This window comes from Puma concolor, chromosome B2 (assembly GCF_028749965.1).
Source record: "Puma concolor isolate L17-30 chromosome B2, mPumCon1.1.hap2, whole genome shotgun sequence".
Lineage (NCBI taxonomy): Eukaryota > Metazoa > Chordata > Mammalia > Carnivora > Felidae > Puma > Puma concolor.
The window spans coordinates 107,487,438-107,559,526 of record NC_141671.1 but is presented as its reverse complement, the minus strand read 5'-3'; the positions used below and the strand labels follow the sequence as shown (position 1 = coordinate 107,559,526).

The 72,089-nt window shown below is 38.5% G+C and overlaps 1 long non-coding RNA gene across 1 annotated transcript; it reads left to right on the top strand.

The window, feature by feature from the left end:
• The first annotated feature begins 27,108 nt into the window (after positions 1–27,108).
• On the top strand, positions 27,109–55,040 carry LOC147581174 (uncharacterized). The gene is made up of 3 exons (XR_015250863.1): positions 27,109–27,402; positions 53,348–53,566; positions 54,075–55,040. It is a non-coding gene; the product is annotated as an uncharacterized LOC147581174 (long non-coding RNA).
• Positions 55,041–72,089: the final 17,049 nt, after the last annotated feature.

Below are 72,089 nucleotides of genomic sequence, written 5' to 3'. Positions count from 1 at the left end.
GTACCGACATGGTTAAATCTAACAGCATTGCCAATAAATAAAAGATAGTTGCCAAAATGGGATTATACTGTTTCTGTAGAAGTTGAAAACCTGTGAAACAATGCTGTATATTTTTATGGGTACATATATAGACGCTAATAACATGAAAACCACAAAAGAAATAGGATTAAGCTACTACTGGGAAGGGAGGGAAATGGGAATACGGAGAGGTGCACAGGGGATTTCTATGATTTAAAAGAGCCTGAGGCAAACCTAGCAAAATTTGATAGGGCTGGGGAGTGAGTACAAGAGTTTTATTATGGTTGTGTCTTTCTCTTTCTTTTGAAATGTGTTACAACAAGAAGTATATGCAAAAATTATTATGCATCTTTAAAGGCAAGTTTTGGATGTTTCCTTAAGATGAAGCAATTTTTTTGTCTTTTGATTATAGTTTGTCTTTTTTGTCTATTGATTATAGTTTGAAATGCCTCTTTATGAGAGATGGATCAAATGTATCTGTTCCTTGGAGTTTCTGAAAACTTACACTCCATCACTTCAAGCTATACCTGCACATACAAACTGTATAGACAGCAAAAGGAATCATTGAATTTTCCAGTTAATCAATAAATTAATTTCTACCTCCATTTCTTTGCATAAAGAATTTTTAGGCCAGTGAGCTCATGTAAGAAAAATGTTTAGGCCAATGAGCTCGTGTAAGAAAAACTCAAACAGCAGCAAAAAGTGTCTTTTGGGCATTCTCAATTGTAAGGGCTCCAGATAAATTCAGATGTTACTGATACAATATTTTAATAATTGCATTAATAATAACATTTTTGAATACTTAGTTGGCACTTCACATATATTTTACTCAATCTTTCTAACCGCCCTGTTATTATGTTCATTTTATGTGTTTAGGGAGCTGATGTTTAGGAGTTCAGTAATCCTGAGATCACGGAAAAAAATCCTGAGATCAGCCAAAAAATGGATAGCCAGTGCTCGTGCACGTTATTGGTTCTATGACCTCTTTTCTAGAAGTGGGTTAGCACAGTTTCTCACTCTGAGTCACAAGAAGGATTTGCCGTAGGTATTGGTTTTGTCTAGGGAATTGCTACATAAATGCTCAGGTAAAAGACCTTATTGGTTGTATAATGTTCCAGTATTTACTTAGCAGGGCCTGGGGCTTAAACATCTACTGATATTTTGTATCTTGATAAGCATGGGCTTGTACAAATACCTTGAAGGTACTAAGTAGATTTTAGTAGGTTTATCACAGACACATTCTTTGTATTTATTTATTTTTAAAAAATTTTAAATGTTTTATTTATTTTTGAGAAAGAGAGACACACAGAGCACAAGCAGGGGAGGGGGACACAGAATCTGAAGCAGGCCCTAGGCTCTGTGCTGACAGAACCTGATGCGAGGCTCAAACCCACAAGCTATGAGATCATGACCTGAGCCGGCGTTAACGCTTCACTGACTGAACCACCCAGCCGCCCCTGTATTTCTATTTTTCTTATGTGTAAAAAGTATGCCCTCATTAGAGTCTGACAACAAGAAACTGGAAATTTATAAATTACTTCTACTGTATGAAGTTAGAGGCTACTGGCCACTTTTCCTAGGTTTATTTTGAACCAGATGTCCTTTCATTTTGTAAACAATAATATGGGTCAAAGTCCCATGGGATAAGGGCACAATTCCTAACCTAAGTCCTGAGATCACTGAGGTGAAGAACCGATTATAAAATATAGAGATTTAACAGAGTGAGGAAAGTATATGATTTTCTAAATAAGGCATTTCTTTGTCTATTTCCCTTTGTTTTACCATTTGTGATGGGTATTTTTTAAACAATACACACTGTTTAGCTTCATCTGTGACCTTCATGTAAATTGATTCATACTTCATGTATTCTTCTGTGACCTGCTTCTTTTCCTCAAATTTATGATTTTGCCTCTCATCCATATTGATATAGAAAGCCGAAGTCCATTCATTTTATGCTGTATACATTGCTATACGATGATATTTCTCTACAGGGCCTCCTGGGTGGCTCAGTTGGAGAAGCATTCGTCTCTTGGTTTTGGTTCATGTCCTGATCTCACAGTGGTGGGATTGAGCCATGGCAGTCTCTGCCCTGGTCAGGGAGCCTGCTTAAGATTCTCTCTCTCGCTCTGCCTTTGCTCCTCCCCTGCTTACACACACTCTCTCTCTCTCTCTCTCTCAAAAAAAAAAAAAAGAATTTCTCTGCAGTATATACTTGGGAATGAAATTACTAGTCATGTGGTTTATGCATGTTCAACTTTACCAAGGAGTGCCAAAATGTTTTTCTAAATGACTGTATCATTTAGATACATTCCTCACTAGCAGGAAATGAGAAAGTTCTTACCTCTACACATTCTTGCCAGTGCATGGTCTTGCTGATTCTTAAATTGGCCAATATGTTATGTGCGTGCTGGAGTTTGATATTCATTTTCATTTTCTAATTGCTTCTGACAATGAGGTGTTAATGTTTACTCTTCTGTGAAAAGTCTGTTATGTATTTTTCACATTGTTTTCTATGTGGTTGCTTATCTTCTTGTACATTCACATATAGATTGGATACTAACCCTTTGTTATAGATAATGTAAATATCTTCTCCCGTTTGTAACTTGTATTTTCCTTCCTTTATGGTTTCTTTTGATGAACAAAAGCTCTTAATTTTAATGTTGAAAATGGTCATTTTTTCCTTTATGGTTTTGTTATGTTTTGCTTACTAAATGCTTTTTTTCCCTGAGATCATATATTGTTCTATGTTATCTTCCTAATATTTTGAATTTTTCTTTTCACGTTTATTCTCTAATTCACCAGAAATTGATTTTTAGTAGTTTTTAGTAGAGTGTGAGGTTGGGACTTTAATTAATATTTTTTCCATATGGGTAATCTATTGTCCTAGCAATATTTATTGAATAGTTTACACTTTCCTTACCAACCTGGTATCTGACAAGAATCAAGTTTTTATATATGCATGATTTTATTTCTGGCATTTCTCTTCTGTTAAGTTGTTTCTTCCTTTGAAAATACTATAGTATTTTATTTATTTATTAATTTATTTATACTTATTTATGAGCGTGTGAGCAGAGGAGGAGCAGAGAGAGAGGGAGAGAGATAATCCCAAGCAGGCTCCAAACCGTGAGATCATGACCTGAGCTGAAATCAAGAGTCAGACGTTCAACCAACTGAGCCACCCAGGCACCCCAGAAAACATCACATTTTACAATACAAAGTACAAATTATATATATGTATATATATATATTTTATGTGAGCATGCTTATTCTAAGTGAGCCTTAACGAGTATGCTTTATAAGTCTTCATATACAGTAAGGCATGTTCCTACATGATTTTTTTTAATCTTTAGAGTAGCCAGACTATTTTTGGATTTTTGAATTACCATATAGGTTTCTTAATTAGCTTGCTAAGTTCCATGAAAAATCTTCTAGATCTATTTAGGAATAGCCTTTTCCTATTGGATCTTTCTGTAAAAGAACATGAAATAGTTCTCTATTCATTTAGATCTTCGAAAATGTCTTTCTAGATGTATTCTAGGCACTTTACACTTCTTATTGCTCTTGTTAATGGTATTTTTTTATTTTTAATTTTACGTATGTATTTATCTATTTTGAGAGAGAGAGAGAGAGAGAGAGTGAGTAGGGTAGAGGGAGAAGGAGAGAGAATCTTAAGCAGACTCCACACTCCGTGAGGAGCCCCACGTGGAACATGATCCCATGACTCTGAGATCAGAACTTGAGCTGAAATCAAGAGTCAGACACTCAACCTACTGAGTCACCCAGATGCTCCCCCTTTTTATCTTAATGGTATTTCTTAAATTACATTTTCTAATTTATTTCTGCTAGTGAAGAGAGATACAATTGTATGTTGGTTGCGTTTATATCTAAATTTGCTTATCAATACCAATAAGTTGCTTATAGATTTTTTTGTCTAGTTTACGTGAGTAATAACATCATTGGTAAATGATGCCAATTTTCTTCTCGCACTGAGGTCATTAAGATGACCAGACAGGGGCGCCTGGGTGGCGCAGTCGGTTAAGCGTCCGACTTCAGCCAGGTCACGATCTCGCGGTCCGTGAGTTCGAGCCCCGCGTTGGGCTCTGGGCTGATGGCTCAGAGCCTGGAGCCTGTTTCTGATTCTGTGTCTCCCTCTCTCTCTGCCCCTCCCCCGTTCATGCTCTGTCTCTCTCTGTCCCAAAAAAAAATAAATAAATAAACGTTAAAAAAAAAAAAAAATTAAAAAAAAAAAAAAGATGACCAGACAGATTTTCTCCTTAATCTGTGAATGTGATTAATTACATTAATTGGTTTCCTAGTATTAACCAACAAAGGTTGTGATGTCTCATCTTTCTCATACTTCTTTGGACTCGGTTGCTAATATCAGGTTTGGGATTTTTCATTTATGTTCAAGAATAAACTTATATTGCTGTTTTCCTGTCTTGTATTATGTGTAGCTGGTTTTGTTACCAAGACTATGCTAGCCTCATATAAAGAAATCAGGATGTTCTTTCTTTTGTATTCTAGCAAATATTACTTCCAGATGTCAATATCAAAGCAGCCAAACCTATTCCTAGAGTCATTTAGAAAGACATTGCATGTGTCCGTTGAAAGGAAATTGAAAATTTTTCATCTTTAAAAGATTCAAGTTTTGGGCAATTAATTGAAAATTTTTATCTTTAAAAGATTCAAGTTTTGGGCAATTATAGCAGCAAAGAAATGATAGTCAATGGGTTGGATCTAGTATTGCTTACTTTTTTTTTTTTTTTTTTTAAATCTGGATTCTCCTTTATGATGGAACCAATTCACATCTGGGCTATAGGGTAGTTCACATTTGTATAAAGAGTCAAACAATAGTCAGATACAGGGAAAATAGTAATGTATATGGAGTCTGATAAAAGTTAGATACAGGGGAAAAGGGAGATACTAATTCACCATCTCTTAACTGATCAGTAGTCTTGGAAAGTGTCCAGCAATTTGAGGGAGAAAAAAAGTCTGCTTGTTAAAATTTAGTGAATTCCTTGCTGAGAAGTGTGGGTCGACTTCCAAGTTATTTGGGAAACAGGCTTGGGGAAATAATTGTACCTCAACTCTTATGATCCTCAGCTGTTGGAAAAGGCAGGAAATATACTTTAGCATAGGTAATCAAATACATTTTCCTCTGAAAGTCAGGGAGCACAGAGAATAATTATCTTCTTCAGGAACAAGTGTTCTTTGTTTAGCTATTGCATGGTTGAAGCCCACAGTTGTTAAATTGGGTCACCATACCAATTTCTACCAATGGATTATTATGGCAACCAATTCCAGACATATTTCCCATAAAACCTTTATTGTCAAAGTTCAGCTCCTTTACAACTGCCAGAAGATTAGGTTACTGCTTGTAGTAACTGCTCATTTATGTTCTTCAGTTTCATAACAAAGACTTGCAAAACATTTTACTGAGCACATTCCATTTCTACATCAACAAGATAGCCTTCAAATGAGATGCCTTTCTAGTCTGGGTTAACTCTGACACATAAGTGCACTTCAGAATCTAAACAGAGTGGAATAAATGAGCGAACCACACAAGAGTGACCTACCTTGAATTTGCATTTTCATTCTACCTGCGGAAGTTTGTCAAGAGAGTCTGAAGATAACCGCTTACACTTACTCTTGACTTCCCACTTGCAGTTAGGATCTAACTAGATTTCACAGGCAGGGAGTAGTGTCTCCAAAATGGAAGATGCAGTAAATTGGAGAAAAATCACCAACCAAGCTGCAGCACTGCAAGATTTCTTTTTTTTTTTTTTTTAATTTTTTTTTTTTTTTTAACGTTTATTTATTTTTGGGACAGAGATAGACAGAGCATGAACGGGGGAGGGGCAGAGAGAGAGGAGACACAGAATCGGAAACAGGCTCCAGGCTCTGAGCCATCAGCCCAGAGCCTGACGCGGGGCTCGAACTTCCGGACCGCGAGATCGTGACCTGGCTGAAGTCGGACGCTTAACCGACTGCGCCACCCAGGCGCCCCAAGATTTCTTTATATTTTTGTTCTTTTCGTTTTTCTTTGGGTACATTAAAACAAAATTTTTAGGGGCATCTGGGTGGCTCAGTTGCTTAAGCATCCAACTCCTGATTTTGGCTCAGGTCATGGTCTCACAGTTTGTGCTTGAGATTCTCTCTCTCCCTCTCTCTCTCTGCCCTTACCCCACTCATTCTCCCCCCCCCAATAAGTAAATAAACTTTAAAATAAATAAAACAAAAATTTTTAATTAAGGTATAATTTGCATCAGAAAAGTTTACCTTTGCAGTAGATAGTTATATGAGTTTTGATGAATGCATATAAGAATATATCCCCCACTACATCAAAATATAAAAATTTTCTCACTCAAAAAAAAAATCCTCTCAAACTTCTTTGTAGTCACCTCCTGATGCCTCCCAGCCCCAGACTGTGGCAACCACTGATATCTTTTCTGTCGCTGTAATTGTTCCGGAATATCATAGAAATGGAATCATGCAGTTTGTAACCTTCCTTTGTGTGGCTTCTTTGACTTAGCAAAATGCATTTGAGATTCACCCAAGTTATTATGTGAGTTAATAGTTCACTTATGATTTGCTCACTTATTCACTTGTAAGAACATTTGTGGGGTTTTTTCTTCTGGTTTTTGAATATTTCTTTTTTACTGTCCATTTTTTTAAGACCAAAAGTAAGCCACAATTTATACAAGAATAAAACTATCGGGGCGCCTGGGTGGCGCAGTCGGTTAAGCGTCCGACTTCAGCCAGGTCACGATCTCGCGCTCCGTGAGTTCGAGCCCCGCGTCGGGCTCTGGGCTGATGGCTCAGAGCCTGGAGCCTGTTTCCGATTCTGAGTCTCCCTCTCTCTCTGCCCCTCTCCCGTTCATGCTCTGTCTCTCTCTGTCCCAAAAATAAATAAACGTTGAAAAAAAAAAAAAAAAAAGAATAAAACTATCTGACAGGTGATTTCCCAGTCACACAGTGGTCTCTTTTAGGGATGAGATATGAACTGCCTTCAGATATGGTGCTGAGTCTTACTCTTTTCCTGTGTTTTTCTTTGGTTTCTCTACTAAGTTCAAGAATATTATGCTGACTTGAGACTGCCTTTTCAAACCTTTCCATATGTTCTCAAGTTCACTAATTCTCTTTTCATGGAAGCATGACTTTATCTCAGAACTCAACTTGAAATAATATTTTCAGTGGTGTGAGTATTTGATCAATTTCTACGCTTCCTACTTGCTTTTAGGCTCCATGAGAGGGGACCTTGTCTCCTTTTGCTGGACACTCTTACCGCAGGACTGAGCACAGTGCAGAGCCCATAGTAGGCTCTCAATATGTATTTACTGGAATTGTCAATAAGGCAGTATTTATTGGAACTGTCAATAAATTTCTTAAAGGAATAATTAGATTTGAAATGAACCATGAATTTTATTTTATTTTATTATTTATATATTTTTATTTTTTATTGTGGGGCCTGACATGTGGCTCGAACCCACGAAACCATGAGATCATGACCTGAGCCAAAACCGAGAGTTGGGCACTTAACTGATTGAGCCACTGAGGTGCCCCGAACCATGAATTTTATAAATCAGGTTCAAACTTTGTTATGGTTTAGTGTGTGAGAAAGTATTGTTATTATAGAAAATATTAAAAGATATTTTAATTTCATGTAAATTGCTATCATTTATATCACAAATGTTCATCAACTTTAAAAGCAGTATCTCAAACAAACACAATATTTCTTAAGTTCTTTTCTTTCAAAAATGTTAACATCATTTTATTCCAAGGGGAAAAAAAAGCAGTATATTGATCAACTATAACCTGATTGACAATGGCCAGGAAATAGTATGAATGGAAATTCTTTTCAGAATTATTTGTATGTGAATCATCAACTTCATAGTCCTGTGAACTTTTCCTTCATGTTTTAATTTCCTTATAATTTACTGGAATGTTACTTTTGTAGTAGCATATTATATGTACGTATTTAAATTATCTTTAAATTTTAAAAAAGTTAAAAAATCCTTTACAAAGTGAAACTGCTAAAGTTATGATAATTATTTTTTTTTTTGTAAATTTTGCTAACATTATTAACAGCAAGCAACAGTTCATACCAATAACTGTGGCTACTACAAGTTCAAAAGTAATTTTATTTCCTGCCAATGTCCATGATTCACTCTTTGAGGATCTTCTGTGGTTTGGCTTAACTCTCAGTCTGCATCCCATATCTCGACTAAATTAAATTTAATTGCTTTGACAACATTTAGTCAGGATTCCTGTCATGTGTCCAAGAGTAGTTTTAAAGTCCCATTTGGTATGTTTCATCAAGATGTTCTATTTTGAGTGGATCCAGAATATGTTGTTTATAATTGTTAAATTGTTCCGCAAAAGCCATTACTAGCTGCAAGTTGAGGCCATGTCTCTTAGTAACAAATTCAAAGTATGCATTGTACTTGGCAGAAAGAATCCTTTCCGGTTTTCAGCTAAAATTGTGACTTGAATGCCTTTTTCTTCTCCATATTAGTGTCATTATCTTTGGCCTCCCCTCTCCAAATTTTAAAATTAACATCTACAATTTAAGGTTATTGTTTCATTCTTCATGCAGTCAACACCTTTGCAAAAAAAAAGAAAACTCTTTAATGCTTACATTAGGTGTAAACATTCGGTTTACATTAGTGTAAGGAAACACGAATTCATTGTGATATTCTTGTTTTCTTCTCTAAGGGTCCAACAGTACATAAAAACAATGTTAACTTTTAAATGTGGCTTTATCTTTGGTACAATATAGTTTAATGGAGTAACACCTGCTTTTTCAAATTTTATCTGTATATATTTTTTTCATTTTATTACTCATTAAATTAATCCCACATTGAAGTCTTCACATGAGTCAGTGATCCATTGCTTTAGTATTTTCATCCATCTTAAATGTTTAGCCATTCTAACATCAAATTTTGAGATCCTTTCCATTCAATTTAGAAAATGTTCACTGTTTTCTGTATATATCATACCGATAGCTCTATTATTTGACTAAATGATGTTCACATGACATTTTTCTTGTAATAAAAAATTAGTATGCTACACTGACATTTAATTTCCTCGTTGAATGAAGGTTGGTTATGAAACACGTAGAAGCAATGGCAGAACATGTATTTGAACTTTGCTATTCCTCTGCCTAGACTGCTCCTGCAGTCTTCCTTGCCACAGCTTCCTTCTTCACTTAATTCAAGCCCCTATACAAAGAGGCTTTTTCTAAACACCAGGTCTAATAGTACCCCACCTCCATCATTTTCGCCCACTTATTCTACTTCATTTTTCTTTATATCACCCTTTTCTTTTAATTTTTATTTTATTTATTTGAGAGAGAGAGAGAGAGAGAGAGAGAGAGACAGACAGAGCATGGGGAGGGGCAGAGAGAGAGGGAGACACAGAATCTGAAGTGGGTTCCAGGCTCTGAGCCATCACCACAGAACCCCACATGGGGCTCGAACGCACGAACTGTGAGATCATGACCTGAGCCGAAGTCGGACACCCAACGGACTGAGCCACCCAGGTGCCCCTATACCACCACTCTTGACTACCCACTTATCATGCATCTCCTCCAGGGATCTTGCCAGTTTTGTTTACCACTGTATCTCCAGTATCTAGAACAGTTACTGGCCTCTAGTGGGAACCTAAATATTTGTTGAATGAATTGACTATTCTGAAACTTTTCCCTCTATTTAATCAATAAATTTCTTTGGCCCAAAGCCAAAGGCCCTTTATTATTTCCTGTTTTCTTAATTCCTCTATAGACGTGGTACTCTAAGTATGGTCCCCAGTCTAGAAGCATCAACAGCATCTGGTAACTTATTGGAAATGCAAATTCTCAGGCCTATTGCATCAGATGCTCTGGGGGTGGGACCTGGGATCTGTTTTCATAAGCCCTCTAAGTGATTCAGATGCATGATAAAGTTTGAGAACCACTGCTCTAAGGAATATAGGAGCTGGTATTGGGAGTTACTTTTTAAATTTTACAGTCCCACTGTGATTTGCAGTAAAGGCACATTGAATGCTAGAATGCTTTTTCTTTTTCTTTTTTAGTATGGACATTTTGAATGATATTGATCATACATTACTCTAGAACTGCTGCTTAATTTTATTCCAAAATCGAACATAAAGACAATCTTTGATATACTTTAAAGAATAGAGTTATAGCTTCTTACCTGTTCCTCAATAAGAGAGTATATTATATAATTGGCTCAATACATTTTACAGTTTATTTGTGCTTAGAGGAGGTGATGGTATGCTTCAGGGGTATGGTTTTTAATTTTTTTTTTTTTTAATTTTTTTTTCAACGTTTATTTATTTTTTGGGGGACAGAGAGAGACAGAGCATGAACGGGGGAGGGGCAGAGAGAGAGGGAGTCACAGAATCGGAAGCAGGCTCCAGGCTCTGAGCCATCAGCCCAGAGCCTGACGCGGGGCTCGAACTCACGGACCGCGAGATCGTGACCTGGCTGAAGTCGGACGCTTAACCGACTGCGCCACCCAGGCGCCCCGGTTTTTAATTTTTCCTTACTTTTTCCTATTCCTTCCTCTTCTTTGTTTCAACTCCTACAACCTGAGAGGAAAATGGACTTAAGAGTAGAAGTCTGCTCTGGGATCAAGTTAGAGAAAGATCAAAGATTTCATTGCTTTTCTACTACAGAGAATAATTTGGATCTTAGTGGAATTTCCATTTTTATACATTCTTAATGGTCTCATCTCATATCCCTAATCCTTCTGACAACTATCTAAAAGAGATCAAGAAGTGTTATTCTTCTTGGTTAACTGATGTACTTTGTGGATCTTTTTCAGGCAATGTCATGCACTCTAGGGTTTATGAATCAAAGTATGCTAAGAGTTACTCTGAGGGCTTGTGAAAGTCTGTCCAAGCTCCAGGGTCTAATCCAAATCTCTTAATTAGTGTGGAAAGTCAAAACAGCAAAAAGATCCTCTTCAAAATAATGAGACACTGGTTGGTCATGCTGTTTTACTTTATTTAGTTCAAGCTAGCAACAGAATTCTTTTCTTACATATTTTAGAAGGTCTAAGGGAAAAGATTTTATTGTCATATATTCCATTTTTATGAAGCGAGGTAAAAGGCAAAGAAAAGAACATTTAAAAGTATGAATGCTGAGGGAGGGAAACTGAAACATCATTTATTAGAAGTTGACAATGGTTTGAGGACAGCTAACTTTCTGCTCTGTGTATGCTCTGCCATATCTAAATGTTTTCTGTATGAATTCTATTCTTAAATGTTCAGTATTGTTTTCTGTGGGCTAGTGAAGTGAATCATATTGCTTTTGAAAGCACATATGCACATACATGAGCATGTAGGACTCTACCTTTCAGCGTTCAGTATAAATCAACTGACTTATTTTGTTTGTTACTGAGTCCCTTTTTCAGTTAGTAAAGATTTGAGAAAATGACGTCGAATTTCACTGAGAGGGGATGTTCTTCATAAAGGGACTGAGATTATCAGTGACTCCAGTTTAGCAGTCATTGATCTGGACAGTGGAAGCATTGCAGTGTATTATGTGGACCTGTGTGAGCACCCTCCCTACCCCCCACTAACAGCATGGGTGTGGCTCCCTTCATGGAAATTACATCATGATGAAAACATCCCCCAAACTTCCTAGGTGCTGGGTATTTCACTTTGCCCCTGCTTCTGGATCACAGTTGACTGGTGTTACTTGAGTTGCAGACAAGACTGATGTAATGTGAGCCGTGAGTGTGGAAAGAGCCCTGGACTTGGAAGCATAACATCTGAGGTCGGGTTCCATCTTGGCCTCTTCTCAGTTCTGTTACCTGGGACTCCTGTCACCTTTTTTGACCTTTTGGGTTTTTATCTCTAAAATGGGCATGATACCACACACGTCCTTTATTTCCTAGGGCTTCAGGTGAAGTCATGAATGTGAAAAATCTTTGTCAATGTTGTGCATGGTTCAGAAAGGAGATATTATTAGTATTATCATCACTGATAATAACCATAAGGGTTTTGAGAAACAGCACATGAAAATAGTGATGAAAGGCAACCACAAAAGACACACATTGACTCATGGCTCCTTCCTGAGCTTCCTGAATTAATCTCAAAACAATGAGTGTATGTTGAATCTCTTCTTGGGCTCCCACATTGCTTTCTCTTTCTCAAGACATCCCTATCACTCTCCCAATTGCTACAGTGTACAAGGATGTTGAAACCTTGAACTCCCCTAGTGCAGGGATGGGGAAAGCGGCTGCACACTGAAAAATGCAAGGCATCTGGAAAGAGTGCCCAGAGGCTGTAATGTGCCCCAGTGACCAACTGGCTGACTGTATCCTGTTCTCTCATTCTTTTATTCCCTCCAGGCATCCTTGGTTTCTTTTCCAGCCCTGAGTAGTAATGACTTCTTCATCTGGCACAACCACTGGAGAGGGAGAATGAGGGCCTTCCCAGGCCACAGGGACCATGCGCTGTTTCTATTGGCCAGAAGAGATGATGGACGAGCAGCAGATGCTGCTGTCAGCCTCGCCCTGTCGCTCAGCCTGCAGAGATTATTGATACTCTAGTGCAGTAGAGGAGCCCTGGGGTCAATATGGGTCCCAAATTCAGAATATTGGAGCTCTTAGAAGGCAGTCGGCCCTCAGCCCTATGCACAGAATGCTAGTATCCAGTCATCACCTCAAAACTAATGCTAAACATATACCCCAAAAGCTGCACGCTCAGAAAAGCAGCTGGATAAAAATCACTGATCTCTTCATTCCAGGGTCCCTGAGAGGTCTTAGCACTATGGGATGTTGCCTGTTTCTCATCCCACTTCCTCCTCATCACTTTACTCTAGTTCCAGATTTAGTGACTGTGGAGTTCCTGAGACATACCCTGCGAGTGTTGCAAACACCTGTTTGTGGAACACTATCCACAGGTTCTTGCCGACCCAACTCCAGAATGCTTGGTCAGACCCTTTCCATTTTGCCTACTTTTCTCTCAGGAACTAAGGTTGATCTACTGATTGCCAGTTTGCACACACATGTCTGACATGCCTGCGGCACTAGGCCCTAGTTTGTGCTCTGCGTTGGGGGGGGAAGGGGATAGAGCTGGATATTGGTTTTTCTCTGAACCAGACCTTCTAGATTCAGTTCACGTGTAAGTGCACAAGATGCTGGCCCTCTAGGTGGGCTCTTTAATGAACAGCTGAGTGGTCTCTGATGCATTTCAATCAGTGATCTCTGTAGGCTGAAGGTGGAGCCCGGGACTGACAGAGGCCACAGCTGCTGCCATCCGTCACTCTCTCCTGGGCCAATGGGAAGAGTGCAGGACATGCCTGTGGGCAGGATAGGCTGACTCCTGACTGACAGATGAAGAAATCATAGCTGAAGCTTGCAAGAGAAACCCAGAAATATCATGATGGAACATCTGAATATGACAGAGCTCCTTGGACAGGTCAAATCCTCCTCACGTTCAGAAATATTTTGTCTGTTTACAGTGTTCATTGCACAGTAATTCCTTATTATCTGATTGCATGGTTTAGGGTCAGTGTGTTATTTTGGGAAAAATGACATAGCTCATACAGCTGCCTAAATATATCCTTAATGTTAAGGATTTGAGACAGGAAGCATAAATTGTTACAAATCATACCTGGCTGGTAAAAACAGTGCGGAATTCATTTACCCTTCAAATGGACTATAAATATGCTAAGAGGTGAATATTTTCAAAAATGGCATAGCAATAAACATGACCTCTCTGAAATATGAAAATGAACAGAAAAACACAATGTTATGAATGTCAAAGTTTGTCTCGCTGTCCTAGTCTTCCTACAGGTTTGAACACCTGTAGGAGCTCATCAATATACGAAAAAAAGTTTGATGCAAATTAAATGATAATATAATATTTTATTTATAAAACTGGCAAACATTTACAAGTCAGTAATAGCTTGTGCTTTCAAGAGTGTGGTGAAATGGCGAGAATAAGTTGGCAAATAAATTGGCAAGTTTTTATGTAGGACAGTTTAACACTAAGTATGAAAATCTGTAAAAATATTCTGGACTCCCTACACATGCATAGTGACTAGTAGCAATATTATTTACCCCCAAGATAAAACCCAAAGACTGTTCTTTAAAATTTTTTTTTCAACGTTTTTTATTTATTTTTTGGGACAGAGAGAGACAGAGCATGAACGGGGGAGGGGCAGAGAGAGAGGGAGACACAGAATCGGAAACAGGCTCCAGGCTCCGAGCCATCAGCCCAGAGCCCGACGCGGGGCTCGAACTCACGGACCGTGAGATCGTGACCTGGCTGAAGTCGGACGCTTAACCGACTGCGCCACCCAGGCGCCCTACCAAAGACTGTTCTTTAAAGAATTTGAACTCTCTACATGGGAAAACTTAGGGTTTTAAGCAGGATTTAGCGCTCCAGGACAAATCCTCACTTGTTTGGACATTTGGGATGAAGGCACCCCCGACTGCTTATGTGGACCCCTCCAGATCACCCAAAGAGAAACCTGCCAGTTAATATCACCACTGGTTTGTGGTCAACACTCCCAATTAGTGGAAAGACATGCTGGGGAAACAGACTTATAAAAGACCAGTGGACTCCCATGCAAATCAACATAGTCTTTTTTTTTTTTTTTTTTAAGTAAACTCTACCTCCAACGTGGGGCTGAACGTCACAACCCTGAGATCAAGAGTCACAAGCTCTACCAACTGATCCAGCCAGGGGCCTCCATGGTCTTTCATTCTTAAACAACCACGAAGCACTATATTTTGAGGACAACCAGAAATACCAAAGTGGGGGGGGGGTGCGGAAAGAAAGACAAAAACAAAATAGACCATAAAGGTTGCTGACCTTAATGGAAGCAGTTACTTTAAGGAACAGCAAGAGTATTTTTAAAATTTTTAATTAGCATTCTATGAGGAAGTAAAAAAATATATTGCAACATAAAACAGGAGTGGTCTACTAAGAAAAAGGAGTGATTGGAGAACACAAAGGTAGTAGATGCTGTTGGTGTACTGTCCAGACTCCCTCTTCTAGAATTGAAACTTTCATTCCCCAAGCTTCTAGGATATTATTGATGTCCAGTAGCTCTTAGATGAGTCCTGTAATCCTTGCCTCAGCTGAAGGGAGTCAGTTGGCCCATGATCACAATGGGGTCATCTTTGCTAGGTAATCAGTTGTTGGTTCAGTGCCAAAATCTCATTTTAGGGTCCACTTTCGCAGTTGCTGGGAAGAAGATTTTGAGGAAAAGATCTCCATCCAGGGAATTACTGGGGAGTGCTCCTTGGGCCAGTGCCTGTCGGGGAGTGAAGAAAGCCGTATTGAATGGAGGGAAAAGGTAGAGTGATGAAGTTGTTAACAAAGACCCCAGTGAATCCTAGAGGGAGCTCTGGAGCTAAGATGGCGCTTCAAAATTGTTGAAGAGAGAGGAATCTGGGTCTTGTACACTCCTTTATTGACCAATCTAGATACAGACTGCCAGCAAAGCTATAAGGTCTGCACGGGTGAGAGGGTCATCAGCATCAAAGAGAAGCCCAATTACAGCTGTCCTTTGTAGCCCAAGATGAAAGGTGGAAGATGTGATATCAGAACTCTACTCACTGATGGCAATGGACATGATACCAAAATACCAGAATAGCAAAATAACAGAAGTCAGGTGGTGGCACTTAACCATCAGAGTGAGGTGGATGCCATTAATGTAATGAGCACCGAGTTCAAACTGGGAGCCAAAGGTGGCTGGTCTATAGAGAATGATGCAGATGGTTAACAAAGCACAGTGTTCCTAGGAGAAAGATATTTGGGCAGCCACCAAGGGTATTGCTCAATCTATACAACAAAAATAAATCAAGGATAGATGATCAGGTAGTAGAGGGAAACTGGAACAATAAAAAGTCATAAACCTTTGCCCAATTTCTAGCCATGAGCTAGTTTTCAGGCCTGGGATCCATTAGAGTGAAGCAATAGTCAGGTCTTCAGGAGGAAAGACTGCAACATTATAACATATGGTTCCTCAACTCTTTTTCAAAGGAATCTTAGCTATTCAGTCATGTAACCAGACAATGGGGAAAGGGAAATATGTTCAGTTCCCAAGAATTCTTGGACAGAGGTTCCTAGGTGGCATTGATACCAGGGGACCAGAAGCATCATCGTGAATCCTCTATTAGAGTGGAGGTCAGATATTAACCCCATCCCATGATGTACAACTGGAATGTATTTACAATTGTGAAATTTTCCCTTGGCATGTGCTATAAGAGTATCGTAGTAAAACAGGACAAAAAGAAAACTCTGGTCAAGTGAGTAAATTAAAACTAATATTGAATCCAGGGGGAAAGGCAGAGATTACTGCCATCCTTAAAGACCTGATGGATTCCCATCGTATCTTCATTTAATTCACCAGTCTGGTTTCTACACAACTCAGGTAGATTCTGGAAGGTAACAGTGAACTTCACCAATTAATGGCCATGATTGCAGCAGCTATATCAGATGTAATATCTTTGCCACTGCAGATAACAGCCTCAGGTACATGGTATGTGGTCACTTATCTGATGAGTGCCATCCTTTCTATCCCTGTCAGAAAGGATAAGGAAGGACAGTAGCATACATTTATAGTTTAGGCTCAGGCTATGTTTTTTAAAAAAATTTCTTTACTTAAATTCAAGTTAGCTAACATGCAGTGTAGTATTGGTTTCAGGAGTAGAACCCAATGATTCATCACTTACCTAGAACACCCAGCGCTCATCCCAACAAGTGCCCTCTTAATGTCCATCACCCATTTAGCCCACCCCCAACTGACCTCCCCTCCAGCAACCCTCAGTTTGTTCTCTGTCTTTAAGAGTCTCTTATGGTTTGCCTCCCTCTCTGTTTTTACCTTATTTTTCCTTCCCTTCCCCTATGTTTTTCTATTTTCTTTCTTAAATTCCACATGTGAGTGAAACCATATATTTGTCTTTCTCTGACTGACTTATTTTGATTAGCATATTTGATTAGCATAGTTCCATCCACGTTGTTGCTAATGGCAAGATTTCATTCTTTTTGATTGCCGAGTAATATGCCGAGAGTGTGATATATATATATATATATATATATATATATATATATACCTCATATTTTTAATCCATTCATCAATCAATGGACATTTGGTCTCTCCATAATTTGGCTATTACTGATAACACTGCTATAAACATTTGTTTCCTAAATTTCATGTAATGAGGGAAATTATATATTTGTCTTTCTCTGACTTATTTTGATTAGAATAATACATATTACACAGAAAGTAGAGAATTAACATAGCCTGAAGCTAGTATTAGCCCCAGGCTATGTTAATTCTCTGCTTTCTATTATAATATAGTCTGAAGGGATCCAAGCCATCTAGAAACCCCATAGAACGTTACCTGGTTCACTGAATTGATAATAGCAGTTTAATCAGACCAGATGAGCAAGGAGCAGGAAGTGCAACTGTGCTCCAGAAGGTGAGCAGCGATTAACCCTATGAAGGTGCAGGAGCATGCCACATTACTGAACTTTTTTATTTTTTTTATTTTTTTTTTTCAACGTTTTTTATTGATTTTTGGGACAGAGAGAGACAGAGCATGAACGGGGGAGGGGCAGAGAGAGAGGGAGACACAGAATCGGAAACAGGCTCCAGGCTCCGAGCCATCAGCCCAGAGCCTGACGCGGGGCTCGAACTCACGGACCGCGAGATCGTGACCTGGCTGAAGTCGGACACTTAACCGACTGCGCCACCCAGGCGCCCCCACATTACTGAACTTTTTAAAAGTCCAATGTGGGGCTTGCTGGAGCAACCTCTCCAAGTTAGAGAAAAAAATATTGGATTTTGTATCTCCTCCCACTAAGGAGGAAAGACAATGTCTTAAATTCCTTTTAGGCTATGGAGATAGCAAGTCCCATACTGTTAATACTGCTCTGAACTATATGTTGATAAGAGAAAAAGCTGCCAAATTCAAGTGGGGCCCAGAACAGAAAAAGGCTTTCAACAGGTCCAGACTGTATTGCCAGCAGCTCTGCCGCTTGGGCCATACAACTTGGCAGACTACTAGATGTATCGGTAGTCAGAGAAGATACCATGTGCAGTTTACAGCCAACCTCAACAGAAAAATCACAGTGCAGACACATAACATTTTGGAATCTTTCAAAAATCACTGATGTGATACAGAGCCCTGGGAGAGATGGAGCACCACCTGTCCATGAGACATTAAATGACCATTGGGCTAGAACTGCACGTCATGAACTGTGTTTTGTCAAATTCACCAAATTATAGAGTCAGGAATGCCTAGCAGAATTCATTGTAAAATGGAGCTGGTACCTCTTGGCTTAGGTATGAGCAGGGCTAGAGGGCAGAAATAAGACACACAATTAGATGGCCCTGAGCTCCATGTTATCCACCACTGTGGAAAAAAAGAGAGAAACAAGGAGAGAAAGTAATAAATAATAGAAAAAAAATTCCCAGACTTGAAGGATGCAATCTTTTTTTTATTTTTTTTTTTAAATTTTTTTTTCAATGTTTATTTATTTTTGGGACAGAGAGAGACAGAGCATGAACGGGGGAGGGGCAGAGAGAGAGGGAGACACAGAATCGGAAACAGGCTCCAGGCTCCGAGCCATCAGCCCAGAGCCTGACGCGGGGCTCGAACTCACGGACCGCGAGATTGTGACCTGGCTGAAGTCGGACGCTTAACCGACTGCGCCACCCAGGCGCCCCGAAGGATGCAATCTTTAGAGTGACAACATGGCACTGAATACTCAGCTGGATGGATGGAAACAAAAGATTCACCTTTAGACACATCATCATTCAATTTTAGAACATTGAAAATAAAGAGACAATCATAGAAGCTTTAAAATGAAAAGAGGTTATCAAAGCAGAATATGAATCAGATCCGCATCTGTTACTTTTTTCTGTCACACTGGATGGATATAAGAAATGAAGATCCCTTTGCCTGTAATACTTGTATCATGCTTCCTTAAGCAACCCAGATTTGTGGAGATAGAATTGCCATTTCCTTCTTTATGGGCCCAACCATACTATTGTTTTTGCTGTTAATGCTTACAGACTCTTAATGCTTATTTCCCGTCCCCTCTCCCCCAATTTTTAGAATCATTGTATAAACACTTATGAGTTAAGTACAGTTGCAGATTGGAAAACAAATATTAGAAACCCAGACATTGCAAAAATAATAATATAGTGTTTAGAGGTTGGGACATGGAGATGGGGGGAAATATGGAAGGCAATTATGAGGGTACTAATTTGCTCATCTGGCAGATGATGGTGTCAGGATAAACTCTCTAAAATTACTGAAACAAGAAATAAAATTTCAAGCACTAAGTTATAAAGGAAAATAATAGAAGAATTGAAATAATATTAGTAGCAAAAGGAGGGAGGAGGGGGAAGTGAGACGTAGAGTAGGGCTCATTGGAGTCACTAGGAACTTTTAAAAGTTGACACATCGAAAAAAATATAAGCATAATACTGCAGATATTCCTGTAAATGACCTCATTTAGGGTGGCTGAACAATGCTCACCATTTCCTTTCTAACAGACTGACTGATGATGAGTAGGCCACTCTCTAGATATCTCTGCCCTTTAGTGCTTATGTACTGATTTGTAAACTTACCTGAGAGTCTGTTGTATTGCCCCACATCTATTTAGTACCAAACATGATGAGAAAAATCCCATATCTGCATGTGAAATACATATGTTGTTGTTATAGATGGAAATATGTCCCCCTCACCAAACTCATATGTTGAGGCCCTAACCCCCAGTGTGACTGTATTTGGAGATAGGGCTTTTAGGAAAGGAGTTAAGGCTAAATGAGTCCATAAGGGTGGGGCCCTAAGCCAAGAGGACTGATGTCCTTATAGGAAGAGGAAAAGGCATCAGAACATCTACAGAAAAGAGGACATATGAGGACATAGCCAGAAGGCAGCTGTCTACAAGCCAGGATGAGAAGTCACCAAAAGCCAAACATGATGGCTCTTTGATCTTGGGCTTCTAGCATCCAGAACTGGGAGAAATTTCTGTTGTTTAAGCCACCCCATTTGTGGTTTTGGTTATGGCAGCCCTAGAAGACTAATACAACTATTATAGAACTACAAATTGTGAAGTGCATATTGTCATTATGTCATTTAATTGAATTTTAAGTAAACTGATAAAATATGTGCAAGATAAGAGGTGTTTTCATCTGAAAAGTCAATTGAATATTTTGAAAACGCTTTGTTGAATGCTTTGTGAAAGGCAAGTCACTACAAATATTGGTGTTGAATTAGGTGTGGGAAGGCAATATTAAAAGACTTGAAGAAAGTGAGAAAGTTTACAATGATTCTGCATATAGTTGCTTTGTCAATCTCTTTAACTCCCCCCCACTTTAAATAGATTCGTTTTCTTTTAATTTTTTTAATGTTTATTTTTGAGAGAGACAGAGAGACAGAGAGAGAGAGAGCGTGAGCAGGGGAGGGGCAGAGAGAGAGAGACACACACACACACAGAATCCGAAGCAGCTCCAGGCTCTGAGCTGTCAGCACAGAGCCCGACATGGGGCTCGAACTCACCAACCGCAAGATCATGACCAAAGTCAGACACTTAACGGACTGAGCCACCCAGGTACCCCCAGGAATTGCTCTTATACAGCAAAACACACAAATAAAATCTCCATAGTCTTTGATTCCATGTAATTCCTTGTCTTTGAAGTTACAGCAGACTTTGGAGTACAGCTGTTTGCATTTGAACCCTGACTCCTCTGTCTTCTCCCTTTGTGAGCTTGGGTGGTTTACTTCTCTATGACACCCATCATCTGTAAAATGGAGATAATAATAGAACCTACCTCAGAGATTTTTGTGAAGGTTAAATGAGATAATACACACATAAAGCATTTAGCTCAGAAAATAAACATAAATGCACGGCTAAATTTATGTACAAAATATTTATTATGGTATTACTTTGATAAAAACCTGAAAAACTCAAATGGCTAGCCACAGGAAAATGCTTAGAACAGTTATATTTATGAGATGAAATGTCAGTCAGGTACTTAAAAAACCTTGTTTCCTAAGAATATTCATTGACCTGAGAAAATGTTGATTATATAATCTTAAATGAAAAAAGACATAGAGCTATCTGTAGCTATAGATATGTACATACAGCTATAGCTGCACATAATCCACACATATGTTATAGTGCTATATATGTTTACATATGTATATAATTATATATATACATATAAATAAAATTTTGTATATATATAAAATGCCTGGAAGAAAATCACTAAGATGTTAGGGGTGGTTGTCTCTAGGTGATAGGATTACAGGTAGTGTTTACCATCTCCACAGGGCTCCCATCTCAGTGTGAAGAGGTCATTTTTGCAGGCTCTCATTTGAAGAGAGTACCTGCCTAACCGGGGGGGGGGGGGGGGGGGGGGCGGGGGCTCAAGTACCAAAGCCCCAGGTCATCTGTCAGACTCGGCCGGTGGCCTGCTGTGGCAACCATGCCCGTGTAACTGAGGGAAGCACCTGAGAGATGAGGAGAGGAAGGAGGAAATGGTAGAGTGAGCAGGATGATGAGGGATGCTCTTCAGGGCTGTAACAGATCAGCAGGAGTAGTTATGCCACATTGAGACATGGGATTCAATATGTATGAAAATGATGAGACGTTCCCATAAGGGTTGGTGAGAAATGAGGAGTTAAGAGTAGTGAATAGAGGGCATGTACCCAGATGTGTGGCTTAGGGGTTGGATACTTCCCACAACTCCAGTCCGCCTTTTGAAAGATCAACCAGGTGTCCTTTGGCTCTACGTGGTCTTTCCGATCCTTCTGTGTGATGCACTCTCCTCCCTGCACAGGACACACACATGTCTTTCAGTGCTGTCCTCTCCTTCCAGCCCACGCTTGCCAGCCCTCCTTAATCTCCTGCCTTCCAGCACCCTGCACACCCAGCGCTCCACACATTCCGCCGAGTCAGTACTCAGCTCCCAGGGCTCTTTCATCATTGGAAGACCAGACGGTTGTTGCTAAGCAGAGTATACAGGGCACAACTGTAGCCAACTGTTTAACTCAAGCTAATTCACGCTATTTCTCAGTTTGCCTGGATTATCAGTGGCGGAAACAATGATTTCCCAGTTTACTACAAAAGCTGATGTACCTTGATGAACCTGTTATGAAAATGATAGTTAAGTTCTGTGACTTTCATTTTACTTAAACCCCAGGGAGCATACATTATTTGGTTTATATTATTTGCAGCATAGTGACTAGCTTTGCAGGAGAATAAGAGTCATTAAAGAAATAGATGGCTAGGTTTGGGGGATTTGTGTAGAAATGGGGAATGATTGCTAATGGTCATCTGGGTTTCCTTTTGGGGTGATGAAAATGTTCTAAAACTGATTGTGGTGATTAGTGTATAACAGTGAATATACTAAAAACCACTGAACTATACAGTTTAAGTTGGAAAGTTGTATAGTTTATAAATTGTGGCACAATAAAGCTGTTATAAAAAGTAGAAATAGGGGCGCCTGGGTGGCGCAGTCAGTTAAGCGTCCGACTTCAGCCAGGTCACGATCTCGCGGTCCGTGAGTTCGAGCCCCGCGTCAGGCTCTGGGCTGATGGCTCGGAGCCTGGAGCCTGTTTCCGATTCTGTGTCTCCCTCTCTCTCTGCCCCTCCCCCGTTCATGCTCTGTCTCTCTCTGTCCCAAAAATAAAAAAAAAAAAAAAAAAAAAAAGTTGAAAAAAAGTAGAAATAGGTTGCAGTAAGCCTGACTTAGATAATGAGACCACATATTTGGATTGGGACAGATTTACACTTATATGCTAGCTTTTTGTTCTAGTCAAGTGACTTGGAGTAAATTGTTTATAGCTGCACAGGTTCTGAACTCTGACACATGGAAGTCACTTGAAATTAAATAGAACAAATCAAATTTTGGCTCAGCTCTGTACTAGTGCTGTGATATGTGGTCAATTACTTCACTTCTCTGAGTCTCAATTTCCTCCTCTGTAAAATGGAGGTAATAATAGTCATTGTGAAATTAAAGGAGGACACATGACCAGGGGCTACTTAGTGTATGCTGCAAGATTATTGCTCAGCAAATGTGGATGTCCCTCCCCCACCAATAAATGTCTGTTGTATGGACTTGAATGTATCACTGAACTTTATTTTAATCTTGGGAAATGGATAACCTGGTCAATATTCCCTTCTTAAGGAATAATACCACAAGGAATAGTACATTGGGAAATAGAATGGTCATTTGAGGGGAGCCTGGGTGGCTCAGTTGGTTAAGTGTCCGACTTCGCTCAGGTCATGGTCTCACAGTTCGTGAGTTCGAGCCCTGCATCGGGCTCTGTGCTGACAGCTTGGAGCCTGGAGCCTGCTTTGGATTCTGTGTCTCCCTCTCTCTCTGCCCTTCAACTGCTCATACTCTGTCTCTCTCTGTCTCTCAAACATGAATAAACATTAAAAAATTTAAAAAAAAAGAATGTTATTTGAATAATCTAAAATAATTTCTGTCCTGAAATAATTTCTGACTTGCTCAAACTGATTGTAACTGAATGCCATGAGTTGTGGAGAGTTGGCCCAAGACCTGATGAAATAAGTCAATGGCTCTCATTCTCTTCGTTTTTACATATATGACCAAATATAATATTTTCCAACATAACCAATTTCCAAGACCTTAATGGCTAAGTGGATGGGAAATATCAAGCATGGCGTCTTTGTCATAGTAGACATTCAATACATTTTTGTTGACTGATGAATGCATCGTGACTTTCAGAATAAGGCTGTGACTCTGTTTCCCTGTGTGCTGCCTAAGGATGTTCATTGCGCAAGAGTTCTCAACTGCTCTGTAATAGATAATAGAAGAGCTCTTTAAAGATCCTTCTCTTGTGACTGATGGGCTGTTGACATTTATTGGATGATGCCTGGGTGCTAATCACCTCACTCATTTACATCCTTATCTCTTTCATTTCTCCCAACCATGCCCTACCCTGTCTCATGTGCTATTTCTGAACTGAATGAGGGTAACGTCTCCAAAGCTTGGAAAATTCACACATTTCTGATGGCCTTTTGGGCAAATTTACAATCATTGCCGATTGATGGGGTTAGGTGGGGTACAAGCATGGTAGGAAAAGAAAAGGAAAAACCCGATCAAACCAAATCAAGCTTGAACACTGTGGGACCATTACTGGAGAAGTAGTAAGAAAAGGAAAGTAATATTTACAGAATTCGAGCTATGTATTAGGCACTATGCACACATGACCTGGAAGGAATCTATAGCAAAGTCTCACCATTTAGACCTTGGTCTTCTTAATTTTACAGGATCTTTTGAAATACACATAAAGTAAACGTGGGTAGCTGGGAGGACTTTCCAGGCTGTAAGATGGAGAGGGGAAAATTTTAACAGAATCTTTGACCAATTCCTCTCCCTGAAGCTTTGCATAGATCAGTGACCACATTCTGGGGAGTTCTCGTTGAGCTCAGAGGAGATGTTGCCCAGTACGGGGAGGGTATGCTCAGGGCTTAATGCTGGCTTTGCTCTACTTACTGTGTGACCTTAGGTAACTAGACCCCAATGGTTTCAGCTGCCTCAGGCGCAAAATCAGCATAATATACACCTTAGAGGTTGTTAGAAGATTAGAAATAATCTAATATGCCTAGCACATATTTAGTAGTCAAAACAGTATGGTTTTTCCTTAAACCTGTTACTAGCCCTAAATCCAGTCTTTCAAAATTGTTTGCCTAGATATACATTTTTTAGTTGATCTGCTGGTCTTATTATCCGATTAGATGCCAGAGTGATCTTTCTAAAATACAAACTTAATGTACTTTTCCCACTTCAAAATCTTTGGTGCCTAAATCTTTAGTGCTGTTTTGTAAGGTATTCAAAGAGCTTTAAAAATGTGCCCCCATACTATTTTTAAAGACTTTCTTTTCTACTTTGCATTACTCATCCCCTAGGCAGGCTTCCTAGGCAGTCAGCTTCTATGCAGTCACCCAGGGTCATGCTCTCGAAAGGGACCCCACCCTCGGTTTAATACTCTGTTAAGGACTTGAAATTCTTTTAAAAAAACCTTTTTTTTTTTTTTTAATGTTTATTTATTTTTGAGAGAGACAGAACACGAGCAGGGGAGGGGCAGATAGAGAGGGAGACACAGAATCGGAGGCAGGCTCCAGGCTCTGAGCTGTCAGCACAGAGCCCTATGTGGGGCTCGAACTCACGAGCCTTTGAGCTGTGAGATCATGACCTGGTCATGAGACCATGACCAAAGTTGGCTGCTTAACCAACTGAGCCACCCAGGCATCCCTGGACTTGAAATTCTTAATTCTTTTATCTTTGAACTTGTGTTTTGTAAGTGAGGTCACATGTAATGATAGAGTGAGGGTATGAGCAGTGAGGCTGCGGCTTGGATGTGTGTGGGCTCAGATCTGCTCAGTGAATGGCTAAGCAGTTGGCTTGGCCTCCTGGCATGCGTGTACCTGGGATAGTCTGGGATACCCTGAGTCCCCAAGGGGGCTTCTAGGATTAGAACCTGGACCCAGATTTGCAGTGGCAAGGGAGGCAGTAGACATCTAGGCAGAGCAGTGGCAGCAATGGTTGCCTTGGGAGAAAGGGAGGACTTTGCATGGGACCAGTGCCTATATTTTAGTGGGAGGGGGACTTCTTGTCCATCCCCGGGGCCCATCTCTGTGCATCTGCACAAATATGAACTCTACAGCCTGAGTGCAGCGTCAAGAACTCTGGAGATGGGGTAATAAACTTTGCCAGTAAATTATTACAAAGCCAAAACAGATATTACTTTAAAGCATATTAGGGATTTATTAGAATTCTTCAAAGAGTTTTGAATTTCTGGTTTTGAAAACTGCTGCAACATTGCAAAGCAAATAGAAACTAGATTTAAAGATGTCTCATTTGATAGGAAAAAATGCTATTTTCATATTACACCTCACATGAACCATTAAAAAGAAGACAATTTCCAGATCAATTCTTCCTTGTAATTAAAGATACAGAGATGGAATACAGAAATAGGTATTTTAAATTATATGCAAATCATGAAACTATTTTTAGTTTCCTATACAACCTACACAATTTTCCAGAAATGTCAGAGGAAATATTAAAATGCCATTGTATAAATTTACTTTTAAAATTAAATTCAGATTTAAATGAAATTGATTTGTATAAAAACTTAAATCTTAAAAAAAATTGTTCTGTGAGAGTCATCAGCTTTAGATGTGCTAAATTTATATTTCGTAGTAATTGATCAGAAATAAATCCCAATGTTGTCACAGCCTACCAAATATCCTTAACAATTCCAGTAAATCTGCATCAGCAGAAAGATCATTCTGAAAATTAAAAACTATCAAAAATTACTTGTGATCTTGCATTAGCTAGGAGTGACTGAAATTGCTTTTAATTATATAGTTTAAAAATTAAGTTCCTAAAAATACAGATTCTTTTTTTCCTTGCAAAGAAATTTGTATACAAATGAGCCAGAACCCAAGATATCACATTAACGAAGTATTATTCAATGTACCATATAAAATTATGACACCAAAAATAGATTTTTTTTTGGTAATTTATAGGTATGTGTTAGTCATATATCACTATTACTTCTTTACTTTCTTTTTTGAACAAAAAAGCTTTGTATTTTAATACCTTTAACTTCAAATTTCTCCCTGCCTTTTGAACCAAGGGCCTTACAGTTTCATTTTTGTGAAGTACAAATTACACACAGTTTCATATTTTGGCCTCCACAAAGTATATAGCCGATTTTGCCCACCCCCTCTACCATCACTCACCTCCTATGAGGTACCTAACACACTTCTTTCTGATGTTTGAACCCATGGTGTCGTCCCATCTTGTTGTTCCTTTGGTTATGCTGTTTCTACAGCTTAGAATCACCTTCCTGCCCTCTCACTGATTAAAATTCTATTCACCCTTTCACACTCAGCTCCACCTATAAAAATACTGTATTCCTGCAGCACCTTGCACATTACAATGGTTATATAGCTTTACTACTTCGTGCCGTCATTAGCTGTTTGTATCTTTCTTGCTTTTGCTAGACTTGAAGGCAAAGACTTTACTTCTCTAACTTAGTATTGTGTTTTTCATATTTTAGGTATTTAATGTATAGGCTTAAGGAGAGTATTGAAGAGAATACCAGTCAACAAAAGGAATAATAAGGAGATGCTGATAATTTGTCTGACACAACAATCAAGGTTTTTTCCAGTTGATCAACGAGTGTCCTTGCCCTCTCATTGCTGTATTCTTGGAGAAGTGACACTTCAGAATCTAAGATCTGAGGGATTAGTTGAATTTAGCCAGACAAAAGGGACGGAGCCAGGAGGAGAAAAGAGTGCAGCATCGAAAGTGGAAGGGATGCCAAGTGCAAAGGCCCAGAGACAGGAGAGAGCAAGGTGAGTCCCAGGAACTGAAGAGGTGCTGCTCATCAAGATGCATCCCTATTCTGAGAGAATCGCCTTCTTGGGGGGAGAAGGAATGTTTTTTGACCAAGAATTATAAGAATATTATTCTCCCCTTCCAGAGCCTACAAATAAGCTTTTAGGATTTATTTGTAGGTCAAAAATAATGATAATCAAATATTTAACAAAGTTTTTTTTGTTTTTGTTTTTTTGGTTTTTTTTTCAATATATGAAGTTTATTGTCAAATTGGTTTCCATACAACACCCAGTGCTCATCCTAAAAGGTGCCCTCCTCAATACCCATCACCCACCCTCCCCTCCCTCCCACCCGCCATCAACCCTCAGTTTGTTCTCAGTTTTTAAGAGTCTCTTATGCTTTGGCTGTCTTCCACTCTAACCTCTTTTTTTTTCCTTCCCCTCCCCCATGGGTTTCTGTTGTTTCTCAGGATCCACATAAGAGTGAAAACATATGGTATCTGTCTTTCTCTGTATGGCTTATTTCACTTAGCATCACACTCTCCAGTTCCATCCACGTTGCTACAAAGGGCCATATTTCGTTCTTTCTCATTGCCATGTAGTACTCCATTGTGTATATAAACCACAATTTCTTTATCCATTCATCAGTTGATGGACATTTAGGCTCTTTCCACAATTTGGCTGTTGTTGAGAGTGCTGCTATGAACATTGGGGTACAAGTGCCCCTATGCATCAGTACTCCTGTATCCCTTGGATAAATTCCTAGCAGTGCTATTGCCGGGTCATAGGGTAGGTCTATTTTTAATTTTTTGAGGAACCTCCACACTGCTTTCCAGAGTGGCTGTACCAGTTTGCATTCCCACCAACAGTGCAAGAGGGTTCCCGTTTCTCCACATCCTCTCCAGCATCTATAGTCTCCTGATTTGTTCATTTTGGCCACTCTGACTGGCGTGAGGTGATATCTGAGTGTGGTTTTGATTCGTATTTCCCTGATGAGTAGCGACTTTAACAAAGTATTTTAATGTAATGTGTAGAATCTTCCTTAACACTAAAGTTTGGATCATTAGACGTGTCCCTGGATCTACCAGCCAGTCCCTCGCCATCTACCAGCTCATTAGCCAATCAGTGATGTTATTGGTCTAATTTTATGGTTTACTAAATTAATTAGCTTGTATCACAGAGGTTCATTTTGGAGTGTGGGGTAGATGGGGATGACTTAGGTCTGTAGTGGGATGTGGGGTCCCTACCTTCAGTGTCTAGGTCACAGTGGAAAACAGGTAAGAAGGAAGGATCATGGCAAATCCATTTCTACCAGGACAGGAAAAACACTTTTTAAAGCCCATGCTTTTGCATATAAAGGAGAACCCAAGTCTGTTTTTCTAAATCCAATATGAAGGTCATATATCCCCTTGAGTGGGGCACAGTTAACATGCCTTAAGAGTTTCCCTAGAGTAAAATGTTTTATTAGAGTTCAGAAATTTAATTAGCCTTAAAATATTGTTGTTAGTTGTAATATGTGTCAACTCTGATTTTCTCAACTATAGGTAACTAATCGCAAAAAATTCTGCTGAAAATGACCCAAGGATTTTGTGCTAAATGAGGTCAATTCCTTCTCTGTCTTTTCTGACCCTTGAAATTGTTTATGTTCTTTATATGTTCTTTCTCAAGTCTTCTAGGGAATCAGTCCTAGGGAAAAAAAACCCTCAAATTTATAAATATGATATTTTTACTTTCACTCTCTAGATGACTTAACATATAGCAAATTTTCTATGAAAGAGTATGAAAGCCCCAGAAAGTAAGGGGGATATAAGCATATAGCCGAACTTAGATATCCACAAAGTACAAGCTACGTTTATAAACTTATAAGGAATTTTCTCAGTAAATATTCTTCAACTACTCCTGGTAATCAAGAGAAGAAAAGAGAGATGTGAACATGAGGGCTCGTACTTCATACACAAAATAAAGTCCACATGAAAGAGAGTGAGTGAAAGAGGAAGAATAAAAAGTTCATTTCTGACAGTAAAAAACATACTATGTGTTGTATCTGAGGATGTCTGTGAAATTTGAGAAGTCATTGATGAAATGGTCTACCAAGATGAACCATATTAAAACACTTTTTTCAATCATTCCAGAAATCTTGGTCCAAGTTGGCATGTCAAGGCTGGTAGGTCACACACTTTTGACTGTAGTTCAGATTGCTGAAAGACACATCTTCCTCATTAGTTTCAGGTGACAGCTCAGCTCACTGTACAGGAGAGATCCACTTGTAGAGAAAGAGAGAAGAGAGAGAGGAAGATTTAGCACTGCATTTTCACAGGGCAAGAAATTCCACCCTAGCTCCAATGTGTGTTGGCCCGATGCCTGGGATCTTGTTAAACACATGACCATCACTCTTCTGCCTATTTCTGGCCCGGATTTTGAGCTTGGTGGCTAAGCAAACCCTAGTTGGAGCTAAAATTAGGCAGCCAAATTGTGACAAGACATACTTGTCTCCAACAAAGAAAAGACGTCTATTTAAGAAAGACTGGATCTATCCATGGGTTAATGTCAGTTACATGCAGCTTAGCAGTCTGTTTCTATTATACAATATCTTAACTAGAATAGACCAACTAACTAGGCTGCATTCTGGCTTCCAACCTTCTACTATTACCACAGCAGCCCAATTCTGTAAATGGTCTTGTGTAGCTGGAGGAGAGTTTAAGGAGGAGCCACAAACTATTGACATGAATGGTAAAAAGCAAGAGTGAATATATATGGGCCGTATCTTCTGAATTAATGTTAACTATATGATTTCAAAGATGTCAAAGTTTTGAAGTCTTTTGCATCATGGGAGAAATGTATTTGGAGTCTGAGAGTTATGGGGTTCTCTCTCACTTGACATATCTCTGATAGAAGTGGGATTGTCATCAAAAGTAAAGTAGAATAACCACATTGCCTCATATTTATTAATTTATTATTTATTATTTATTTATTTTGAGAGAGGGAGGGAGAGAGAGAGAGAGCACAAACAGGGGAGGGGCAGAGAGAATGGGAGTGAGAGAATCCCAAGCATGCTCCATGCTGTCAATGCAGAGCCCAACATGAGGCTCAGTTCCACCAACTGTGAGATCATGACCTGAGCCAAAATCAAGAGATGAATGCTTAAACCACAGAGCCGCCAGGCATCCCTAATATTTTCACATGTACTTTTCCAAACATCTCAGTCAATGTCTTTTGACCACCCATTTTATGGGTGTGGCATTGTGGGGGATTCAGAGATGAATCAGATTTTCTCTCCCATCAAGGAGCATAGGATCTATTTAGAAGGAAGAAAAAAGTGCAGAGAAAATGAAACAACAAAAAATAATTTAATAGCACTTTTGAGATAATAGTAGAAGAGATATTTATATGATAGTGATTAACTGTCACATGCCTTCTGAGGAATTTAGAGGGAAATAATCACTTCTGGTTTCAGTGATGATGGAGAAGACATTTTCAAGACTGTATGGATGGTGATTGATGGAGAGGGTGATATGAAGAAAATACAAGAAAGGTTGGAGGGGGTGGTGGGTGCATTTTTCTTTTGATGGAAACTTGGGGATTCTATGGGGAAGTAGATGCTTTGGCATAGGAAGTACATAACTGAACACTTACTGAGGGATGAAGCTGTTATAAGTCCAGAGGAAACCTGACAACACGAAACTCTTTGCCACCTGTGCAGGGGCCCTGGCTGAGGCAACCAATTAGGCTGTTGCTGTTTTCATTATACAATACTTAAAACCAGGGCCAAAACACAAACAAAAGATGAAGCAAATGAAATCAACCACAAAACATCTCTCTTCCCCTCCAAATACAATCACTTTATAGTTAAGGAAACCATTCTTTCTGGTAATGCTATCTTGATTCTTCCCTCTCAGACATAGTTGTGATGCATCCAATTTCTCTTGAGACAAGTGCTTTCTGTGGCCAGGTTTCTAGGATGGATGCATACAGGAAGGTGCCCAACACTTCTGTTCTACTGCAACGTTCAGGCTGAGGATACCTTCTGCCTGCAAGAAAGTATTTCAGTATTTTATGATTTAGAGGACTTAATTCATACTCAGTAGTGAATAACAAAGAAAGACAACATTTAAATATGTTGGGCTCAAAACAACATGTTTTAGTGTCCCTTTGTATTTCTAGTTACATGCATGAGGAAATATATGGATAAATAATTGAGAAAGGTTTTGCCAGGCATTTTTCATTAATCAAACCTTCACAGTTTTGTTACATACTGGAATGAAAGAAAAGGATTTTTATTTCACTAAACTGCTTTTGACAAGGCTCAGGGACCTTATTGCTAAAACCAATGGGCACATTTCCATCCTTATTTTATTTGATCTCTCAGCAGCATTTAATTAACGTCACCCTGTCCTTTTCGCAATGCTCTTTTCCAGTGGCTCCTATAACACCACACTCTCTTAATTTTCCTCTTTTCAGAAACTTCCAACATTTTTTTCAGCCTACAAGATAATTCCCTCTATCTTCGCTAACTCCAACTCATCTGCTAGATATATTTCTGTAACTGCTTTTCAGACTCTCTTTCCCAATGCCTCCTACCCCCTACCCCACATTGAATTAGATGTCCCTGTTTCCATAACAACTTATTCCACCCCAACCACCCACTGACATAGCACCTGTACTTGTTTTCAGATTAATTTTTAAAGTAGTCTTCCCCACTAGCCAATAAGCTGCATGAAGTCAGTTTCCTCTTTATCTCAATTTCCTTTGCAGGGTCCTTTTTTGCTTAAATGTTTGGATCACTTGGCATTATGTCCTTGGCATTTACTCTTATAAGTCTACATACCCTCCTTGGACAAGCCCACCTTTTCCATGTATAAATTAACTTCTATATGTTCGCAACTCCTTATATTTATCATTAGTTCACCCATTTGTTCAATGCTCTACTGGAAGTCCCTGTTTGGATGTCTCACATGCACCTCATTATGGCCATCCTCCCGTTTCTGCTCTCTTCCAGAGTTCCTTAGCTCTGTGAATTGTATTAGTGTCTAGCCAGTCACCCAAGCCCCTGTGTCAGAATGGAGTTGTTGTCCTGTTGGTTTTCTTGTCACTTTCAGCCCTTATACCTGATGGGGAGGAAGAGATGTAGCAGAATAACACCTAAGTCATGATCTGAAGGGATCAATATTAGGAAGAAAGAGGTGTGGCTGCAGTGTAGGTGTAATACTCTGAGAAATACAAGGATCCAAGACTATCCTCCAGGATGGAGGCAAAACTGGGTTTTGCCAGCCTCTGACAAAGGCTGTTAAAATCTCCCTGGCCTTAGGTACAAGGAGCGGTTGCAGGGTGGATCCTGAACTGTCAGAGTAGGAAGATAAAGGAAAGAGGCTCTGGGCATCCATCTGAGGCTAACTTTGATTCGAAACAGAAAAAAAAAATGTTTTTCACCCTGCTCTGGACTTTTGATGACTAACTTAGTAAGGCTAGTTTCTTTTTTGTAATGGAGTAAGCCTGCTTAACTTCCCAAATATCAGGGAGCGTGTCAGAGCAGGGTTATCCCAGAAATCTCTGGGTCACCGCTGATTCTTCCTTGTTCCTCATTTCAGCATCCAGTTAGCTATTAAAATCTATAAATTCTGGGGCCCCTGGGTGGCTCAGTCGGTTAAGCATCTGATTTCGGCTCAGGCCATGATCTTGTGGTTCACGAGTTTGAGCCCCACGTCCAGCTTTGTGCTGACAGCTCAGAGCCTGGATCCTGCTTCAGGTTCTGTGTCTCCCTCTCTCTGCTCTTCCCCTGCTCATGCTCATGCTCTGTCTCTTTCAAAAATAAACACTAGAAAAACTTTTAAAAATCTATAAATTCTCTTAAAAATGTTTGAAGTTGTCCAACTCTTCACAGTATACACTGACAATTTCTTAGTCTAAGGCAAATAATCTCCCATGTGGATTCCTGTCACAACCTCTTCACTGGGTTCACTCCCTTTAGCTTTGAACTCTCTGAGGCTATCCTCCATGAGATAGCCACCACCACCTCTGATCAGGCCATTCCCCTACTTGAAATTCTTCTATAGCTTCCCACTGCCCTCTAGATCAAGTACATCCTGACCTCCTTTTAGGTTGTCAAAAGTGCTCTGCCTCTTCTTAGAGACTTTCAATATTTTCCTTAACATTTTTAAAAAGTTAATTTATTTATTTTGAGGGGGAGCGGAGATGCGTAGAGAGAGAAGGAGAGGGAGAGGGAGAGCGAGAATCCCAAGCAGTCTCCACATTGTCAGTGAAGAGCTCAATGTGGGGCTCGAGCCCACGAACTGTGAGATCATAACCTGAGCCAGTGTCGGACTCCTAATCGACTGAGCCATGCCAGCGCCCCAATACTTTCCTTATTTTTTAACCCAGAAGACAAATTCCCTGTTTTTACTTCACCAACTGAAACTCATCTTTCAGGTATATTTGTGTAACTACCTTGGAGATACTTTCCTAATGCCTCCCATTCCCTGCCCCATATTATATTAGATGTTCTTGTTTCTACAGCAACTTCTATTCACCATTCCCCCATACATTGTATCCACAGTTGGTTTTAATTTTTTTGGGGGGGGGATAGAGAGAACAAGAGAGAATGAGTGGGGGAGGGACAGAGGGAAAGAGAGAATCTGGGAAGGACAGAGGGAGAGAGACAATCTTAAGCAGGTTCCACACCCAGCTCTGGGCTCCATCCTACAACCCTGGGGTCATGACCTGAGCCTAAATCAAGAGTCAGATGCTCAACCAATTGAGCCACCCAGCTACCCCGCCCCTCACCATTTGGTTTTAAATTAATTTTTAAAATAGTTCTTTACTTATTTTTGAGAGAGAAAGAGACAGGGGAGAGGCAGAGAGAGAGAGAGAGGGAGACACAGAATCTGAAGCTCCCGGGTCTATGCTGACAGCTCTCCTGATGCAGGGCTTGAACCCACAAACCATGAGATCATGACCTGAGCTGAAGTTGGATGCTTAACCAACTGAGCCACCCAGGCACCCCTGGTTTTAGATAAGCTTTTCAAGTAGTCTTCCCCACTAGCCTATAATCTCTGTGACATCAGGGTCCATGATATCTTGCTCGCTAAGCACAATCCTGACTTATAATCAATCAATGAACGTTTATTCTACTAAACCGAAGGGAGATCTCACTAGTTACACTGTCAAGAAAACGTAGACCATTTTAGAGGTGACTTGACATAACCTTATGATGACTTCTATAAGGTATTTTAAACAACTACATAATAATTAAAATAATCTTACCAAAGCACCCAGTAAGGTGTTAACTCTTCTACTAATCTTGTTCAGTGATGCCACACTGAACAATTGTATTTATTTATTCAGAGTCCAGTGAGCATCCACATATGCCAGATTCTGTTTTAGGTACCGGAGAACAGAAGTGAACTCAATAAGATTCTCCAGGTAACTGTTATCTGTGCTTTCTGGGGGTTTCCACTCTAGTTGGGATAGACAGAAAATAACCTAATAAATATAAATGAGAAAATTGTATTAAATAAGTGCAATGAATAAAACACAATAGGGCGCTATAGTAGACAGGGGATTGAGGTGTTATTAACTGAGGAGATAGTATTGGCGTTGGGATCTGAAAGACAAGAAGACATTGGGGAAGATCAGGCAGAGGCAAGAGCAGGCCTCTTCCCAAAGAAGAAGGTACTATTTTTAAATCTCCATTTATAGATGAGGAAACAGAGACTTAGAGAATGTTAAGTAATTTGTTCAAGATCATGTAGTTAACAAATGTCACAGCCAGGCTGGAGAGCCTTCGATTTCACCACCAACCCGTGCTGCTGCCACTGGTGTTTGGCACTTCCATATCCTCATGACCAGGGTCCTTGGATGGCCTTTGGCTGCTCTCTGTCAGACTGAAGTGTCCTGTGACACAGAATTGCCTCTGGTTTCCTACCATGTCATCCTCTGTCCTTGGAGCTTCCTTTACTACGCTGGAGCTCAGCTAAGAATCTTAGAGCAAAATAATCTGATTAATTGAATTCTTACAAGGTGTGCCAAAGCTCTTACCTAAAAACAAGTGTTTTTATTTTCAAAGGGGAATTTTATTCAGGACATGTCTAGGGTTTTAGAGTTTTCCCAAAGATCTTCTGTTATCGATTGCTTTATTTAAACGTCACTCTCTGCAGTGAATTTATATCCATTATTTAGCTCAGGGAACTGATGCTCAAAGAAGTTAATAATGGTAATCCCAATAAGCCTCTTATTAGTAGAAATTCCAATGGGCAGAATGAAGACAATATCATCACGGAATATGTCCTGTTCTGCCTGTGCATATACCAGCTCTGTTAGTGAAATCCTGTTTTCCATTCTCCCTTGCCAGTATATGCCTTTCCCTGCAGTCAGGACCATTTCTTTACTAATCCCCACGTGCTCGGTGTTGACGCTTCTCTGATGCTATTGCTCATGCTGCTTCTCTATTACAGGGAGCTCTCCCCCGCCCCTTTACCACATTCTCAAAACGAGGTTTTCCCACAAGGCCCTGCTCAAACACAATGCTCTATAAGCCCTTTAATATACCATGGCTAATAAACTGGAGTCCACCAGATCAGTCAGGGTCCATGACAAACTGGTTAGTAAATTATTTTCAATATAATCTTTTCTCCCAGTTATTTTGGCCACTTCCTCTCCATCCTCCTTTTCTATTAAACTCTTCACTTTGAGTTAATAGCACACTGACTAGCACTTGGTCACATGGCATTATTTTTTTTTTCATCTATTTTTGGTTCATTCTCTTAGTTCAGCTATAAGGTATAAAACTATGCTCTAGACTAGTGGTCCTCTAGCCTTTTGATTTCAGGACTCCATTACAATCTTACATGCTATTAAGAACCTAATGATTCTGATCACCAATTCCAATGGTAGAGGGGGATTTCCCAACATCACCAAGTAATTCTCTGACACCAGAGTTGGGTGTTTTACAGTTCAATTTAATTAATACCTGGAGATGGCATCAGATCATGAAGGTTAAGAGTTCAGTCCTGTAAGACCACCCCTTCTCCCACTTCAGATGCCAATTGCAAATCCAGGTTGTCACCTGTGTTTCTGACTGACTGGCTATAGGTTGAAGGTTCAATTAATTTGCTAGAGTGACTCACAGAACTCAGGAAAACATTGTACTTACTAGATTACTGGTTTATTATAAAAAGACATATCTCAGGAATAGCCAAATAGAAGAGAAGCATATAAATTATGAAGAAAGGACAAGGAGCTTCCATGCTCCCTCCCAGCACCCACTCTTCCCAAATCTCCATGTGTTCATCAATCCAGAAGCTCTACAATCCCTGTTCTTTCGAGTCCTTATGTAAGCGTCATTGTGTAGGCATGATTCGCTAAATCATTGGCCATTGGTGATTGAACTCAACTTGCAATCTCTCTCTTTTGTTTTCCAGAGATCAGGGGGTGGGGCTCAAAGTTCCAACCCTCTAATCATGATTGGTTCTTCTGGAAACTAACCCCCCATCCTTAGGTCCAAAATTCACCTTATTAATATAACAAAAGACATCTTTATCACTGTCATCACTTAAGAAATTACAAGGGTTTTAGAAGCACTGTGCCAAAAATGAAGACAAAGACCAAAAATATATATTTCTTATTATAAGTCACAATATCATAAACCCCAAAGAGATGTTTATGTAGTTATATCTGTTGATATTTATTATGTTAGAAATTAAAACTGATAAATTAAATAATACTTAATAATTTACTAAAAATGAATCCATTCCATGTTAACATAAATAACATATTTTTATTTTTTTTTAAATTTTTTTTTTTTTTCAACGTTTATTTATTTTTGGGACAGAGAGAGACAGAGCATGAACGGGGGAGGGGCAGAGAGAGAGGGAGACACAGAATCGGAAACAGGCTCCAGGCTCCGAGCTGTCAGCCCAGAGCCCGACGCGGGGCTCGAACTCACGGACCGCGAGATCGTGACCTGGCTGAAGTCGGACGCCCAACCGACTGCGCCACCCAGGCGCCCCAATAACATATTTTTATAAAACATAACTGTATTTTCCAAAACAAAATGATTTTAATAAGAAGCATGCATTTGTTGTATAGTTTTTCAAGTCCTGTTAATATTTGGCTTGACAAAAGACAGCTAGATTCTCATATCTGCTTCTGCATTCAATCTATTGCAATGTCACATCTCTTTTACTGGAAAACTTCACTGTTTTCTTGCACAAAAGTAAGAGTAAAAAAGACAAATAGTATCTTAGTAATATTATGAAAATAGTTTTAACTTCATGGTTTCTCCCTAAAATGGCTTGAGAACCCTAGGGTTCCCTGAAGCACATTTTGAGAACCATTTTCTTATACTTCTCTTATTTGTTCCATAGTAATGAGCCCAAAGTAAGTGCTTGATATATACTTATTTAGATATTGAAATTGTAATGTGGTCTAACTTTTTTTCTGCTTGCAATTTTGTTTATATAGTTATTCTTACACACAAAAATATACATAAATCCATCAGTTTTAAGCCATTTCAGAATTATAATGGTTTACTTTGTGAAGGAATGCAATGTTAACATGTGGGGGGTGGTGGTGGGGAGAGTGTGGGACACACGTGCTGTAGTGTGTCATGTGGGGATGGCAGTGCGTACTTGGGCAGGAGAAAGTCGGGGTTGTAGGAATTTCAGGAATCCAAGAGAGAGCAGAAGAGTTGATGTGGAGCCAGTGCTCGGTGCTTTAATACAAGAGGTACTTAGTCAAAGTGATTTTAATGCTCAAGAGCATGGAGTAGGAGTTGATGACATCTCATGGGTCATGAAAAACCCACTTGCCACGCTGGGATGAAAAATTGTAGATAGTAATTTCTTCCAAAATAACACATAAATCTCACATGATTGGACTTGTTATTAAAGTATTTTCCTACTTTGTATGGTATAGAGTGTAGTATCTAATAAGTTTTAGTAAAAGGCATATGGAGATGCCAAGAAACTGGACATACCTCAGCCCCCGTTACAAATTGCCTTTGCAGAAGAGCTTACCAATCAGATTTGGCAATGACAGAGAATCACAAAACTGAAGGGTGATGATGAGTTTGACAGTGTGAGCTATGCCTTGGAAGAAAGAAGCCTCTCAGCAAAGACTTCTAACATCCGGATGAGAGACTAGCATGCTGACTGGATAAGTTGCTTTTTGGGAATCTTCTCTACATTTCTATCAAAAGTCATGAAAAGCTCCACAAGTAAAACAGCATGATATTTGTATTAAAAACAGACACATAGATCCGTGGAAATGAATAGGGAGTCCAGAAATAAACTCACACATATGTGGTCTATTAATTTGTGACGAAGAAGCCAAGAATATACAATGGGGGAAAGAACAGTCTCTTTAATAAATGGTGTTGGGAGAATTGGACAACCACATGGAACAGAGTGAAACTGGACCACTATCTTACACCATAACAGAATTTAACATAAGACCTGATATCATAAAACTCTTAGAAGAAAACATAAGCTCCTTGACATAGGTCTTAGCAATGATTTTTTTTTTTTTGAACCTGACACCAAAAGCAAAAGCAACAAAAAGAAAAATAAATAAGTGGGCCTAGAACAAACTGAACACTTTGAAAGGAAACCATCAACAAAAGTGAAAAGGTAATTTACCGAGGGGCGAATGGGAGAAAATAATTGCAAATCATATATCTAATAAGGGGCTAACATACAAAATATACAAAAAACTCATATCACTGGATAGCTAAAAACACAAAGAATCCAATTAAAAAATGGGTAGATGATATAAATAGACTTTTTCTAAAGAAGATCTACTGATGGCCAACAGGGACCTGAGAGGGTGTTCAACATCATTAGCCATCAGGGAAATGCATCAAAACCACAATGAGATATCACCTCACACCTGTTAGAGTGGCTGATAACAAAAAGACAAGAACTAAAATGTTGGCGAGGATGTGGAGAAAAGGAAATCTGTGTGCACTGTTGGTGGGAATGTAAGTTGGTACAACCACTATGGGAAAGACTATGGAGGTTTCTCAAAAAATTAAAAATAAAAGTACCATATGACCCAGCAATTCCACTTCTGGGTATTTATCCAAAGAAAATGAAAACAGTAATTATTTTTTTTTTTAATTTTTTTTTTCAACGTTTATTTATTTTTGGGACAGAGAGAGACAGAGCATGAACGGGCGAGGGGCAGAGAGAGAGGGAGACACAGAATCGGAAACAGGCTCCAGGCTCCGAGCTGTCAGCCCAGAGCCCGACGCGGGGCTCGAACTCACCGACCGCGAGATCGTGACCTGGCTGAAGTCGGACGCTTAACCGACTGCGCCACCCAGGCGCCCCTGAAAACAGTTTAGAAAAAGTATACACTCCCTTTTTTTATTACAACATTATATACAATAGCCAAGATATGGAAAAAAATCTAAGTGTCCATTAATAGATGAGTGGATAAAAAATTTGTGACATATATATATGTATATATATGTGTATATATATGTATATATGTATATATGTATATATACATGTATATATATACATGTATGTATATGTATGTATATATGTATATATGTATATGTATATATGTATATATATACACATTTTATATATATATATAAAATCTCATAAACTTGTTATCCATATATATGCATATATATAATATATCCTGGAATATTACTTAGCATAAAAAAGAATAAAATCTTGCCATTTCATGGATTGACCTTGAGGGATTATGCTTAGTGAGATAAGTCAGACAGAGAAAGACAAATATTGTATGGTCTTTCTTGTTGTGGAATAAAAGAACAGCAACAACTACAACAAGCCCATAGATACAGAGAACAGGTTGGTGGCTGTAAGAGGTGGGGGTCAGGGCAGGTGGAAGAAATAAGTAAACGGTTTTTGTTTTAGTTTAAGTAAATCGAATAAAATTTTAAAAAAAGAAAAAGAAAAAAAAAGGTCCGTTACATTTTATGGAGTATGTGACAACTCTGAGCTATGGAGGATGTTAGTTATGCTGTTTATATAGGGAGGACATGTGAAAGCAAAGGCCCCTCCTTAAGCTTTAAAGAAAGTGTGTGAAAGTGCTAATGCATCCCCTAGTGCTAATGCTCCAGGACTGTTTCTTGAGAAAAATATCAGAAAAGACAAGAGAGGAAAACTGAGGCACCAACAACATTTGTGGTGAAATTGGGGACCAGTGCTTGGGCAGGGTCGCCGGAACAAGGGTAATTTTTTGGTCAAAATTCGGACATCAATAATGGGAAAGGAAGGAGTGGTGGAAGCTCATTAAGGATCAAAGAATTTCCCTGGAAAGGATGCACGTTTGGCCTTTTGTACAGAAACTAGAACACCAGTGGGCTTCTCTCCTGAGGCACACTCTTGTATTGCTCAATTCAGACATGGCCTTGATATTGAGGCTTCTTTTCTGAAGCCAGCTGTTAACACCAGAAGTGTCCTGACAAAGAGGAAACGAGCTTTAAGGCAGGCCAAGAAGATGGAGTGGGAGGGAAAAGATTTTTTTGAACATCTTATGACTTCATCTTACATCACTTTTCCTTGGACTGGAAGTAATCGGAAAATAGGGGACATTTAATTGACTCCAAGACCCTGTTGAAAAGTGCAAAATTCATGAATCACGCAGTTACTCTAATGTGACTGACTTTTTTATATTGACTGCTCCCCTTCCTTCATTGCATTAACCTAATTATGTGTTGTTATAGCTGGATGTAACCTTAGGATATTAAGTATCCCTGGCTGATTTTTGCAGAATGTCTTGAATGAATTTAAATCCAGTAATCCATAGCAGGATGGAGACCAATGTTTTCTTAGACTATGCAAAATAGAAATTTCGCTGTTGTTCTTTAAAGAAATGACAGAGAAGTCTCCTTTTTTTGGTTTGGGATCTCAAGGAATTTCTGAAATGTGCTCTTTGAGTCGTTAACAAATTGAAAATATAGAAAATGTCTGTAGAAAATGAAACAACATTCCCTCCCAAACTGAACAATGAAGGACAGCTGCTGACAGGGAGATTGGATTAACAAAGGAGCAAGTGCATGAAACGCAGCGCTATTTGCCCAGACACTGGGTTTCTTTCAGCCTCCCAAGCTGGCGGTGGTGACAGAGCCATCTGTCCTATCGTTTTGCCCTCTGTAGTCAGCCATTAATTTTCCACAAGGGCTCTCAGTGACAGCTCCCTCATAGTGACCATACTTGGACACGGGGTGTATGACACGCTTTAAGAGAGTAACTTCAAGGATTCAGGCTTATGACACCGAGTCGGTGGAGAGAGAGAAAGAGAAAAAAATTATAGATCAGCTAAATGGTAGATGAAAAGTTAGAGAGACATTGACTTACTTGAGGAAACGGCTATATTTGTGTTACATTGTGTCTTGAAATCCTATGTTGTAGGGGTACAACTCTTGATCCAGTGTACATTGAGGCTTGTAAACAATGGAGAGTTGTCTGAATACATAGAAAGAGATGCTTCTGAAAGTCTGAGAAAGGACAAAAATACAAACTCTCCTGGATCTTACTTTGAGATGATTTTCCTTAAACAAGATCCACAAGATTCTCTTTTTTCTACTTCTCAGTATTCTCCCTCTCTCTCTCTCTCTCTCTCTCTCTCTCTCTCCCCCTTCTCTCTCCCTCTCTCTCTGCAGCTGTTCTACCCTCACTAGAAATAATATGCATAAAAAGAGTATTCTACAAATATGCATCAAAATTGTCATGCTATTTTCCTTCTGCTTGCACCGAGGCTAGAGAGTACTCAAGTTTGGTTTTTAGAGATCTAGGTTTCATGAGGTAAGATTTCAAAGATACATTTAAAATAATCTCCTCAAAATGTTGTTCTGATACAGGAGCATGAGGTCATTGTGAATATTTCTGGAAAACTAGCATTATATTTTAGGGAGAATTCAATAACCTGCTTGGAATTGTCTTTGGTTGTTCTGGAATTTTATCATCTTCAATGCTGCTCATAATAAGTGAGCTACTTTTTCTGGGCAAGGGAAAAAAAGTCTTTGTGTGATTTGGGGGGATACAAAATGTAGAAACTGAGACTAAGAATTCTGTTTTTTTCTGTGTGTGTGGTGTAGAAGATGAAACTTTGTATGCCTAGATCACTTGCAGAATGTCTTGTTAAGGCTCAGCCTAGAAATTAGGTGAAACTCCAATCTGGGAAAGAAATTTACTAATCAGTGTGCTTGATCCTAGCTGTTCTAGAAAACAGTTCTCAGAACAAGGAGTTTTATGCGTGTTTAATATATCAGCAAATCATAGAGAAGTGGGTCATAAAGATCAAAAGAAACATGAAAATTAAAAAGTTATAAAAACGAAAAGCAGATTAAAAGAAAATACTTAGAGTGTGACAAAAATAAAGAAATCATCAGACTGTAAAGAGCTCCTACAAAAATATAAGATGAAACAAACATGAAAGCGAGCAAAAAAAAAAAAAAAAAAAAAAAAAGATCAGGCAATTCAGAAAAGAATAGTAAAAGGCAAACACATATATGAAAAATTGTTTAATTTCATTTGTAATTGGGGGAAATGCCAATAAAAAATAAAAAGATAAATTTTCCCATTGCTTGGAACATATTAAACATACACCCAGTGTTGGTTAGGGTGAGGGAAAACAGCAAAATTATGAAGACCTTCTTTGGTCTAACTTTAAAAAGACACACCATCTCTAAAAGAAAGTCTTTAAATATGGGCTGGGTATTAGAAAGCATTAGGTTATGCTGTTAATTTTTTTAGGCATGGAATAGTTTATAAATATGTAAAAAAAAATTTCTTAATAGAGTTGCAAAATGAAGTAGTTATAGATGAAATGACAAAGTAAGATTTGCTTTAAAAACCCTCCAGAATAAAAAATATGTGGGTGTGGGATAGATGAACCGGATTGATAAAATGTTAATAGTTGTTGGGAGGTGGATGTATTAGTTTGCTAAGGCTACCATAACAAATACCATGGATTGGGTGGTTTAAACAATAGAAATTTATTATCTTACAGTTCTGGAGCCTGGAAGTCCAGGATCACAGGGTCAGCAGATTTGGTTTCTCCTGCAACCTCCCTCTAGGCTTGCAGATGGCCATCTTACTGCTGTGTCTTCATATGGTCGTTCCTCTGTGCATGTACATCCTTGCTGTCTCTCTTGGGTGTCCAAATTCCCTCTTCCTACAAGTACACCAATCAGGTTGGATTAGGGCCCACCCTAGCGATCCCATTTTAACATAATCTCCTTTAAAAACCCTATCTCTAAATACAGTCACATTTTGAAATCCTGGAAATTAGGTGTTCAACGTATGAATTCTGGGGGATATGATCAGCCCATAACAACAGTGGATAATGGATATATATGGGTTTATTATAGTAATCTCTCTACTTTTGGTAGAGAACGGGTGAACATTTCCATAATAAATATTTTTTTAAAGGCATATTTGATTGTGTTGTTTAGAAAAAAAGAGGGAAACTTTTAAAAATGGAGAAAAACCTATTATCTAGTTACCTGTCTACTACATCTAATATATCTATGCAATTGCATAAAAAATGGGTGGAATACTTTCTATTCAGCTATGTGTTTACCATATGTTTTGTGTTCTCTATGTTGGATTGATAGTTTAATTTTTTAACACAGAATGAAAAATTTTTATCTTTTATTATAACTTAGTGGTTTCCTTTTTTTTTTTAAGTTTATTTATTTTTGAGACAGAGAGAGACAGGGCATGAACGGGGGAGGGGCAGAGAGAGAGGGAGACACAGAATCTGAAACAGGCTCCAGGCTCTGAGCCATCAGCCCAGAGCCCGACGCGGGGCTCGAACTCAAGGACCGCGAGATCGTGACCTGAGCTGAAGTGGAATGCTTAACCGACTGAGCCACCCAGGCACCCCTATAACTTAGTGGTTTCAAGATGATTTTTAAAAATTATAACTGGGATGCCTGGGTGGCTCAGTTGGTGAAGCAACTGACTTTGGTTCAGGTCATGATCTCGCAGTTTGTGAGTTTGAGCTCTGTTGGGCTCTGTGCTGACAGCTCAGAGCCTGGAACCTCCTTCAGATTCTGTGTCTCCCTCTCTCACTGCCCCTCCCCAGCTCACATTTTGTCTCTCTCTCACTCAAAATTAAATAAACATAAAACAATTTTAAAAAATACATAGCTGTTTTAGCTAAATATATAAAAATCTTCCAAACAATAAATGATCTTTTTATTACTTTATTTATTACTATATAATTTAAAAAAATATTGTTGCTTTTTATAGTAGTTTTAGGTTCACAGCAAAATTGAGCTGAAGGTAGAGAGACTTTCCATATTCTACTGGCCCCACATGCATACACAGTCACCCCAATATCAAAATCCTGCCCCACAGTGGTATGTTTGTTACAGTCGACAAACTTACATTGACATGTCATTGTCACCCAAAGTCCCTAGTTTACATTAGAGTTTCCATACTATGGGTTTTGCAAATGTATAGTAACACATATCCACCATTACAGCATCATACAGGATATTTTCACTGCCCTAAAAATCCTCTCTGTTCCCGCCTATTCATCCCTCCTTCCCCATCAACTCCTGGCAACCACTGAATATCTTGTAGTTGGAATCATACAGTAGGTAGCCTTTTCAGAGTGTGTTACTTCACTTTGTAATATGCATTTAAAGTTTCCTCCATGTCTTTTCTTGGCTTGATAGCTCATTTCTTTTTAGGACTGAATAATATTCCATTGTGTAGATGTACCACAGTTTATCTGTCCACCTACTGAAGGACATCTTGGTTGCTTCCAAGTTTTGTTAATTATAAATAGCATTGCTGTAAACATCCATGTGCAGAGTTTTGTGTGGAAATAAATTTTCATCACCTTTGGGTAAATACCAATGAGTGTAATTGCTGGATCATATAGTGACAGTATGTTCAGTCTTGTAAGAAACTTCCAAAGTGACTGTATCATGTTGCATTCCATCATGACTGGGGGTTTCTGTTACTCCAAATTCTTGTCAGCATTTTGTGTTGGCCATTATTTTTTTTGTTTTTTAGCGTTTTTTAAAATTAATTTATTTATTTTGAGAGAAAGAGAGAGCATGGAGCAGGGAAGGGACAGAAAGAGATGGAGGGAGAGAGAATCCCAAGCAGGTTCCACACTGAGGGTTTCTGTTGCTCCAAATTCTTGTCAGTATTTGGTGTTGGCCATTCTTTTTTAGAGTTTTTTTTTTTAAGTTTATTTATTTGTTTTGGGGGAGGGAGTGTATGAGTTGGGGAGGGACAGAGAGAGAGAGAGAGAGAGAGAGATTGAGATTGAACCCCAAGCAGGCTCCATACTGCCAGTGAAGAGCCTGAGGTGGGGCTCAATCCCACATACAATGGGATCATGACCTGAACCAAAATCAAGCGTTAGGATGCTTAACCAACTGAGCCACCCAGGCACCTGGATTTTGGCCATTCTAATAGGTATGCAGTGGTATCTCATTGTTGTTTTGTTTTGCATTTCCCTGATGACATATTCTGTAGAGCATCTTTTCATGTTGTTTTTTGCCATCTGTATAGCTTCTATGATGTGGTGTCTATTCGAATGTTTTGTCCATTTTTTAATTGGGTTGTTCATTTTCTCATTGTTGACTTTTATCTTTGCTTCTTTGTTTCTCTAGTGTTTTGGATCTTTTTGTCTCTGATTTTAGATCTTATTTTCATTCTTCTGATAATTACCCTTAATATTTGAATACATATTTTAAAAATGGATGTCTAACATTAATCTATACCTACATTTTCTCTATAAACAAACAAAGTATATTAGCATAGCTTTACTTATGTATCTACATCACCAATCTTGTCTCATACTCTGCAGGCATTGGGATTTTTAGATTCAGTTTGTCTATCATTTTATTAAACAGTGTTTATCTACCATCATTTAAAGTAGATTATATGATTGATTTATGTCTTTGTTCACTACAGTTTCTTCTTTGGATTTTGTGTAAGAAAAGGTTTGTGATGAATAAATATTCTCACATCTTACATATTTAAAATGATTTTTGCCCTTGCCCGTGATGCTAGTTTTGCTGGGTATAGAATTATAGGTTAAAAGTAATTTTCCTTTGGATCTTCAAAATATTACTCTATTGTCTTCTAACATCCATTATTACTTGTTTAGAAATCTCATATCAATTGGAATCTTTTTTATTTTTAAGTAATTTGCCCTCTATTTCTGGAAGCTTAGAATTTTTCTTTTTATCTTTGGTATTCAAAATTTCACAATGGTTTGTTTAGTTATAAATCTTTATTATTTATTTATTTATTTATTTATTTATTTATTTATGGCTGGTATTGTGGGAAACTTTCAAACTGAAACTCATGCTTTTCTACAGTTGTTGGATATTTTCTTTGAATAATTCTGTATTTTCTTTCTTTTCTTTATGAAACATCTATCAATACAGGTATAGACAATAGGATCTATTTTGTACCTCTTATTTTTTTTCTATTTCTATATCCCTTTGTTTTTTGCATACTATTCTGGGATAATTACCCAATTTGATAGCCAGTTTACTGATTTACTTTTAATCTTTGATTGCTCTGCTAGTTAAGTTGTGTGTTGAGCATTTTTAAAAGGCAAAAAATCAGGTTTTCATTTTCAAGGTCTTTAGTAGTTTCTTTTTCAGGGGTGCCTTGTCTTTTCAAACTTCCAAGTACATCAATAATACTTACTTTAAATTATTTTTTTTGTCCTAGTTTTTAAAAAGTGTAATTATTACAGTGTTTCTTCTTTAGATTATTAGACTTTTCTGCTCTCTTCAAACATTTGGTACTTTCTAGGTGTGTACTCAACTTTGTATTTGATAATTCTTATTCATGTGTTCATAGAGCCTAGTTCTGTGTAAAAAAAAAAAAAAAGATTTGTGGGTGTGGTTAGATGTGGTATCAGATGTTTATATCTTCCCTGAGTGAGGGTTGCCTGTTCTTCTGGATGTAACTGCTAGTTGGAGTTTCACCCTATCTGTCTGAGCTAAGTTCCCATACTTACTCTTATTTGAAAATGAGTTTAAACTAATTTGACCCTGAAAACAATAAAAATAAATTTTAAAACATTAAAAATATTAAATAAATTTTAAAGAAATAAATGCAATGTTGGTGTTTGACTGCAATGACTTCTTACTGCTCGATTCTGGACAATGCACCTTTCAGTTTATACTTCCCCAAAGTGGTCAGAGTGCAATTACTTCTTAGGAAACAGTGTGAAAACTGGGAATGGCCATCTGCTAGCAAAACCCTTTAGTCAGAATTATGTATTTACTTATGTGTATGTGTTTATTTACATTATATGTTGTGGTATATATTACCATATATATGTCTATATAAAACAAAATATGAACACTTGCACATGGCAGAAAAAAGAAGGTAGATTTGTCAGGAAATATTCTTATTTCTTATCATTCTTTGGTGTTGTTGGCCCAAGGAAAGTTCTTACTAATTCAAGTTTTATTCATCAAGAGAGGGACTAAATTTACTATACAGTTTGAACAAGCACTTCTCTGAAAGGTCAACTCACTCAAGGATTTTAAGAACATTTAATATTCTTTTTTTTTTTTTTTTTTTTTTTTTTTTTTAAATTTTTTTTTTTTCAACGTTTATTTATTTTTGGGACAGAGAGAGACAGAGCATGAATGGGGGAGGGGCAGAGAGAGAGGGAGACACAGAATCGGAAACAGGCTCCAGGCTCTGAGCCATCAGCCCAGAGCCCGACGCGGGGCTCGAACTCACAGACCGCGAGATCGTGACCTGGCTGAAGTCGGACGCTTAACCGACTGCGCCACCCAGGCGCCCCATGAACATTTAATATTCTTAATGAACATTAAGAATCAACTCACTCAAGGATTTTAAGAACATTTAATGTCCTTAATGAACGTTAAATGTTCTTAATGTAAGACATTCAGAGAACATTTTGAAAGCATGATTTGGGGAAGAAGATGATGAGACTAACATGGCACTGTAATTATTTTCCTTACCGAAAATCAGTAATAGATATGTAACTATTTCTATATGATTTATGTGGTGCTAATTTTAAACTGAGACAGTCAGGAACAAGCATAAACTCCTAGTCATTGCAGACATAGGTTTCCTTTAATATCATTTATTCTGGTTAATTTGAAGAAGGTCTGAAATATATTACTATTGATACGCCTAACTAATAACTACGACAGCAGAGATGATCAAAGTCATTTTACAGCTAGAGGACTTGGGGCGCAGACTGAAATATCCTTCTTACAAAACACATACAATTAATTAGAAAGGTCATCAGAAAAGTAACTTGGATTCTAGATGGATAGTTTTGTTATTCTCTGTACTAGATTGATTGATTTAGTCTTTTATTCACTTAACCACAAGCCACTCAACTGACTACCTGACATTTAACATTAAATACTCACTAGACGACACAGTTCTATACTTGTGTGATGGCTGCCACAATGCAAGTCATTATTAACTTCTTGAATAAGCAAAAAAAAAATAAAAAATTACTAGAATTTAAAGCTTTGCTTTAGCATGCCTTAAAATGAATCCTGTCATATAGTTGTTTTTTTTTTTTTCACAGAAATTTCCTTTCAAAGAGTAACGTTAAGGGGCACCTGGGTGGCTCAGGTGATTAAGCATCTGACTCTTAATGTCAGCTCAGGTCATGATCTCATGGTTGTGAGATTGAGCCCTGCATGGGGCTCTGTGCTAGGTGTGGAGACTGCTTAAGATGCTTTCCCTCTCCCTCTGCTCCTCATGCTCTCTCTCTCAAAAATAAAAATAAATAATAAAAAAATTTAAAGAGTATCGTTAATTGAAACAGAGTTAAATATATTTTTGACTACAGGACTTTTCAGAGCCTTTACTGAATTAATGTCCATTGTTAATATCCTTGTGGGGATAGTATGTCAAATTTCTCAAACATATTTCATCAATAAGTACTTTTTCTCTCCCAAGGAACATCTTGTGCATTAATGTTCTCCCAAGGAACATACTTAGCATTGCTGGTTTATTTGAGAATTACTGTCTTGTTTCTGTTTTGTGTAACATGCTTTCTTTTTTCATCTTGGATACTCCAGTAATAAATTGTAAGGAGAATCAAGAACTTTCTTGTTAGTTTGTTTCTGTTAATACACTGTTCTCTAACTTATCTAATAAGTGCAACATGATACTACTCTATGGGTATCCCAGTGTAGAGGTTGCTATGAAGGTAATATATCTCTAATTAGAAACAATGCTTGCTTTTTCCTCTGGTGGCCACATGAGGGAGCTAAAAAGAATCGAAGACTACTTTTTTTCCTTTAATAGGGAATTTTATACACTTTACCCATGAATGTGAATGATTTAATGGCAGTTACTACTTTTTTCATGTTCATTTACAAAATTACTATTAACAGTATTATCTGATGGAGAAGAAATGCATCATCTCTTCGTTGCCACAAAAATTCTGGTGGTGTGTGTGTGTGTGTGTGTGTGTGTGATCCTCTTATCATCAGTGGGTCAGATGGTATAAACTTTCAGAAGGAGGTCTGCACATTTATTTATCTGAGAATTGATAGGATTGTGTTTGTGTGTGTATGTGTGTGTATTCAGGAATAATAATAAAATTACCTTTCTGATTCTAATTCCTAATGTGTGGACTACAACATCACCAGGACTCTTGAAAATAGAAGTGTGCCTTTTCCAAACACTCTTTCCTTGTCTCCTCTCCATAAACCAGAAATAAAAACAATCCTGTATTTTGTGTTCATCATGCCTTGCATAATAGTTTTTTTTTTTAACACCTATGTATACCTTCCTAAAGATATATTTTGAAAAGCTTTTTTCTTATTATTAAACTTTATAAAATTGCTTACAATTAGACTTCTAAGCCTCTTTTTCTCCATACAACATTGTTTCTAAAATTCATTGAAGTTTTTCATGGAGCTGTAGTTCACTTATTTTCATGGCTACATAACATTCCTTTCTGGTGGGGGGGGGGCGCTGTGCCACAAATTATTCACTCATTGTGTTTATGTATACTTGGGTTTTCTTTTCATTTTTATTCTTAGGAAGACTATGTACATTTTCACATTGTGTCTCATGGCACAAATTCAAAAAGAAGTTGCTTTTGGATAGCCTGAATTCCTTGCAATAGAGTATGTACATGTTTGTATTAAAAAGATAATCCCAATTTTATTTCAAATGAATAAATTCCTGTTGCTCTATACTCTTACCAACAATTTTTATAATTTTTAATTTTTACCAATTGGGTAGGTCTTAAATGATATATTATTTAGGTCTTATGTATGTTTCTTTAATTTCTATTGAGATTGAAAATATTTTATATGCTTATTGGGCATCTTTTGTATGTGTACGAAATGCCAGTTTTCTGATCTTTGTTCATTTTTCTTTTGGAGCGCTTGTGTTCTCCTTATTGGATTTTAAAGACAGTTTTTATATTCCAGATATGAATTTTTATTGGTTATATGCATACTTGCCTTCTTATTCTCTGTATGGTCTGTTTAAATAAAAGGATCTTAAGTTTAATTTTGAATTGATCAAACCATTTTCTTGATGGTTTGCACTTTGGGTGCCCTGTTTAAAAATCATTCTTTTTAAAACAATTTTTTTATTGTTTATTTTTGAGAGAGAGAGAGAGAGAGAGAGAGCACGAGTAGAAGAAGGGCAGAGAGAGAGGGAGACACAGAATCGGAAGCAGGCTCCAGGCTCCAAGCTGTCAGCACAGAGCCCCACGCAGGGCTCAAACTCACCAGCTGTGAGATCATGACCTGACCTGAAGTCAGATACTTAACAGAGCCACCCAGGGGCCCCTAAAAATCATTCTTTATATGGCGCTCATTAAGATAAGATATTCTCCTATATATTCTTCTAAATGTTTAAGTATTTTGACTTTCACATTTTTTATTATCTTTTAAAATCTGGAATTGATTTTTGTGTAGAAGATGAGGAAAGGATCCCCTTTGATTCTTCTGTTGCTAATCAATTGTAAAAGCCTCACTGACTGATAAGCCCATTCTTTCTAATAACCAACTCCCTTCATTAAATTCTTATTAATTCTGATAATTTGGTTATTTTGGAGTTTTATGGATTGTTAACCTGAATATTATGATATTTCTGTTTCTTCTTTTCCAATAATAACACTTTTTTTGCTCTTCTTATCTTCACATATGTCACACATTATCTCTGGTACCATATTAAATACAAGCAACCATGTCAATTTTCTTGTCTCATTCCTTATTTTAAAAACATTTCCAATATTTCACTATTAAATTAATTTGGGTTTTGGAGGTTAACTCTTTGCCAGGTTAAAGTATTTCCTTTCTGTTCCCTGTCTGGCTAGAATTTTTACCAAGAGAGGGTGTTGAATTTTTTGATATCCATCCTGTGTATCTATTAAGATGATCATAGACTGACTCCCTTTAATCAGTCAATTAATATAATAAATTACACCAATGCATTTGCTAGATTTTGTATACTAATATTCTAAATATTTTATTTGGGATTTTGCATTCAGGTTTATGAATGGCCTGGGAAAGTAATTTTTTTTTCTTGTGCTTTCCTTGTCTATTTTTTGTTTTGTTTTTGCTTTTTTTTTTTTTTTTTTGGTATCAAACTATGCTAGCCACTTGGAATGGGTAGGGATGTATTTCTTCTGCTGCTCTTTTCTGGAAGAAGTTGTATAAAGTTAAAATTGTTCATTCCTTGAAAGTTTGATAAAACTTGCCTGTAAGTTGCCTACGCATTTGATAGAATCTGATGTTTTCTTTGTAGAATAACTTTCAATGTGATACAATTTCTTTAATAGGACATTCTTTTTTTTAGTGTTTATTTATTTTTGAGAGAAAGAGAGAGAGAGACAGAACGCAAGTGGGGGAGGGGCAAAGAGAGAAGGAGACACAGAATCTGAAGCAAGCTCCAGGCTCTGAGCTGTCAGCACAGAGCCCCATGCGGGGCTCGAACTCAGGAGCTGTGAGGTCATGACCTGAGCCACAAAGTCAGACGCTGAACGCATGAGCCACCCAGATGCCTAATAGGGCTTACTTTTAAAGATTACACACACTTACCTGTTTCTTTTGGGGTCGATTTTGATTTTTTAAATAGGAATTTAACCATTTTGTCTTAGTTTTCAAATTTATAGGAATGAGTTTGTAGAATTTTCTTTTCTTTTAAATCACTACTATAGCTGTGGCTACGTTTTGTTTTATAACTTGTATTTTTGATGCTAGTAATTTCGATTTCTCTCTCTTGATCAAACTTGCCAGAAATTTGTCAATTTTATTAGCCTTTTCAAGCACCCAACATTTGGTTTTATTTGTCCTCTCTTGTACTTTTGTTTCCTTTCTTCAAAACGACACTTTGTTTTGTCAACATTTCTGAGCACACAACTTAGAGAGTAAAATAGTTTAAAATTTTAATTTTTACAAATTGGGTGTCCTGCCTCCTCTTTCCCACTTCCTCTTTCCCAGATGCAACGATTTCCATTTCTTCTGGCTGATTATTTTGACTCTTACTGCCAAGACTCCCAATGACATGTTCTTACTGCTACTTACTAATTTTTCCATTGTAGTCATTGCTTTTTGAACTCTGCGTTAGGTTAAACCTCTTGTTTCCTATCACCATGTATCTTCTTTCATAGTAAAAAATCACAGTCACAGTTTTACCTTTCGTTACATCATTATTTTGTTAATATTTGTTTTCCCGGGGCGCCTGGGTGGCGCAGTCGGTTAAGCGGCCGACTTCAACCAGGTCACGATCTCACGGTCTGTGAGTTCGAGCCCCGCGTCGGGCTCTGGGCTGATGGCTCAGAGCCTGGAGCCTGTTTCCGATTCTGTGTCTCCCTCTCTCTCTGCCCCTCCCCCGTTCATGCTCTGTCTCTCTCTGTCCCAAAAATAAATAAATGTTGAAAAAAAAAAATTTAAAAAAAAAAAAATATTTGTTTTCCCTTTTAGAAGCCTCCTATGGTCACAAACCTTGCTTCCTTTTGGTTTCCATAGATTCTCCAATGTCTAGAACAAGGTGGACACTCAATGATTTGTTGAGTGAGTGAATGAATAAATGAACGGCATCAATGTGGAAAGAAGAACTATAAAGAATTGAAAGAGAAGGGCCTCTTTGGGAGATAACTTGAACGGAATGAAGCAAGTACTTGTTCTACCAGCTCATCTGTGGCCAGATTATAGTTACCTAAGAATATGAATATCTGTTTGATACAGGTCAGTATTGGTACCTTTTTCCATGTTTCTTTTATTTCCTTTTTGTTTGTCTTACGTTCATAATAAAGACAATTAGAAAGTGTTCTGTTTCTACTGAACTGAAGTTAAAGAAATATGGAGATGAATTTCAGCCCATTGGCTTAGATGACAGTGATGGTGAGGAATTTGTCCTGGAAAGCTGGGTTACAACTTAAGTGCCACGGAAGCAAATGAGTAGAGAAGCGTAATGCATTGGTGGTCCCTTGTGGTTTCTAGGTTGTTTTTTTTTTTTTAATGTACTTATCTAAATTTATAAAGCTATATAAATTTTTCAACAGGCACACAATAGTAAAGAGCATAGTATAATGAACTCCTTCTGTGTATCAACATTTTCATTTTTCCGGTCTTGTTTTACTTATTCCCATGGCATTATTCAAAGTTCTCCAGAGAAGAACTAAGAACACATTGATATATATTTATTACTTATTTTATTTATAAATATACTTATTCATTATTTATTATATAATAGATTTATTATAAGGAATTGGCTCATATAATTATGGAGGCTGCGAAGTACCAAGGTCTGCAGACTGCAGGGTGGAGACCTAGAAAACTTGGTGTGGTTCTAGTTCAAGTGCAAAGGCCTAAGAACCAGGAGAACTGATGGTATGTTGGCAGGCCCAAGAGCCAAGAAATGCTGATGTTTCAGTTAGGGTCCAAAGGCAGGAAAAAACTTACGTTTGGACTCTAGTCATCTGGCTGGTGAAGTTCCCTCTAATTCAGATCTTCAGTTGATTGGATAAAGCCCACCCGCACTTTAGGAAGGACAATCTGCTTGACTCAGTCTGCTAAAATGCTAATCTCATCAAAAAACACCTTCAGAGACATACACCTAGGATAGCATTTGACCTAACCTCTGGGTACCCTGTGGTACCCAGATCAGGTCATGATCTCGCGGCTCATGAGTTTGAGCCCCACATTAGGTTCTCACTGCTGTCAGCATGATCCCACCTCAGAAGTTCTTTCTCCCTCTCTCTTGCACTTTCTCAAAAATAAAACATTAAAGAAAATTTCTAAAAACTGCATACGTTAATGTTCAGTGTTTGTGCTGTAAAGTTCTGTGGGTTTTGACAAATGCATACTGTCATGTATCTATAATTACAGTATCATATGGAACAGTTGCACTGCCTAGAAGTCACCCCTCCTCTCATAGTCAACCTGACCTCCCTCCCACCGCACCTCTGGCAATCACTGATGTTTTCATTTTTGCCCTTTTCAGAACATCATGTAGTTGGAATCATATAGTATATAGCCTTGCCGATGCTTCTTTCAATTTATCAACATGCATTTAAGGTTCATATATGTCTTTTTTACTTGTTGATCGCTAATGTCTTTTTTAACACTGTAGCATAATTTGTTTATGCATTCATCCATTGAAGGACATCTCGGTAGCCTACAGTTTTGGGGGATTATGAATAAAGCTATTATAAATATTTATGTGCAGGACTTTGTGAGGATGTATGTTTTCAAATCAAGTGGGGAAATATCCAGGAGCACACCTGCTGGATTGTTATGGTAAGACTATGTTTACCTTTGCAAGAAACTACCAAACTGTCTTCCAAAATGGCTGTCCTATAATTTTGCATCCACGATAGTACTGAATAAGAGTCCCAGTTGTTTAAGATCCTTGCCAGCATTTGGTAGGGCCAGTTTTATTATTATTATTATTATAGTCATTTTTTTAAATTTAATTTTATTTTTTTATTTTTTTTTTTTAAATTTTTTTTTCAACGTTTTTATTTATTTTTGGGACAGAGAGAGACAGAGCATGAATGGGGGAGGGGCAGAGAGAGAGGGAGACACAGAATCGGAAACAGGCTCCAGGCTCCGAGCCATCAGCCCAGAGCCTGACGCGGGGCTTGAACTCACGGACCGCGAGATTGTGACCTGGCTGAAGTCGGATGCTTAACCGACTGCGCCACCCAGGCGCCCCTATTTTTTTTAACGTTTATTTGTTTTTGAGACAGAGAGAGACAGAGGATGAACGGGGGAGGGTCAGAGAGAGGGACACACAGAATCTGAAACAGGTTCCAGGCTCCGAGCTGTCAGCACAGAGCCCGACGTGGGGCTCGAACTCACGGACCGCAAGATCATGACCTGAGCTGAAGTCGGCCGCTTAACCGACTGAGCCACCCAGGCGCCCCTATAGTCATTTTTAATAGGCATGTAGTGGTACCTGAATATTGTCCTAAAATAACTTTAAAATGGTGAACTAAATCAAATAACCATTTGTATTAGTTGATTAGCTGATTTGGATTAGCCAATGTAGCTGATTAACATTTGATTGTTTTTAAAATGACTGGATTTTTAAAAATGCCCTACTTATATTATTTTGGAGATCTATACATATCTCACATGTTTAATGAAATATAAACATTCATGATAATTATAGTAGGGAGAAGAATACCATTCTTCTATATAAATGTATTTAGATTATTTGCCTCTTATAAAATACACAATTATTGCAGGGATTGATTTTTAATTTTCTTATATGGTATGCTGATAGTTTAGTTTACTTAAGAGAGGTTTAAATTATTATTTTTCATTTTTATATTAAAAAGTTTAACTTATTTTCAAAGATCAAACTCATGAGGGAGGAAGCCAACATATTTACATATTTTCTCAAAAAGGAAGTGAAATCACACAATAATTAGGGAATAGAAGAATGCAGATAAATGGAAGAGCCTGTGTACCCCATTATTTATTAAATGTTTTCTGAATGATGAATGGATTCATTCATTCAATTCAGCAAATATTTTTCGAGCTATTCCTATGTAGTAAAAACAGCTGGGAACACGGCAGTGAATAGAAGCAGACAAGATCCCTGCTCTTATGGAGCTTCTAGGCTAGCGAACGAAGTTGGGTCATGAATGAGTGAGTAAACACTACAACATTCTTTCATGGTCATGTCACAAACTCTAGCGGTCTTAAATTATTTGAATGAAAGAGTTGAAATTTCATTTCGCCAGATGCTACTTGTGCTTTGACTGCTGATTTTTTTGTCCCTTTACACATTGATTCTTCCCTAGGAATTCCCATGCTTGGTCATGTGTATGGCGGCTGCCTGCGCGGTAACCCCCGTCAGCTTATTACATCCCTACACTGGGGAAGTGGGGAATACGTTTTGGGATGAGTGAATGATTTTTCACTTCTGTCAGAGAGATCACATTATCAGCAGGGCTGCTAATCTGCCTATCTGCAAAAAATAGCCAGAAATATGCACAAATGTAAACATAAAAGGAGACGTTCATAATTTGCATAGCTCTCGTGTTTGTCCCTCAGTCACCCTCAATGCCTGTAAGCTGTTAGGCTGGACACAAATGTGGTCGAGCTTGAGGAATTGTCATTTTATCTTCCAATGAGACACTTTATTATCGCCATTAATTGATTAAACATTTTCAACACTCTCTGAGTAAACCAGTCACGCCATCTATTTCTACCTTGGGCTTCTGTTTATGGTCTGAGTGTGCCAAACATCCAGACTAAATGAAAATATACCCTCCAGGAACCACGCGTGGCATCTCTCATAACAAGCTGCAGCACCTCTCTGAAGCACGGCTGCTATGTTGTGGGGAATCCAGGGAATCTTTAGCTTAATTCACTGTGCCTTGGAGCCTCTAGGAGGAATGGAAAGTGAGTGGTGCTGGAGGAATCGTGTGTGCAGATGATTGTCATACTTACATCTCTCATTTTGAGGGGAAAGAAGCAGTGTGAAGGAACAGATTTGGTATCCCTTGGATAATTGGATTTGTGGGAGTAATCTTGGCAATGTGAGTTCCAGCCAGATTTCTAAGGCTGCCCTAGTATTGAGCTCCTGTGGTTTTGTGGATCAGGGGAGGGTGCTGGTTCCCAGTTGCTTGTGCCTTACTCATTTTACATTCTCTATCAAATCCAAATAAAAAGAGAAGTGATCTCTGTCTGCCTCTCCATTTCAAAGATAGCTCTAAAGCCTGGGAAGGACAGTGGTGATGGGGGAAGGGGAAGAGCTTGGCTAAATGGAAAGTGTTGAGATGATTCAAAGAGCTCGTGCTGACAGAGCAGGGGTGGCTTGACCTTCTCTGGGGGCCACGTAGGCAGCCTCCTACTGGAGGTTATTTTTGGTGCTGGAAAGCCTGCATGCCCCAAAATATCTCTCCCTGCCATCTTGCCAGGTTCTGTAATTCCCACCACAAGAGCCATCCTCTAGTTAAAAGCATTGTGCCTCTAGAAGGCCCCAGCTAGAGTACAGCCACCCATAGGCAATGCCGCCACACATTTAACCTGTAATCGTCCATATACCCGGAACCTGATTGCAGAGAACAGCTACCAGCTGTTGGTAACCCAATACTGCCTTGCTAAGAGAAGCTTTTTGACAGCCTCTTCACATAAGTGGGGGAAATGGGCGCTGCAAAGCTCTGGATCAGGAGCGTAATGGCTTCCATGGGAGCAGCCAAATTGCTTCAGTGATGGCGTCTTCACTCCTTCCTCCCAGGGCATGGGAAGGTTAGACTTTGGATACTGAGAGGAATGTGGAAATGCAAATGGTATCAAGGGAGAGCACATTAGTTCATGGATCATGGATCCAAGGTTGAATCAGGGAACACTTACTTGGGTCACAACCTTAACCAAGCTTTATCTCTAAGGGAAGAAGACAACTGTCTATCTAGCTTGATTTGATGCCCCCCCCCCCACCCCAGTATTTTGTCATTGATGAGTAAAGATGTCTGAAGGTTTCACCATAACTATGTCTTTAGGTTAAATGGCAATCATGTTCTCAGGGAAGGGTAACAAGGGAGTTTTAAGAATTGAGGACATTCATGAGAATTAGACCTTCCCATCTGATAGCATAAGGAAAAGCTTGGAAGTTTGGTATGTTGCAGCTGTGTGTGAGGAAAAAACATTCTTCTCACAGGGCTGGAACTGCTGTGCATACCCACAACCTGTTCTGGGGAGTGAGTCAGCCTCCTCCTAAGTGTGGTGACAGGGGTCACATGCTTTCTTCATTAAGCTAAGTTCTTAAGATGGTATTTGGGATTGTCTTTCTTCCAGCTTTGCCTTTATTCTTTCTTGGTCTTGGCTTCTCTCTGTGCATTCCCTGCAGGGTGTGGAAGGCTAACCCACATATCCCCCTCTGCTTTCCTCACTTTCTACTGGGGACTCATTGCATGGCTCAGAGCCTGGCTGGACAAAAGAGTGCCCTTGCAGATGCAAGCAGCCTTCCCTCCCCTAGAACATGATTCTGGGAGATGACCTCACAGACAACCCATCGACACTGTGGCAATTTAAGAGGAGACTCCTTGAAGCTTTTCTGCTGGTGGAACTGCCCTGAAGGCAGCAACTACGGGTCACCAACAAAGATAGTGAGCAGATTCCCCCAGTGTGACAAACAGAAGCCTACAAAAAAAGCCAAGGGGAATAGGGGCTGCAAAGTCAGAGAATGTCCAGAAGAGAGACCAAGTAGAACTAGATGTGAAAACAAGTCAAATAGATGTGGGTTTAGTGGCTGTGCCAACTTCAACTTACCTAATGTCTTTGATCTAAATTTTTTTTTTTTTTTACAAATGATAGGTTAATAGCTTTCTAAGATGTAACTAGAAACAGATGAATGATCAGCCCTATAATTATGGCTTATAGCAGGCATTTTAAGACGTTACTTATTATGATTGTTATTGAGAGAACTTTCAGTAGCGTGATGGATAAAGTTTGAATGGAAGTTAGGAAGTGAAATCTAGGTGGGAAGGGAGATAGAGTCAGTGTTAACTTGTGGCTCATGTGGGGGTGAATTAAAGATTCTTTTTAGGATGAAAGAAACATGAGCACGGGTATAGATTCAAAGAGAAGTTAAAGACATAATATTTGAGAAGAAAAGGAATAATTTATAGATCAAATTGTTGAAGGACTTGGAAGGTAGATGTGATCTCAACAGCAAGGATTGTCATCTGAATGGAGCAGGCATTGCTGGTACACCGAAAAAAAGAGAAGCTCTGTAAGGATGGATTTCATGAGTATAGAAGTGGTGGAACAGAGCAAAACAGGGAATTTGAGCGATTCATGACTAGTGTATTCTGGTCTATGGAGAGCATTGGTAGTGACCACAGGATCATGGCCTTTGGAAGAATAATAAAGCCTGGAAGAGCCACAAATCCATAAGCCAGTGCTCCTCACGATCTGCTGGCCAGTGCCTATCCAAAACCAGCTTGTTCTAAGTCTGAGACCACAGAAGGAGCTTGCACCAGAATGTAAATCAAGTGTATCACTAAGGGCACTCCTTAGTTCAGCCATTTTTGAACTCTTTGTCTTGTCACAGAATGGTAACATGGTCAACACACTTAGCCAACACACTACTAAGTAGACTGACCACATAGAATTGCATTGGTCTAAACCATCGAGTTTGGAGGAGGGGCGGTTCTTTGTTGTAGCAGCTGAGACTGACTAGCCAGTTGCAATGGTCTGAATGTGCATACTTTGATGTCCTAACTCCCAGAGATGACGGTGTTAAGAGGTGAAAACTGTGGGAAGTTCTTAGGTCATGAGGGTGGGGCCCTCTTCGGTGCAGTTAGTGTCTTATAAAAGAAGTTGCAGAAAGATCACTAGCCCCTTCCACCATGGAGTTCACTGCAAGAAGATACTAGGTATGAACCAGGAATTGAGCGCTCCTCAGAACACAACTGTGCTGGTGCTTTGATTCTGTACTTCCCAGCCTCCAGAACTGTGAGAAATACATTTCTGTTCTTTAAAATCCACCCAGTCTGTGGAATCTGGTTATAGTAGCCGTAATGGACCAAGACACCAATATAGCAGGTTTGAAGAAATAAGAGGAAATGGAAGGATAGCAATTTGTAGTCAGAGAGAGAACTTTCAGAGGATTTGTGGAGTGCTGTTTGTGTCTTAGTTTTGGGAGGTTCAACGGTGGTTGTTAAAGAGAAAGCCCTTGCATGGGGTGTGATGGCTTTAGGATTTCAATTGGAAGTTTGGTATAACATCTGTTATTTTTAAACATTCTCTTTCCAGGTGTATAGAAACAGTTGTCTTTGTCCATGAGAGCTATTGGAGTTAAAATTGCCTGGATTTATATCTTATTTGTGTCACTGGCTTGTCTTCCTTGAGCATGAAACTCAGTTTTCTCATCTGTGAACATGTGCATAACCCTGTGTCTTGTAGAGTATGCTTCACGATGAACCGAGACAAGAAGTGTAAACAGTACATCACTGAGTGCCTATTGAACACCCAATGAAAGTTACTTTCTCTTATTTCTGCCTTTCTACTGCCATAGCCAGAGTGGAGTCCCTCCTGATTTTGCTACAGCAGCATTCTCTAGTAGATCTTTCTGCAATGATAGAAATGTTCTATAGTCTATGTCTTCCAATAGAGTAGCCACCAGCTCTGTGTGACTACTGAATACTTGAACTGTTGGTTAGTACAGCTAAGGAAATTACTGTTAATTTTAAGTAATTTTAATTAATTCAAAATTTAATTCAAATAGCCACATATGGCTAATGGCTACCGTATTGGACAACATGATCTATAGGCATTACTGTTCTAATTATTCCAATCTGTCTTTTTCCAGTTCATCTTCCACATTTCTGTCTAAGTTAGCTTACTGAAGTATGATTCTTGTCATGTGGTTCTCTGATCTAAAACATCGTTAATAGTTCTGTGTTTGCTACCAGACAAAGTGAGGTGTGGTCTGGGTAAGGGAAGAGGAGGCCAAGAGTAGACAAGTACACAGAGTTTATATGTGTTCTAAATATCTGTATCCTGATGTATTATTAGGGTTGTCCAGAGAAACATAACAAAGAGAAGATTTAAATATAGATATAAATATTAGATATAGATAAATATTGAGACAGAGGTTGATTGCTTTTGTAGACAATTAGCTCATATGATTGTAGAGGCTGTCAAGTCTGAAATCTGAAGTATAGGCCAGCATGCTGGAGACCCAGGGAAGAGTTGATTTCGTGGTCTAGAGGGCATCTGCTTGCAGAATTCTCTCGTCTGGGGGAAGTCAGTCTTTCTGTTAAGGCCTTCAGCTGATTGGATGAGGCCAACCCACGTTATGAAGGATAACCTACTTTACTGAAAGTTTACTGATTTCAACGGCAAACTTATTTAAAACAAAACAAACCCTTCACAGCAACATCTGGAATAATGCCTGACCAAATATCTGAGTATTTGGCCTAGGCAAATTGACACAACCATCACACCTGTTAATACCTCTGTCTAGATGCTTATCATAACTCTTGGTGTCAAAGAAAAGACAAACAGGGCTTTCCAATATGACGATAGCCATTTTTCCTGGCATGCCACAGGGTGGGCATTTTAAAGCTTCCTTTTACCTTCAAATCCTCTACCCCTGGCTGTTTGACAGTCTCTATTGACCACACCCAGGTCTTTAGAACTTTACTTGTTTATGAAGACACAACACTTGGTCTTGCTGTATTCATGGTTCTGCTGATGTAGATTTTTATCATGCTGATTCTGTGAATGACCCCTGACACTGGGTTTGCGAGGTCTTGACCAGCATGGTGAGCAGCTTTGCTCTCTTCTGTGCTGGAACTGGCCTGATTAACACCAGGGACCTGGAGGTGAAAAGCTTTATATCTTGTTATCAGTTCATTGAGTCTCATGGTTTCTGCCCAACTCTGTAGATGTGACAGTATTACAACTTGAATCCAATTTGATTTATTGGAGAAATTAAATTCTATACTTCCACAATGATGTCAGCACTTCCTGGGTCTTAAAAAAATAAATTAATAAATAAAAACCAAGGCAAGCAACAACTGCCAGCTTAACTGGTTAATCCATAAGTTGTCCAGGCCAGTTGCTCTCTAGATATCAGGAGAGCAGTGTACTGCCCATTTTGCCCTGGTGAACATAAAGAGAAAGCTCTCCTTAAAATTTCCAGTGCAGTGAAGACATTAAAATAAAATACTAAATATTCTCTCAAAATAATTTTGGGAAAAATTGTGATTTGCATTTCTGAGTGTCTTTCAATGACAGGGTTATTACGAAAGCAATTTTTCTTCCCTACAGAATGTGACAAAAATTTTTTTGTAAATTATTTTTTATGAATATAATTTATTTTCAAATTGGTTACATACAACAGCCAGTGCTCATCCCAACAAGTGCCCTCCTCAATGCCCATCACCCATTTTCCCTGCTCCCCAAGCCCCTTCCCCCTCAGTTTGTTCTCTGTATTTAAGAGTCTCTTGTGGTTTTCCTCCCTCCCTCTCTATTTGTAACTATTTTTTCCCCTTCCCTTCCCCCATGGTCTTCTGTTAAGTATCTCAAGATCCACATATGAGTGAAAACATATGATATCTGTCCTCTGACTCACTTATTTCACTCAGCATAATACCTTCCAGTTCCATCCACATGCTGAAAATGGCATGATTTCATTCTTTCTCATTGGCAAGTAGTATTCCATTGTATATATAAACCACATCTTCTTTACTCATTCATCAGTTGATGGACATTTAGGCTCTTTCCATAATTTGGCTATTCTTAAAAGTGCTGCTATAAACATTGGGGTACATGTACCCCTATGCATCAGGATGTGACAAAATTTTTAACAAGGAGATAAAAATTTGAAACACAATTTATTATTATTATTATTATTATTGCTATTATTGACATTAAGCTGGCAAAATTTTGTCCTCTTAACAGTATAAAGATAATATGTTAGCACTGTGAAGATCAATAAATTAATGTGAACATTTCTCTACTCTATAAAATCATTTGCCATTCTTATGCTCTAGAAAAACTCAGCTGGGGGAAGAAGCCATTATGCAATTAAGTAAAACACAATATAATGGCAACATTCATCTCAAAAATATTGACATTGGAGGAAGGACTTGAATAGTCCATTTTAGTGGGTGACACAATCCACCTGCCTGGTAAGTGGAATTAATGAGGAAAGACAGGATTGTGAAAGCTGAGCTTCCATTGTCTCCAGAAAGCTTAGGATTTTATTCATGAAAGTAAAATGGGACTCAAACAAGTAAACCTTCATGTAAATTTATGATTTCTTCATGTACATGTAGAGTGTGACCCTCCTAGTCAGCCTCATTTTTTTGTTTGTTTATTTTTTTAATTGAAATTGAGCAGCCTGTTTGGATCAGGGCCTTTTGGGGTAAATTGGTTTCAACCTAGTATAGGTACCACTGTTGATATGTGATCTCAATGATATAAAATAATTTTGTACAAAGTGTCCAGTTGCAATTTGGGAAAGACTTTGTGGACCATGTTCACAGGATAAAGATGTACAAATCAAATTAGTGTTGTACATATATGATCTAGCTTCTGATTGAGCAGCTGGTTACCCATCAGGGGTCCAACTGCCGGTTACCCAGATCTCCAGAGACAGGCATCTGAAACACAAGATGTGCCAGTCCCTCAGGGCTTGGGCTAAGCCATGTCAAACATGTTCTTCAATATCTGGAAATGATAATTATGACCAAGTGATTTAAACCACGAGTTCCCTATGATGCAAAGGAAGCCAATGTTTTAGAAATCTGATGGGAAAAGAGATAATGGGAGAGGGCAGAAGCGAGGCAGAAGTTGAAACCAGAATAAATGGAGCAGAATATTGAATTGGATTCACACATGCATTTGTTTGAGGAAATCTGTTCTACTCCAGGTGGTCTGGACCCAGATTTCCTCACTATCTTCTTCACTGAGCTTTTGCTAGGGAAGAATAATTTCCTTAGGTCAAAGTCAAATTTTTACCTTACGTTCACAATACACACCTGGTTGTGCTTGGAAAGAAAACTATTTCCAAGAGTTGTTACACTGTTAAACAGGATGGTCTTTGTACATGCTGTTTAGAGATTTTTTTTCTAGGCTTGATTTTGCGGCATCTCCAGTATGAGATAGTATTTGAATTAAAATTTAAAACCAGAAGTTTAGCATTTCAGGGAAGAAATAAGGAAAATGGAACATATGTGTTGCTGCAAAACCAGACACAGTGAGGCCACACATTATCCACAAGCACTCTGTTTATATGTGTGTATCACTGAGTACTGGTTTACATTGTATGGAGTAACTATATTGGAATCTGGGCCCAGGTATATAGATTTTCTCAAGTCACATCTATTGGGCTACTTCAAATATAGACATGAATGAAAGGATCTTAGGATAAGTTCTTCTTTATTTTATTTACTTACATGTTAAATTACCTAAACTCCTTCATTTTTTTTTATAATTGAGGTATAATTTACATCTAATGAAGTGTACAAATTAAATTGAACATTTAATGTGTTTTGGCAGTGTATATACCCATGAAACTATCACCATAATCAAAATGGGGAACATTTCTATGATCTCCAAGAGATTCCTCAGGATTTTTTGCAATCTCTCCCTCAACCACCAGCCCCAGGAAGTCACTAATCAGATTCTGTCACAATACATTAGTTTGCATTTTCCAGAATTTATACAGTCATACAGTTTGTACTGTTTTGGGTCCAGCTTCTTTCATTTGGCTTCATGATTTTGAGATTCTTCCATGTTTGTGTCAATAATTTTTTTGTTGTTAAATGTTTATTTATTTATTTTGAGAGGGAGTGAGCATGTGAGTGGGGGAGAGGGGCAGAGGGAGAGAGAGAGAGAATCCCAAGCAGGCTCCACATTCAGTGTAGTGTGGAGCCCGATATGGACTCTATCCCATGACCGTGAGATCATGACCTGAGCTGAAGTCAAGAGTTGGATGCTTAACTGACTGGGCCAACCAGGCGCCCCAATAATTCATTGCCAGATAGGAATTATATTGTATGGATATACCACATCTTTTTATTTATTAACCTGTCGTTGGACATTTCTCCCCTAGTGATATGTGTTAAATTGTGTTCCTTAAAAAGATATGTTCAAATCCTAACCTCTAGTATCTAAGAATCTGACCTTACTCAGAAATAAGGTCTTTGCAGATATAATTAATTAACAGGAGGTCCTATTGGATTATGATGAAGCTAAATCTGTTCATTGGTATCCTTATAAGAAGAAGACAGACACACAGAGAGACACAAAGGGAAAAAGGCATGTGATAACAGAGACAGAGATTAGAGTGACACAGCTATATTCCAAGGGAACACTAAAGACTTCCCAGAACCCCCAGAAGCTACTAGAGAGTCATGGAACAAATTTTCCCTTAGTGCCTCTAGAAGGAACCAACCTGGTGACAACTTGATTTCAGACTTCTGGCCTCCTGAACTGTGAGAGGGAAAAAAATTCTGTTGTTGAAGCCACCAGTTGGTGGTAATTTGTTACAACAGCTCTAGGAAGCTAATACACTCAGTTTTTGGTGATTTAAATAAAGGTGCTATGAATGTTCACATATCTTTGTGTGGATATACATTCTTATCCCTTTGGGATAAATATCTAGGAGTGGAATGGCTGGAACATATGTTTAACTTTTAGAAAAACTGCCAAACCACTTTCCAAAGTGGTTGTGCCATTTTCCATTCCCACCAGGAAGATATGAGAGTTCCAGTTGTCTCATCTCTTTGCTGAAGTGTAGTAGTGTCAGTAGTTTTTATTTTAGTTATTCTAATATGTGTGTGGTAGTAACTTCTTGTGATTTTAATTTGCATTTGCCTAATGCCTTTTGTGTATCTTCTTTGGCCTTTTGAATGCCTTTTGTATATCTTCTTTGTTTTATTCAAATCACTTGGGAGTTTTGTCTTATTATTCTGGGTAAAAGTCCTTCTGAGATCTATATCTATCCATATCTATATCTATATCATCTATATCTATATCTATATCTATATCTATATCTATCTACCTCTCTCTCTCTTTCTCTGTCTGAAAGACTTTTATCCAAATAACACACACACACACACACACACACACACACACACACACACGCCCACACACACACACATCTATATATCCCAAATATTCTGTCATCCCATGGCTTGCTTTCTTATTTTTTGAGGATGTCTTCTGAAGAGAAACAATTTAAAATCTTGAAAAAGTCAGCATCATTTTTTCTTTTGTGTTTTCTATCTTTTGTAGCCTTTCTAGGAAAACATGACGTTCACTTGTACCCCCATTGAAAAATACTTGTTGTGTTTTCCATAAATATGTGATCTATAACTCTACTTCTGTGCTTTAGAATGCATAGTACTTTTCATTTCAGTGTTACATCAGATCATAATATTTTAAAGATACTTTAAGCACAATAAAATCCAGATTTTAGCTAAATTCAGATAACTTGATCAATGTGGCAAATGGAACGGACTCACTTGGCAAATCCATCACTAAGCTCATATGCGCCTTGTATTCTCCTGCTGATGGGTGGGGCCATGCAAGTATTGACATTCATCCATCCACTCATCCACATCCATTCACTACTGATATGTATCCATGTTGCAGCCGTAGCCCCTGCCTGGAGAAGGAAAGAGGAAGGCAGGGATAAGAAGATGGGTAAGGAGTAGCAGTGAGTAGTGAAGGGCTTTTTGTCCAAACCACAACCCTAGCGGAAGCCAAATGTAATTTTAATACATTTTGTCTTCCCTAGTCAGGACAAAAGCACTTTCCATTTAAAGAATCTTCTTTTGACTGCAACAGCTGCTATTTTTAGAGTATTAAGAACTGGGGCAAGGAAAACATTTTTTAAAAAGTGAGTTATGTGTTTGTTAGTGTGAGGATGGAGGGAAGGTTTAATTTTGAACTATGAGAGAGGAGAAAATATTTGACCATTCCTATGAGAATGATCAAATATAAAATGACCATAAAGCTAAATTAAGGATGTATGATATAATCATATACATCTAGAACAGGTTATTTAAGTTTGTATCTCAAGCAAGAAATTTTTCAAAAATTATTATTACAGTTTTGTTTCAATATTTTAAGGCTCTTTTCTCTCTCCTTCTCAAACTCCCTGGCACCCCTTGTAGCTGGATCGAAGGACTGAATGACTGAATGGGAAGAGGTGTTAAAAAGTTCACAATTTGCAGACATATAAGACAGCAAATGTGGTAGAGCTGAGAGTTAGGAAAATTGCTGTCTTGTGGAATTCCAGAAGGATTTAGTCAATTTGATTTTATGTTTGACTCCCAGTAATGGGAGACATTCCAAACACACTGCTTTTTGTGGATCAAATGTATTGGTTTTTGGCCACCCAGCTGGGTGGCTGGAACTTGGCAAGGGTGAGAAATTGTCTCCCAAAGAGTTTTGAGTGCCTGGAGGAGAGTTGAGTGCTCCCACTGGAGCTTGAGCTGTAAAGGCATTGCAGAGAAATGTTTGAGGAGAGCAAAAACACCTGCTCTAACGTTCTCTGCAAAAATGTCATGCTCAAGTAAGAGGATGCCTTATGTGACTGGGGAGTTGAAAGGTTCTAAGCAACTGAAATGGAAATCAAATGGGGAACAAGGAGTCAGCTTGTGCCTCAGCAGCACCATAACTCACAATCTACAAATGCAGCAGCAACAGCTAAGGAAAAGTTTGCAGATCCTTGCTTGCTAGTCCTTCATGCCACCCACTCTCATATATCTATCCATTCTATCCATTCATTCAACAAATATTCACTGAAAACACACTGTGTCACCAGGTGCTATTGTAGGCACCAGGGGTACAGCTCTGAAGCAAACAAAATGCCTCATCTTGAGGATCTAACATTCTAGATAGTAGAGACTGACCATAAACCAACCCACCAACCAACCAACCAACCAAGAAATATTCTATGACAAATAGTGATAAATAGTATGGAGGAAAAAAAATAAAATGTTAAAGTAATAGAGAGGCAGCTTTGAAGTAATACATTTTGGAATCTAAACAAATTTTTCTCTTCACCTGATTTATGCTGCTCACAACATATTAAGGCAAACCAAGATGCCTAAGACGGACGTATTCCTTTGACATCATGTTTATACAACAATATCTCTGAATATTGTGTTTTCACATGTATTTCCTTATTCAGCCATCATGACTTCTCTGCACTGGAAGCAGGTCAGGTTATGTTGCTCCTGGAATATTGAGGCTTAGAGAGGTTAGTGATCTGCTCGATGGTATGCAGTTAGTTAGAAGCAGACTTTATATTTAAATAATATCTTTCAACATGCTTGTTCCACATTCTACTTTCTCATTCACTCAGCAAACATTTATTTAGTGCTTCAACATGTTGGTTCTGGGTATGGCTTTACTGTTAGTGACGAAGTAACAATAGTGTCTACTATCCCAAACTCATGAAGCTTAGAGTGTAGTGGGAGAAACAGATATTAAGCAAATGATTACAGGTGAGGTAAATGTTAGCAAAAAGAAGTGTTTTGTGCTAGTGAACTTAGACAAGGGGATCTGACTTTGGCCTAAGAAATACAAAAGAACAAGTCATCTACAATTCAGATATAGTTGAACAAATTCAATGTAATATGGTTGCATTAAAAATCCCTAAACAGAGCATATTTAAAATGAGTTGGTTGGTCAAAATTGAAATTTGTGTGTGCACCATTTTAAAAACGGAACTTCTGTTCTTTTGTATTTGTGTATCTATGCAGTTCTTCCTTAGCCAGGTCTTGTGTCAGTGTATGGTGAAGAAAGGACCACTGTTTGAGCATCATTTTTTTTTTTTTTTTTTGAGGCTGAGAGAGAGAGAGAGAGAGGGAACAAGAGAAGAAGGAGAGCAGAAGGAGAGGGAGGGAGAATTTTTTTAAAGCTTTTATTTATTTATTTTGAGATAGAGAGCATGTATGTGTGTGCACATGCACATGAGCTGGGGCGAAGCAGAGAGAGGGGATGGCTAGCAGACTCTGCACTGTCAGCACAGAGCCCAATGTAGAGCTATAACTCAAGCCTGTGAGATCATTACCAGAGCCAAAATCAAGAGTGGGTCGCTCAACAGACTGAGCCACCCATGTGCCCCACGCATCGATTTTTTAGCCATGTCTGTGATAATTACCCATTGTATATAGTTCTAAAATGGTGAAGGAGAGTTCTGCTCATAATATTTTATCATTATACTGCTTTATGCAAAATTTTAAGGATTGGAAATTTACCTATTTGAGAGGCAAGAATGAGCTCGACAGGACCATTACCCATAAAGTACATAGAAAGAGGATTGTCTATCCTATACAACCTGGGAGAGACCTTTCCAGTATGGCTCAAGGAAGCATAAATGGAAAGGTAGTCAGAGTTTTCTTCAAAAACAAAAAGTTCTAAGTGGGAAGACAACATTGTGGTAAAACGTGAAAGGAAGTAATGGTGATAAAGATAGAAAAACAAGTGGTGAAGTTGGAGCCAGGAATACCAAGAGTAGGACAAAAAACAATTCACAACAGAGTCCACCAACAGATAACAAGTATGTTTATATATTATGGGGCCAAGTATGGGAACTTGTGGTAGCTTAAAACAGTCATTCTTTTAAATAAAAAAGTAGAAAGTTTACTCAATTTGATAATTTTGTTTCATATTCCAGGATGGGCCCATTAACATGTACTCTGGGCAATTTTGATACTCAAAATGTTGATTGATCTGAATTACGAACTACTTTTGGAAGCAGCTCTAATTTAAAAACCATCTCAATTTTCTTTAATTTCTTCACCTATTGAGTGGGATTTTGCTTCCCAAATTCTCAGTATTGTCTTCAGGAACTACATATAATAAGTCTATTTTTCCTTTGAGTTATGTATCTTGAAATTTTGGAAAATAGTTCATATGTTCTTCCCAAGGTAATCCCTTCTTCAACATCAAGAGAAGCATGCTCTGTGCCTTCAGCCATCTCTCAGATGACCTAGTTTCCAAGTTTTGTTGACTCTGTTGTCTTCTAGACACGATCTAGTGTCTTAATGGGCCTCTTAAAATGTGCTCACAAACTGCATGTGGTCTGAATGGCAGAAGATGAAAACAATCTTTTAAACTGAGCGTACAGTCACAAAAAAGTCTTTTTCTGCTGAAAGATTATTTAAAAGTTCTAGAAGACTATGTGTGGGTAGTAAGTATATTAATATAAACAAATATTTATTGAGCACTCATGTGCTCAGGTTTATTGTAGGTGCTGGAGATAGAAGACTGAACAAGATTGTCAAGTTCCCTGTTGTCACTGAGTTGACATAGCAGAGGGGCTGAGTGATAAACAAATACACTAATACTCTCATTCAATTCTGACGACGGCCAATATTTTAAAGGCAACAAAATAGGATGATGTGATGGAGAGTGTTATGGGAGCATGACAGCATGGCGTAGGGAGTAGGATGTCAGGGAAGGTCTCACAGTGGTGATACGTGGATGGAGATGTGGTTGGAAGGAATTAGTCATGCCAAGATCTGAGGGAAGAGCTTTACAGGGGAAGGGAAGATCAGCTCACTCCTAAGTGACCCATCCCTTACCCTCTTTTCCCGGGCACATGAGGTAGATTTACCCTTCCTCCTCTTAGCTGAGTCATTCAGGACTTTTCTTATTACCTCCCTATTTTTTCCTTTGAGGTTCAAGAAAGAAAAAGTTTCATGAAGATAGTTTGTGCTACTTTTCTGAGTTTTGTTATTTTCTTGAGAATTAGTACTGAAGGGAGAAGAAAAAAAACTTCTTTTACCAACTCCACTTTGCTTATTCTTCTCAAATATCAAATAATAATGGTTGACTTTCTGGGAGCCCTTTACTATGTGCTAATCACTGAGCTAAGCTGTATTCATGCATTATCTAAGAGGTAGGTTCTATTATTATTATTATTTTATTTTATTTATTTTTTTTTAATTTTTTTTTATTATGTTTCTTTATTTTTGAGAGGCAGAGAGAGAGACAGAGCATGCGCAGAGGTGGGGCCGAGAGAGAGAGGGAGACACAGAATCCGAAGCAGGCTCCAGGCTCTGAGCTGTCAGCCCAGAGCCCGACGCGGGGCTCGAACCCACAAACCGTGAGATCACGACCTGAGCCGAAGTCGAACGCTCAACCGACTGAGCCACCCAGGTGCCCCTTATTTTATTTTTTAGTTCAAGTTTTTATTTAAATTCAAGTTAGTTAACATACAGTGTAATATTAATTTCAGGTATAGAATTTAGTGATTCATCACTTACAACACTCAGGTGCTCATCCCAGCAAGTGCCCTCCTTAATAGCCATTACCCATTTAACCCATCTCCTTGCTTACCTCCCCTCCAGCAACCCTTATTATCTCCTCTTTACATATAGTAAAATGGAGGCACTGAAGAGTTAGTTAAGTTGCTCAAGGTCACACAGCTGGTAAGAGCTTGTAAGTGGGGGATTTAAACTCTTAATTCTTGTGCTATTACAAATGAGTAAAAGTAAAGCTGTAAGTGTTAAGTAAAGTTTTGACAGTAACCACAGGTGTTTATATAGAAGCAGATCCCAACTAATCTGCGCTCTCTGACTGAACATATACTAAGTTTTTATGGGTGTATCTGGAGGACATTCATTGAGAGACTGAGCTGGCAATGGGAGAAGAAGTCACCTAAAGGGAAGAAAGCTTCAAAGAGAGCAGTTTGGTTCAGGGACAGTGATCAGCATTGGGAGGACATGTAACCCCAACCAGCCCCATGGCTTTCTTTTGAGTGCTCTCTAGT